The 60,093-nt window shown below is 39.4% G+C and overlaps 1 protein-coding gene and 1 pseudogene across 5 annotated transcripts; one reads left to right on the top strand and one right to left on the bottom strand.

Annotated features, from left to right (window-relative positions):
- Nucleotides 1–7,166: 7,166 nt before the first annotated feature.
- On the top strand, nt 7,167–52,116 carry LOC117312567 (RING finger protein 11-like). 5 transcript variants are annotated; one of them, XR_012332422.1, is made up of 4 exons: nt 7,167–7,539; nt 21,041–29,316; nt 29,434–29,578; nt 41,913–42,075. XR_012332422.1 is itself a non-coding variant. In XM_073805900.1 (2 exons), the coding sequence occupies exons 1-2, from the start codon at nt 7,459–7,461 to the stop codon at nt 50,503–50,505; spliced, it is 282 nt and encodes a 93-aa protein (XP_073662001.1). In that variant the 5' UTR covers nt 7,177–7,458; the 3' UTR covers nt 50,506–52,116. The 5 variants fall into 5 exon arrangements, 1 of the variants encoding a protein (XP_073662001.1); XR_012332420.1 differs by having other exon boundaries at nt 7,189–7,539; nt 28,937–29,316; XR_012332421.1 differs by having other exon boundaries at nt 7,191–7,539; nt 28,937–29,189.
- Nucleotides 28,501–42,208, bottom strand: LOC117312566 (centrosomal protein of 78 kDa-like; annotated as a pseudogene).
- Nucleotides 52,117–60,093: the final 7,977 nt, after the last annotated feature.

The following is a 60,093-nucleotide window of genomic DNA, read 5'->3' as shown; positions in this document are numbered from 1 at the left end:
TTATGTTTTCTCTAGTGTGTGCTGATTGCCAGGAGTCCGTTCCCTCTGTCATCCATTCCCCAATACGGCATGAGTTAGAAATTTTATCAGTAAATATTTTCACTCTCAATATTCAACCTGTTCTAGTAGACCGTTAAAGACAGTTTTTAGATTCACAGCTTGTCATCATTTGTCTATACCTGTGGCAAGGAATACGGAATAAGATGCTCTCAGCGCTTCTTGCACATTAAACTAACGTGACAAATGCTGTGTATCAGAATGATCAGGTACATAAAATTCAGAGACCCAACTGGCATGCTGTAAATATTTGGATTTTATTTTTAAAATGTTCATGATAAAGGGTTATAAGTTCAATATTATAAAGTCAGGTATACATTATAATGAAATGAACTACATGAATTAGCAATATGCACAATACAACTTATTCTTTGATCCTGATTTTTAGAATTCATGTTATGTTTATCAATTTATACATTAGAGTTTTTCTATTTAAATACAGTTAAACAGAGCTATAATAAAAAGCATGATGTTTTATAATTGGGATGAGCTTTCTCAATAGGCAGAGGGAAGGAATGTGACTGACATCTTTATTTTCTTCTATGTGTAAAGGAAAATCACTTTATTTTGACATGCCTCAGTATTAAAATCAGCATTATAAAATATTCATTGTAATCCCTAATTTTCATACTGATAGTCAAGATTTAACAGAAGTTATAAAAGTTGTACTGATATAGATTTATGGTATTCCAAATAAACATCAAATATGGGCTGTGAGCTAAAAAAGCCTATGTCATACTGCTTAGGTCAGCTTCAGAAAGACATAGTAGATTTCCAGAATTCTTCAGCACTATAAAATATGCATTGTAATCCCTAATTACAATGCAGATACAAGTCTGTCGATGCCCTTTCACATAAAACTCCTTTTTTTTTTTTTTTTTTTTTGCGGTACGTGGGCCTCTCACTGTTGTGGCCTCTCCCGTTGTGGAGCACAGGCTCCGGATGCGCAGGCTCAGCGGCCATGGCTCATGGGCCCAGCCGCTCCGCGGCATGTGGGATCTTCCCGGACCGGGGCATGAACCCGTGTCCCCTGCATCGGCAGGCGGACTCTCAACCACTGCGCCACCAGGGAAGCCCACATAAAACTCCTTTAATCGCTGCTTCAGATATTGGCAAATCATGATTTACAATTAATGAAAATTTAAAATTACACAATTATTAATCAAATAGTGTACTATCAAGCAGGATGGATTAAATTATGATGTGATAATTTAAAATCACAAAATCTCACTGGATTAACACAGTCACAATTTATTTCTTGCCAATTAAGCATATCTATTGTGGTACTGCAGGGCCTTTCCGCTTATAACTGTCACTCAGGAATCTAGGGTGATACAGACTCATTCTGGACATGTAATTCTACAACCATTGCAGTACACAAAAGGTTAGATGGCAAGTTGCACCTGTATTTCAATTTTTCCAATTGGAAATCCACATAATACTCTGTTCACATTTCACTGGCCAAAGCAAATCACATGGCAATTCTTAATTTAAAGATAATGGAAGAGGAATAAACCTGGGATGATTCCAACACCAATCATAAGTGCTACAATTATTGAGGAGGCCTCCCAGTACACTTCACAGGCATACCTATGTTAAATTTATTCTAGCCATTAGCTTCAGCTGAGTGCCCAAAGAAAAGCTGGAGCTCTTGGCAATCAAACTACTACATGGTAAAGATTACAGTCAGCAAATTACCCAGGGCTGGCCCATGAATGTTCCTGTAGGTAAAGTTTTCTTGGAATCAGCCATGCTCACTCCTTTATGTATTGTTTATGGCTGCCTTTATACAACAACAGAAGAATTATGTAGTTACAAAAAACTCTGTATGGTCTGAAAAGTCTAAAATATTTACTCTTTGGAATTTTAAAGAAAAATTTGCTGGCTACCAGTGTAAGTGCATACATGACAGATGATAAAGATTTTATTTTTGTTTCTTCCTCATTTTTTCTTTCAGTAGTGCTTGTTTCTGATGTAATACTGTACATGTGAAAATTCAAGGAGGTCCCCACAGGAGTCTACATTATTGATTAATGAGTGTGAAAAGCATCAATCCATATTTACCACCAGAAATTACTGAGGAAGGTTGAGTTTGTAACTGTGAAAGGATAAATATGAAGTTATGCATGCCTTTTGGTAAACAGTATTTTTATATATCTTTTGTATATTTTTAATTAAAAATTATTTCATTAATAGTTACTTTTTCATTTTTTTCTATCGTGGCAAAATCCCAAATTCTTATCACTTCAGCTCTGTGGCATTAAGCGTACCCACATTGCTGCGCAACCATCACCACCATCCATCTCTAGAACCTCTCCATGCTCCCCAACTGAAATTCTATACCCATTAGATACCAACTCCCAATTTGCTCCTCCCCACAGCCCCAAGTAACAGTATCTGTCTCCATGAACCTAAGCACCCTAGCTATTCCCACACAAGTGGGATGTTGCAACATTTATCCTTCTGTGACTGGCCTACTTCTAGCATAACATCTTCAAGGCTCATCCTTGCTGTAGCACATGCCAGGATTTCCTTCTCTTTCAAGTCTGAACAATAGTCAACAGTATGCATAAACTACATTCTGTTTATCCTTTCTTCCTTGGATAGACACCTAGGTTACCCCCACCTCCTGGCTACTGTTAAAAATGCTGCCAGGGCTTCCCTGGTGGCGCAGTGGTTGAGAGTCCGCCTGCCGATGCAGGGGACACGGGTTCATGCCCCGGTCCGGGAAGATGCCATGTGCCGCGGAGCGGCTAGGCCCGTGAGCCATGGCCACTGAGCCTGCGTGTCCGGAGCCTGTGCTCCACAACGGGAGAGGCCACAACAGTGTACCACAAAAAAAAAAAAAAAAAAAAAAATGCTGCCAGAACATAGGTGTACAAGTAGCTGTTCAAGTCCCTACTCCAACCTCTTTTGGGTATACACCCAGAAGTGGAACTGCTGGATGACATGGCAATCGGTGTACAATTTTTGAGGACTAGACAGTCCTCCAGAGCCACTGCACCATTTCATAGTCCCATCAGCAAAGCACAAGGACTCCAATTTCTGCGTATCTTTGCCAACACCTGCCATTGTGTTTTGTTTCAACAACAGCCATCCCAAGTGTGTGAGGTGACATGCCATCCTGCTCTCAGTCTGAATTTCCCTAAAGATTAGTGATATTTAATATCCTCTCATATGCTCATGCACTACCCGTACATCCTCTTTGGAGAAATGTCCACTCAATTCCCTTATATTTAATTGGACTGCCCTGTATTTTTATTGCTGAAGTGTAGGACATCTTTTGGTATTCTGGGTATCAATCCCTTATGCAGTATATGATTTGCAAATATTTTCTCCCATTCTGTAGATTACATCTTCACTCTGTTGATAGTGTCCTTGGATGCACAAAAGTTTTAAATTTTGATGAAGTCCAACTTATCTATTTTTTCTCTTGCTGCCTGAGCTTTCGGTGTCATATCCAATAAACCATGATCAAATCCAATGTCATGAAATTTTGCCATGTTTTCTTCTAAGAGTTTGATAGTTTTAGCTTTTACATTTAGGTCTTTGATCCATTTTCAGTTAACTTTTATATATGTTAAGAGCATAACTTCCTTTCTTAATGCATGTAGATCATCTACTTCTCCCAAAACCACTTGTTGAAAAGATGTTTCTTTCCCCATTGAATAGTCTTGGCATCCTTGTTAAAAACCAGTTGACTACTTCAGGTCCCTTTAAATTCCATGTTAACATTAGGATGGGTTTTTCTATTTCTGCAAAAAAAAAAAATCATTGTGATTTTAATCGGTATTGCATTGAATCTGTAGTTTACTCTGGGTAGTGTTGACATTTTAGCAATATTGAATATCCCAATCAATGAATATGGGACATCTCGCCATTTATTTGTGTCTTTTTAAAATTTGTTTCTTTAATTTCAGTGTAAATATTTTTTCTACTTGGTTAAGTTTATTCCTAAGTATTTTATTCTTTTTGACGCTATTGTAAATTGAATTGTTTTCTTAATTTCCTTTTTGATTGTTCATCATTAGCATACAGAAATGCAACTAATTTTCGTTGTTGATTTTGTATCCTATAACTTTGCTGAGTTCATTTATTAGTTCCGTTTCTTCTCTTTTTGGGGGTGTAATTGTTTTGGTTTTCTACATATAATGTCATGTCATCTGTGAACAGAGATAAGATTAATTCTTCCTTTCTGATTTGGAACGTTTAACTTTCTTTTTCTTGTCTAACTGCCCAGGTTGACTTCCAGGACTATGTTGAATATAAGTGTTGAAAAAGAACATTCTTGTTTTGTTCTTGATATTAAGAGAAAAAGTTTTCAATCTTTTATCATTGAGTATGAAGTTAGCTATGAGTTTTTCATATACGGCCTTTATTATGTTGAGGTGATTTCCTTCTATTCCTAGTTTTTAGAGTGTCTTTATCATGAAATGTGTTAAATTTTGTCAAATGCTCTTTCTTAATGCATTGAGATGATCATGTGTTTTGTTCTGGTTTGGTTTGTTTTTTCTGCTAATGTGATGTATGAATATTACATTGATTGATTTTCATATGCTGAACCACCCTTGCATTCCAGGAATAAATCCCACTTGGTCATGGTGTAAGTAAACAGAATGTTTATGGGGAAATTTAACAAATATTTTTAAATTATAAAAATTTTCAAATATTTACAAAAGAAGAAAGGTCAATAAATCTTATGAATTCATCATCTAGCTTAAAAAAAACATGTTTTAAATCTATCCCCTAATATTTGTTCTTTAAACCAAACAACTTTAAAGTTAATATGAATCTCAAAAATAGTAATAAAAATATTTCTTACATAAACACAATCACATTAGCACTTGTTACAAATTTAATTATTTATTAATGTCATGTAATAATATTCAATTCATAATCAATTTCCTTTACCTTCTAAGAAATGTATTTTCACAGTTTTTGATCACATCAGAATTTTTAAAAATCACGCAAAATCCTCCATTTTAATTTTTTTCAATTCTATTAAAATTTTAAAGAAATGTAGGCAATTATTCTATAGTACACTCCAAAGTTTGGATTTTATTGATTGCTTCCTTATGAGGTAGTTTAACTTTTTCCCTGTTCTCCATATTTTCTCAATATTTTAGTTAGATATAATGGTTTGAATATATTAAACTTCAAAAATTTTGTCAAGAATACTGTGTAGGGCTTCCCTGGCGGCGCAGTGTTGAGAATCTGCCTGCCAATGCAGGGGACACGAGTTCGAGCCCTGGTCTGGGAAGATCCCACATGCTGCGGAGCAACTAGGCCCGTGAGCCACAGCTACTGAGCCTGCGCGTCTGGAGCCTGTGATCCACAACAAGAGAGGCAGCGATAGCGAGAGGTGCACACACCGCGATGAAGAGTGGCCCCTGCTTGCCATAACTGGAGAAAGCCCTCGCACAGAAACGAAGACTCAACACAGCCAAAAATAAATAAATAAACATTAAAAAAAAAGAATACTGTGTACATAATTTTGGGTGATTCAGTTGCATAACATGGAGAAGCATAGTATGTTTGTTTGTCTCAGGACTAGTGATTCTAATCAGGAATAAGTCTAGATTAGTTAAGGCCTGAAGCTTTTACACTTTGAAGTCTCTTCTTTAACAAAAAGGCTATAGAATTACAAAAAAAGTGACAAATGTAAATGTTTAGTTAGAATAGTAAAGAAATTACAGACACAAAAATTAAAATTCGTAAAACCTAACTAATTTCTTCAAACATCATACAGTTCTGGCCCCTCCCAGAGCTTGGAAGTGACATATGCAAATAAGGGAACCTGAAGCTGAAGCTTAATTACCTTCATGGTAACCTGCTTCTGATACTAAGATTGATTACTGCATTCCAGTCATGACATAACTCCTTCTTTATAATTCTTCCCATTAGCATTCCACCATAGTACAATGGTAACAGCCATTATGACTGTTGCCTAAATCCATTATTTCAATATAGATTGCAAAAAGTTATTTAAATTTGATAATTTCTTCTCCATTTTTGAGATAGAATTCATTTTTAAGAACAGTGACCCTCAGAGCTATTTGACTATCTAAAATACAGTTCCTACCATAAAGACAGTAAAATGTGTATTTCCTTACCATTATCTCTTTTGAGAGTAATGAGTTGATGTTTAAGCAAACTCTAATGATTTTATCATTTTGATATGTTACTTTTTTCTTCTTTTTATCACTATCTCTATGAAACAGCATGTTCACCTTTATAATATGTATACTATATATATACACATACATACATGTATACAATATATACACACAAATATATAGGCTTGTATGTATACTGTATATAGTACTTACACATATACTACAAACGCATGCACATATGTGTATACATATATATAATATCTATACACATATATACAAATTAATAGGCTTGTATATATTCAATATTTTTACATATATAGTTTCGTTTTAAGGAGTTGACTCTTGTGACCGTGAGGCAGGCAAGTCAGGGCAGGACTCTGGGCTGGAGACACAGGGAAGAGCTGATGTGCCAAGTCCATTGGAGGAACACTTCCCTCTTTCTAGGGCACCTCATTTTTCTCTCCAGTCCTTCAGCTGATGGACGAGGCCCACCCACGCCGCGGCATTGACAATCTCCTTTACGCAAAGTGGACCAATTTCCGTGTTAATCTCTTCTGAAAAATACCTTCCTGGCCACATCTGGAATAATGTTTGTGGTTGCCGGGGCCCCACGCAGTGCGCACATGAGATTAACCATCCCCGTGGCGATGATGACACTTTATTTTCTCCCTTGACCATTGTCACTACTATTCCAATTAAAATGGCAGTGCTATGAGGGCAGGGCATTTCCTTTTTTGCCAGTACTGAGCGTCCGCGGTCTGGTGCCTAGCATAGGCTAAATACACGGCATTTTTGTGAACAGAAGCCCGGATTCCAGCTGTCATATTTAATAGGAATTATAGTCTTATTATTGGGGGGTGTGTCACGGTACGTCGAGGGCGGGAGTCGAACCCGCCATCACTGGCTCTGAGGGGGTTTTCCCCACTTCGGGCCGGTGGGTGTGGCCAGGGACAGCCGATGACGTGCGTACGTGCGTGCGTGCGCGCGCGAGAGCGTGCGAGTCCACGGGGCGGGCCGCCTGCGCGGGGAGTGTTTTAGTCCGGCCCCCGGCTCATTGTGCTCGCCTCACGCCGGCCCGAGTTCGCAGCAGCGCTGGAGGCCCCGGGCCTGTGACTACAAAGAGGGAGCCGGGGGCCGGGCGGGAGTGAGGCGGCGGCAGCTGAGGCCCAGGCCAGGCCCCCTCCCCTCAGCCTCCCGCCTGCCCGTCTGCTCCGCCCCCGCCGGCGGCGCCGCGCCCCTCCTCCAACCGCCCGAGTAGCGCGGTGCGGGGGCCGCGCGCGATGACATGGGGGAGAAGCTGGAGCTGAGGCTGGAGTCGCTCTTGGGGACCGAGCCCGCCGTCTACCCGTGGCAGCTGCCGGTCTATGTAAGTGCCGCCCGTCCCCTCCTCCCGGAACCCCGCCCCTCTTCCCCCACGGCGCGCGCTGAGCCCACCGAGAAACGGAGCGACTCGAGTCGCCAGACCCTCTTTGGAGCCCCCCCTTCCCGCCCCGCCGTGGTTCTCCGCGGCAGTTTCCAGCCCCCGCGCGCAGGGTGGGCAGAGGGGAGCCGGCGCCGGCCGGGGGCGCCGACTCGGCCGCGGGGACCCCGCGCTTCCGAGGGGCGCCTGAGCCGCTCTGCAGTTGGCTCTGCAGGGCTGGGGACCCCGGTTCCCCCGGGCCTGGACTGCCGGCGGGCTTGCCCTTCTGTACTTTAGGATCTGACATGTAGGGTTTCTTTTTCCTGGTAGTTTATTCTTAGCGCTGTCAACGTGCTTAGCTTTTTTTTTATTTTTCAGGGCACCCTTTCCTCCCTCTCTCCAGTTTTTTTGTGTTTCTGTTTTGTTTTGTTTTAGTTAGGCATTTTGTCCCTCTGATCTTGAGTGGGTGGGCTGGCAGGACACTTGGAGAGGAGGCGTTCTGTCCCCTGACCTTGAGTGGCCTTTGGAAAATGACAGGCCAGACGGAAATGTACACAGGCGTCCGGTGATTCCAGAAATGCAGGGTGTCCGGCTAGGTGGGCGCCCGGCCTCTCGTCCCCCGTGGCGGCGTGGTGCGCGTGTTCCTTGTTTCAGGGTTTACGCCTGGGCCCCGCAGCCCACCTTCCGAAGGGAAAGCGCAGCGGGCGCCTTGGGCCGGCGCCTTTGGGGCGCCCTTTCGTGCCCTCGGCTTGCGGGGGACCGTCCTCCAGGCGACCCGGCCCTCGCGCGGGCTCCGTGTGTGTCAGTTTGTGGAAAGTGTGTCGCGGCCGGGGTCGGGGTCGGGACGCTGGGACCGCCTGGGAGCCGATGTTGACTCCCGGGCCCCGGTTCTCCGCAGTCATCTGAGGTCCGAGGGTTTCCAGCCCGCCACCGCGCACTGGCGCTTTCTATTTTTGCCCTTTCTGTGCCCGGAGGCGCGGCTGAGCCTGGGCTCTGGCTTTTCCGGTTGGGTAACTCCGGGTGGCCCTGGTGGGCGGCCTGAGCAGTGGGCAGGGCGGGGAGACATCACAGGGGAGGGAAACTGAAAGTGGGGAGAACCTTCAGAAGTCCAGCTGATCCACTTGCCTCCCCTCCCCTCTTACTGCACTTGTCATGCACGGGTTGGCTGGCCGGCGCATTTTTCAAAATGTAATCATTTGTTTATCCTTAGTAGCCATGAAGCATAGTTCACTTGTAGTGCACAGTTGTAGGAGTTTTGACAGATGATCGCCGTCAGGCGGCAGAGCAATCCTCTCATCCCTTTTGCTGCCCTTTGGCGCCAGCGCGCCTCTAGCTTCTTGGCCGCTAATCTCCTGTCTGTCCCTAAGGTTTTGGCTTTTCCAGAAAGCCAGATAAACGGAACAACAGCATGTAGCTTTTTGATTCTGGCTGCTTTAGCTCAGTAAAACCTATGCGAGATCCATCCCGGGTTTTTTTTTTGTTGTTGTTGTTTTAAACATTGATTTAGTTAGTTATTTACTTGGCTGTGCCGGGTCTTAGTTGCGGCACATGGGATCTTCATTGGCGCGTACGGTATGTTTTCGTTGCAGCGTGCGGGATCTAGTTCCCTGAGCAGGGATGGACCCCGGGGCCCCTGCCTTGGGAGCGCGGAGTCTTAGCCACTGAACCACCAGGGAAGTCCGTCATCCCTGTTGTTGCGGGTATGAGAAGCCACTCCTTTTTCTGGCTGTGTTGTATTCCATGTTACGTTTGTCCATTCGCTTGTGGGTGGCAGGACTTGTGGGATGTTTCCAGTTTTGAGGGGATCAGGAATAAAGCTGCTGTAAACATCCCAGGGCAGGTTTCCATGTGAACTTGGGTTTTTACCTCACTTGAGAAAATACTCAGGAGTGGGACTGGGATCTGTGCTAAGTGTATGTTTAACAACTCTTCTGCATCTTAGAAATTGGTATTTTTGAGTATTGGAAGAGTTTAGAAATGCACTGTGACCCAGCACCCAGGCACTTGAAACGAAGTTGAAAGTTCATCTGGAGATGGTCACGTTGTCCCCGTCTCTGTCTTTTATTCGAGGCAGAGCAAGGCCACAGATTTGTAACCCTTGTAAGGAAGGCCTCGTGTGTCCAGGCCCTGGCAGGACCTGGCTTTCTAGTGGTGGGCGGTTCTGAAGTGGAGAGGGCGTCTTTCCCTTGCTGGCCAGACCTCGCTTGGCAGGGTGCGGGGTGTGCTGCCTGCCTGGCTGGGCGCTCTTTCTGCCGGTCAGCAGCCGTTCCTGGTGTGTCTGTCCTACTACCAGGCAGGCGGTCAGGGGCCCTAGTGAAGTGCTCAGCGAGCCGCAGCCTTTCCAAAGCTTTGCGGGTAATGTCTGCTACCCTCCCATTTCCCTGCTGAGGAATTTTGCTTTCTCATGGGAAGTGAGGGGGCAGTACTTTATAAGAGTTCATATTTTGTGATGACTCGATGCTGAATACGTTAAGAAAATGGGCTCCTTCCAGAAGCTTAACTTCTTAGAAGGTCGGATTACTCATGTGACGGCACGTTTGAAATGAGTGAGCTTGTTTGTTCATTGATTCATTCATTCTGCAAGCACCTCCTGGATATTTAGAGTGAGTGTTCCAGGGGGCGCGGAGGACAGTAGACAGTATTCTTTTTTTTTTTGATTTTTGAATTGAATTTAATTTATTTTTTTATACAGCACGTTCTTATTAGTCATCAGTTTTATACTCATTAGTGTATACATGTCAATCCGACTTGCCCAGTTCAGCACACCACCATCCCCACCCCACCCCACCCCACCCCACCCCCCGTGGCTTTCCCCACTTGGTGTCCATACGTTTGTTCTCTACATCTGTGTCTGTATTTCTGCCCTGCAAACCGGTTCATCTGTACCATTTTTCTAAGTTCCACATACCTGCGTTAACGTACGATATTTGTTTTTCTCTTTCTGACTTACTTCACTCTGTATGACAGTTTCTAGATCCATCCACGTCTCAACAAATGACTCAATTTCGTTCCTTTTTATGGCTGAGTAATATTCCATTGTGTATATGTACCACCACTTCTTTATCTATTCGTCTGTCAATGGGCATTTAGGTTGCTTCCATGACCTGGCTATTGTAAATAGTGCTGCAGTGAACATTGGGGTGCGTGTGTCTTTTTGAATTATGGTTTTCTCTGGGTATATGCCCAGTAGTGGGATTGCTGGATCATATGGTAATTCTATTTTTGGTTTTTTAAGGAACCTCCATACTGTTCTCCATAGTGGCTGTATCAATTTACATTCCCACCAGCAGAGCAAGAGGGTGCAAGAAGCTAACCTTTTAGCTTCTTTTTGTTCCTTGATTGTAGTTAAGCTTCATCTTGCCTCAGGGCTTTTGTATTTGTTTTTCCCATGTTTTGGAAATAGTATTTCCAGAAAAATTGTCCATAAATGATTCCTTTCTATTCTTTGGCACTCATCTCTTAAAGATATTTTTTCCTTGATTGTCCTACCGGCCTTAGTCCCAATTTATCAGATTACCTTACTTCTTTCACAGAATAATCATAAAAACAAATATTATCTTTGGTGTCTCTTTGTATTTAGATGAACTTCTTCCCAAAGAACTCAAGCCCCACAGTGACAGAGGTTGTTACCTTTCTTATCCCTTATTCTGTGTCTTAGAACTGTGTCTGGCATGTAGTAATCACTCGAGGTCTGTTGACTGTGTAAAGAATATGTGAGTAGATGAACAGATTTGGAGTTATTTAAGGTCGCTCTTAATGATGGCTGGTGTTGGTGATTAAATTAAAATTGTAGGTTTTAGAGTTGGAAGTGATCTTGCTGAGTCTCAGAGCTACGGCAAAACTCTCCCTACTGTAGCATCCCTGACAGATGATCAAGTCTGAGCTTGAATGACTGTATATGAAAGACCCTAACCAGGGCAACCTCGTAGCTTTCTTCAGGCAGCTCACAGCCTTCCATGGGAGTTTGCTCCCTATTAGTCAGCTGTAATTAGGAGAAAACGGTTTGATTTACCCAGAATCATCTTCTCTCAGTCTCCTTGTTCTAGTTCCTAGAGAATAGACAGGACAGAGTTTCCTCTAAATTGCATCCTTTGGGTTTGCACTCCTGCTTGTAACAAAATAAGCACCATGCTATGGCAGAATTCCCCTTGATTGTCTGCCACTTGTTGCTACATTCCTTGTTAGTGTTTAGAAATAATTTGTCTTAATGTTCCACATTATAATTGATGGAGTACAGAAGTAAAAGAGATCTCGGGGTTATGTCAGAAGCAATCAGACAGATATTTTAACTTACCCTTTTAATGTATTTAATGCTGACACTGTGAGGAATTGAGCAGTATAGTCACCGCGTTATTGCCATTGCTGAAAAAATGTCTTTATGGTGAAATTTATGGTCACTTTGAAAGCATGAGCTGATGGGGGAATTGTCAGCTACATCTTAGAGCGCTGAGCATTTCTCAAAACGTTGTGATACGAAACACCCCTGCCTTTTCTTGTATTTCTGTGACATTCACCTACTTCACAAAAAGCATTCGTCATATTCCTGAAATAATGATGGGCTTAGTTGAGATTCTTTTGGGTCCTAAGGGACCAACATGTGTGCATAATAGTGTCGAGTTACACAGAGCCTGGATGTTTGGCTCCAGACTGAAAGCCCCATGGAGTCGTTTTCTCACATCTGTTCACCAATGTGTATGAATGGGAGAAAACCAAAGTTCTGGTTTGTTTGATCAAGGGGAGCCACACTCCTTTTACTTTTGCTGTGACAAACAAGTAAAGAGGTGTAAAATATCTGATAAGAGCCTCTTAAGGTTTGGTAGAATGCTTAAGTGGGATGTAGAGAATATAAAACAAAAAGAAAAGCAAGTGAGTACTGCTGGCAAACTGTTTCAAGGACAGGTAACAAATTAATAATAGTAGTAACAACAATAGTAAGATTGATTTTCAAAGACTTAAGAGTGGCATGGATTCCTAACCACTCTACATGTGTTAACTCCACGCCACAGCCCTGTAAAATGGGTGAGGTTATTAAGCCCTTGATTTTCAAAGAGGAAGTGGAACACAAAGAAGTACCACTCCTGAACTCCCACCACTAATAAGTGGTGGAGCTGGGGAAAAAAGATCCAGGCAAATTAATTTTAGAGTTAGTGCTCTTCACCCGTAGGTTATATCCCACAGGTAATATTTTCACATTTTGAAATCACTTTACAAATACTATTTTTACCCCTAAAGTACACAGGGAATACCCAGGGAAATTGGCATTCTAATTATTTTTATATCTTTGCCAATAATCTGTTAACTTTTGGCAGTTCAGTATCCTTCCCCAACTTTTTTTTTTTTTTCTTCCCCAACTTCTTAAAAATTCAGCCTACAATCCAAAAAAGTAAGGGCTAGTGAAAAGAAATGTCTTGTAAATCCAGTTCAAGAGAGCAACTAAAAACTAAGGCCCCCCCAAGGATGGAAAAGAGAAAGCAAAAGAAAAGAAGAGACAAGAAGCCCAAACCCTATGATTAAGCTCCACGTTGTTAGGTAAAGGGGCATTTAATTAATGCTTCTTTAATACCGTGTGTACAGAGTCATGGCTCTACAGAAGCCAAGGAGTCTCCCTTTCATCACTGATTCATGGTATGCACCTGGCAGGGTCACTTCCTTCTTTGAGCCTCAAAGCTTTTCATGAAGACACTGAGGGAAATGGAAAAAGGTTAGCTCTCACAAGCCAGCTCTCATGTTCTCTCGTGTTACCTGTGAGCCTAGGTAAGTGCCGAATGTCTTTAACATGACAGATTATATTTTTTCTTAACCATTTCTCTTCTCCTGATATTTACGTAATTTCTAATACATAGTAGAATAGTAGAAAAGAAAACATACTACACTAAAAAGTAACCGACACACTAACTTTCCATTCTCATTTCACTGCCAATTCAGCCAGATGCCTTCTGTAGAATTCTGATGCAGACCATGAAAACACACTGTAAGTGTTCCAGTCTTTTCCATATTTGGTAGTCCTGTGATTTCCATTGGCAGAACTATCTTGGACTGGCATCTGAAAATCTATCAAAAAGAAATTAAGTAATAGGAATTCATATCAATGGTATTGGAGAAAGAAATCCTTGAACTTATCTTACTGTTTGAACCTTCATCCATGTACAAAATCAACAAGAAAGTTTAAACTTTAAAGGCAACATATTCCCATGAATATAAGGGAGAACATAACACAAATAATATACAATGCTAACATTATGTACATACACATATATACAAGTGGTCTTGAAATATATTCCCAGATATTAATTGGATTAAAGTTTGGGGCATTAAAGCATATTTTCTCCTAGAGAGCATTATTCTTTAAGTCACATATAGACACACATAGCTGCCCTGCTGGCCTCTCACAGTTTCAGTAGATTGCACTCATGTCCCCAGTTCATTTCCCCATATATTTATTCTCGGATTAGTGATTTTTGAATAGGTGTTCCTCTCTTTAGAAATACCTGTGCCATGACCGCAGAGTACTCAGATTTCTTTTTGGCATTTGGTGGCAGATGATGGGGAAAGTGACGAGTTGTATGACAGGAGAGGTACAAGGTGAACCTTAGAGTAACTAAGACTTTATGCGTAGTTCTTAATCCCAAAAGGAAAAGAGAAGGATAGCAGCGAAAGTCATTGGAATAAAGGACCTCTGAGATGAATCAGCATTAGGATAATTCATTGGTTACTGACTGTCCAGTCGGTTTAGGTTATAAAGTATTCCTGAATGACTGCATCACTTTATGAAAGGTTCTACCTAACTATAGCTTTCTTTTGCTGGAATTAGTTTATATGGCAATAATATGCATAGAGAATGGCAATTGTGAAATCATGTCTTCCGCAAATTGAAGACACTTGTTAAGGTACAAGTTTACCCAAGACTGCAAATGATTTATCCATACTATACTAACTGAGACTGTGTCTTACCATTCTTGTTTGTTAAAGGAGATAACAAGCCTAACTTTGAGTAATAGCAGGATACTTAGAAAATACTTTCAGGTTAAGTTTTGTAAACTAAGTTCAGTGTTTACCCACCAAAAGCAAATCAGCTCATTTAGTGTTGCAGGAAATGCCTTCATACTTTTTCACTGCCACTAAAGCAATTTAAAACACCTGTTGGATATATTCCCTCCTAGAATGCCATTTGTACACTTATTCCTAATAGGGCCTGTTATTTTAAATGCAAACTCGTATTATAAGGCTCAGAATTGATACTCAGTATTTTTAGTGATCACATGATTTAGGGTTCTCAGATTTGGACTCAGACTTGCATTTCAAGCATTGCAATGTGGGCCTGTTAAATGATTTCCTTGCAACCAGGAAAAATTGTTTATCTGAATCTAAAGTCCAATTAAAGAAATGTGATAGTGGTGATAGTGGTTGATGAAGCCGACTAGCATAGCAGCTAGGGCAATTATAGACAAGTTACATTTAACCTCTCGGTGCCTCAGTGTCTTCCTCTGAAACTGAGTTTCTTCATCAATGGGGATAGATACTGGTACCAATCTGACAGAGTTATTGTAAGAAATGAAGGAGTTCACAAATTTCCTAAAGACTTAATGTTTGGCTTGTCGTTACTAAATGCTGGTAATTATTAGTAAAACAATATCCCTCTATTATTTATTATATCAAAATAATAATGATAAGGGCCTGTTATTTTAGTAGTTCGATTTTTTGGTCATATAGTTTAGACTAACTCATATTGTTTAAATGTGAAACCAAGAAGAAGAACAGTTTTGTTTTATTTTTCTTAACCTGGTCAAGGAACCCAAATCACCTAATTCAGAAATGTTTCTAACTTGGCATCTGCTTTTAATCTGTCACAGCCAGAGAAAGTTTAATGTCTCAGAAAGTGACAGCCTTGTATTTGTGTAGCATAAAAAAGAAGATACATGCTAGATAACATATATACCCCTTATCATAGTCATGCCACATGTAATGCAACACTATTCCTGCTGGGTTCAAGCATTGTGATCCAGAGCCTGCCATTGCCTATTATCAGGAACAGGAAAGCGTAAGAACCGTATGTGTTTGCCCTTAAGTTGGTCTACAACACAGATACTGTCAATCAGCCTCTGATAGTACCCTCCCCGTGGACAACCTTCTGTGCCCTTTTGAGCAGGCTCAGATGGAGTCTACCATCAGTGTGGTGGGACTTCACTTCGCTTCAAGTGTGTCCAAGTTGAAGGGCGGAATTAACAAATACTAACCAAATTTGTGGCTGTCCAAACTAGGAAAATAGTTAAAGAATCAGGACATGAAGAATCAGGCAAATACTCATTTGGTGTCAACCCAATAAAAAAGCTTCATGGTGAGAAAAAAGTTGCCAAAGATGAAAGCCCAGAATAGTGCTACCTTAGCCTAACCACAGTGTCAAAGCAGATGACACACATACACACAAACACAAAAGGAAGCCCTCTTCACACTAATGCCCCCAAATCCTTTATGGGGCTTCAGATTGAGCAGATTAGGTAGATTGATGGTTGTCATTTACGGACTGGGTCCACCTAACAAGACTGGTTACTAACAGAATATCTCTGTTTTGTCATTTAATAGACATCCCAAACTTAATATACCTTGCAATCAAATACACACATAGTCGCTCATGCTTTTCCTGTAGACTTTACAAAACAGAAAAGCGCAGCTCCATTCTTCCTGGTGCTCAGTTACAAAATGAGATTCATCTTTGACGTTTTTCTTTCTCTCTCCTTTCACATCCAATACACAAGCAAAATGTGTCAGCCCTGTCTTTGAGATAGAACCAGAATTTGACAGTTTCTCGATTTTTCCACTGTTACCACTCAGGATTAAGATTTCGTTTCTGTCATCTTAATTATTATCCCTCTGAACTGTGTCCTTAACATAGTGGCCGGAGAACACTTTGAGAATCTAAGTCAGAAGAATTATGTGACTTCAGTATCTTCCCCTTCATCATAGTTGAAGCTGAAGTTCTTAAAATGCTGGAAAGTTGCCACATGATTACCCTCCACATTATATATTTGATCTCATGTCCTCCACCTCTACTCCTTGCTCACTCTTTTGCAAACACCTTATACTCTTTAGTCCTTGATGTTCAACAAGTATAGTAGGAAGACATTTTCACTTGCTGTTCCCTTTACCTGAATTGCTGTTGTCTTTACTATCTACAGTACTCATCCACTCACTTTTTTAGGTCTTTTCTCAAATATCACCGTCTCCTTTATGAGGCCTTGCTTGCATTCCCTGTAATAACCTACAGCCCCACTAATACACCCTACCTCCTTAGAAGCCTCCCTTCTGCTGTAGAATCTGTTGAATGAATGAATGGAGTGAGCTATATCTAATTTCCATAAAATTAAACATCAACCGTGAACACTTGTTGAGAGACAGATTCAGGGTATAAAGAATAAAAGAAGTGTAAATTCAGGCCTTAGCATTCACCATCCATCCCCTCAGGGTTCTGCTATGGTGTATCTTTGAATAAAGAGCACAATTTGATAAGACTAATTAATAGCTTAAATTCGTTAGAATCCCAAACCTTTTATAGTAGAAATGTGATAAAAATGGTGTCAGAGATTCTCAACAAAATGTTAGTGAATTGAAGCCACAAAAGTATAAAAACAATTATATACCATGACCAAATGGGATTTGTGTCAGGTACGTAAGGCTGGTTCAACATTTGAAAATTAATTAATATAATCCAACCAAGACAAATAAAGGAAAAAAACATATAAATACATGCAGAAGAAGCATTTGACAAAATCCAGCATGCACTCATGAGAAAAACTCTCAGTAAACTAGGAATAGAGAGGACTTCCTTAACTTGATAAATACAATCTACAAAAAAACCAATAGCTAACATCATACTTCCTGGAGAGAAACTCAATGCTTTCCCACTAAGATTAAGCACAAGGCAAGGATATCCTCCTTTATTATAACTTTTCAATATTGTGCTGCAAGTCCTTGCTAATGCAATAAGGCAAGAAAAGGAAATAAAAGGTGTACATATTGAGAACGAAGACATAAACCTGTCTTTGTTCACAGGTGACATGGTCATCTATGTAGAAAATCTTAAAGAGTTGACCCAAAACTCCTGTAACTAATAAGTGATTATAGCAAGGTTGCAGGATCCAAGGTTAATATACAAAAGGCAATTGCTTTCCTATATACCAATAATGAACAAGTGGAATAGGTTTAAAACAAACCGACACTATTTACATTAGCATTGCCAAAAATGTAATACTTCTGTATAAATCTAATAAAATATGTACAACCTCTATAGGAGGAAAACTACAAAACCATGATGAATGAAGTCAAAGAATAAATAAATGGAGAGTTATTGCATGTTCATGAATAGGAAGACTCAGTATTATCAAAATGTCAGTTCTTTCTGACTTAATCTATAGAAATTCAGTGCAATCCCAATAAAAATCCCAGCAAGTTATTTTATGGATATTGGCAAACTGATTCTAAAGTCCATATGAAGAGGCAAGAGACCCAGAATAGCTATCACCTCATTGAAGGACACAGTTGAAGGAATGACACTACTCAACTTGAAGACTTACTATGAAGGTGCAGTAATCAAGACAGGGTGGTATTGGTGAAACAACAAATAGATCAGTGGAACAGAATAAAGAGCCCCAAAATAGACCCACATAAATACAATCAACTGATCTTTGGCAAAAGAACAAAGACAATACAATGGAGCAAAGATAGTCTTTTCATCAAATAGTGCTGAAACAACTGGATGTCCATAGTTAAAAAAAAAAAATCGAGACACAGACTTTATATCCTTCATAAAAATTAACTCAAAATGAACCACAGACCTAAATGTAAAACACAAAACTGTAAAACTCCCAGAAGATAGCATAGGAGAAAACCTAGATGACCTTGGGTATGGCAATGACTTTTAAAATATAACACCAAAGGCACATTCCATGAAAGAATTGATAAGCTAGACTTCATTAAAATAGAAAATTTCTGCTCTCTGAAAATCACTATCAAGATAATGAAAAGACAAGCCACAGAGTGGGAGAAAGCATTTGTGAAAGACGCATCTTGTTAGGGTAAAGTGGCAACTTGCAAGCTTCTTACATGTGCAACTGGTGTAATTTATTTTGGTATGTAGTGTGAGGTACAGACTTTAGTTTTAAATGGGTGTGTAGTTTTCTAGGCATCAATTTTAAAGATTATAACTTGACTTTATCACAATCAAACTTCCCAGACATACTAAGAACTATTTGTGGATATTCTTTTCTGTTTAATTTGTATATGTGTTCATTCATGTAGTAGTGCTACAATGTTTGAATTGTAGTGGCTTTATAGTTAAGTTATATAGCTACCTGCTAATTAACAGATACTCAACTTCTAATAAAATTTAGGACTTGTACCTGAATGCCTCCAGACTATGTTCTTCATTCAGACTCTTTACTATTCACTCAATATAAATTCAGAGCTGATATACATTAAAACTGAACTAAAGAGGCTAACATTTTTTAGTTTTCATCTATATTCCTAGATTCAAAATATGAGAAAGTAATACAATGCAACATTTTTTAAAACCTCTAATGACTCACATTTTCTATCTCTAATTAAAACAGAATACCCTGTGGAATATCTTTGCATCATTTACCCGGTTTCATTAATTCTGGCTGCTGAAGTTAATTTAAATTCACTCTGGTAAAATGAGAGCTCAGTATAAGGTTTTAGCATCTCAGTGAGACTTACAAATAATCATCTGCTAGGTGGTAAACAGTAAACAGTCTTGTTTATTGCAAATAATCTTAGCCAATAAATGTTATTTATGCTCCATTTAAGAATAAAGATGTTAATCAGAGATCACAGAACGATCTTTTTGTTAAAGCTAAAAGCAATTCTGCTTTGATTAGTTGCAAATGCAAATATTACCCAACTTCTTTCTCCTTCTTTGATAGTTGTATAGAAATAAAACTAAATATAAGAATGTAAGCCAAACCCACTACAAATGAAACTGCACTACAGGCCCAGTATCTTCAGTGATTTCCAGAATGATTTCTATGCTCAAACCTTCATTCTATCCTCTCTTCCTAAACAGAATTGTTTTGTTTTGTTTTGTTTTTGAGTAACTTTTATTACACAAGAGATTCATATTCTTTATAGAGAAATCATGTAATCGAATAATCCAAAAATAGATTAAAAAAATAAAAATTAGCCATAATTCCACCTCTCAGATATATTATCACTGTATCTATTTTATAGTATAGCTTTCTTATATACATTTTTTAACATCTTTATTGCAGTATAATTGCTTTACAATGTTGTGTTAGTCTCTGCTGTATAACAGTGCATCGGCTATACGTATGTATATATCCCCATATCCCCTCCTTTTTGCGTCTCCCTCCCACCCTCCCTATCCCACGCCTCTAGGTGATCACAAAGCCCACAGCTGATCTCCCTGTGCTATTTGGCTGCTTCCCACTAGCTATCTATTTTACATTTGGTAGTGTCTATATGTCCATGCCACTCTCTCACTTCGTCCCAGATTACCCTTCCCCCTCCCCATGTCCCTAAACAGAATTTTAAGAAGATAGCCAAGATAAAATGAGAAACTGATTTAGACTTTGGTACCAGGTTTACAGCTTCAATGATTTAGGAAAATCCCTTGACAGCTATACTGAGCCTCAGTTTTCACATTTGTAAAAGGGTGAGGATTAAAAAAAACTGATACTTCTGGAAATGCCTGTCATTCTGATTGGATATTTTTAAAATGTTGACTGAAATTTAAATGTATAAATTATAAAAAGAAGATGACAAAAAGAACTATTATCATTTTATTACCCAGATAAACCCTGGTGGCCCACTGATAGGAGACAGGGCTTCTCTAAGTAGTTTTCTTCATCCTGATTTCTGGACACTCCCTTCTTTAATCTGCTTTTGGAGGCACTGGGTGACATTTTGGCAAGTTTTATTCAATTTCTTTATGCCTTGATTTTAGGAAGGAAGAATAGTAGCTGTGCTGAGCTCTGCCAGGTCAGATAGAATTTTGGAGTATTCTCGTTCTCTCTCTTGTAGACAGCCACTGTCATTTGGTAAGCCATAAGCCTTCCTTTGCTTTGACTGTGGTTAGTGTGTTTGCTGGATTTCTAAAATATATTTTTAGTGTTTACTTGTTTAGATTGAAAAGATTGGGCTATATTTTTAAAAGTTTATCCCTCCATTTTGGAAGGCCTTTTAAGTTGTGATATTACATGCAAGAGAGCTAACGGAATTCTGGACTCCATATTTTCGTTTTTACCTTTTTTTTTTTTTTTCTCAGACTTTGAACCAACAATGGCTAAGAATGAGAGGAACTCAGACCCGAATATTTTTTCCCTTGTCAAGCACAGAGAATATGGGAAAAAATGAAATTGGGAAATTGTTTTGCTCGTCTTCCTTTCCTCCTTTTTGGTCAGTTACCTTAGTCGTCCACCTCACTTTGTATTTCTAGCCTGGCTTCAGAAAGACCTGAATTTGATGAACTACACATTGTTGGAGTAGTAGATTGCTAGAAGGAACCAAGATCCAGACGACCTTAGATGGTGGCTTCATGGATTATATTCAAGGATGGTCCAGCCTATTTCCTCACTTCCATTGTGAAAGGAGTTCCCTATTCCTAAGATAATGGACCTATGTGCCACTGACACAGAAGATGGAGATTTATCCCAGTGCCTTTATATATGTATAGATATTAAAATTATGTATATATATGTGTTTATATATAGATAATGCCTAATGGAAATATCTCAGATGTTCTATTTTGTTTTTTCTTTAATTTTACTTATAAAAATTGTGACGATTTTTTAACTCAAAAGAGGAGAACCTTAAAAATTAATTAAAAACACATTCTCAGTAGTCTAAGGTTCAGAGTGACTTGGCAGAGAAAATTGCTGAATGGTTAGATAACAGTGCTGGTAGGCTTGGCTAGTGTAACACTTTACATTTGAGTTTCTCTTCCTTGAAATTACAAGAACTATATGGCTCAAGAGAAAGATTGATAATTAGGAATATTCTGCTTGCTTTTAATATAGCCTATTGAAGAACATTTTGATTATTTGGAGATCATAGGAAGGAACCTTTATGATCTAACTTTTGAACAAGTAGTGTTGCAACACAAAGCTATGACTTAAAATTAAAAAGGAAATTTGAAATGACCTATTACTTTTGGCATCTCAAGCCAGATATCTGTCAGAAAAATGAGTCACTTTTCAGTCAAATGGGTGGTCAGCAATATAATTTTTCATTGGGAAGCTGAAAGACACCATTGCCAAACAGAGCATCTGCAGTGTTCACATCTATATTTGAGCATCTTTTGTTTTCCCAAGGGGTGCAGATGAGAAGAAGGAAGGCAGAGAAATGCACTTGCATAAAGCTTTCCAAGATGGATAGAACAGAGCATTCCCAGAGGCAGGTCAAGTTCAACACGAGAACAATTCTCTCAGTGCTTTCACAACTAGTTAAAATACAAGACCAGTAGTAACTCAGCTCTCAAATCAGTGCTGAAATCAAGCAGAAGGTTGTTAATATTGATACGGTTAACATACATCAAGTAGGATTACAGAATTTTCTGAATCCAAAAGTTCTTCATAGTGTTGACATTTCCTTACTGAATTCCTAGGATTGTTTGGTTTCAAAGGCTGTTGTGCTCAAGACGCATTTGTTTTTAAATAATCCTTCATAAAAAGTTCAGCTTTCAGTCTAATATGATTGAAACCCAGCTTGAGTGTGTTCTATAATGCACTGAAATGGAAAGACTATGGGCATTGAATTATTCAAAACATGGTAGGCGAAGGAGTGATATGTGGGGAAGAGGTGATCAAAGAAATCAGTGAGACTTGATATGTCTTGTTATCGCATTTTATTTACCTTTTAGAACTCTTCCCAATATTAGAGGAAAGAAATCAGTATCAATTTTCACCTGTTACGTTCCACACTTCAATTATTAATGAATGTCAGATTCGACCACAGTTTTCTGTACCACCTGCTCTGCAATATTTCTGAGCCTTTATGAAAAATGTAAAATTGTCATTGAATTTCCAAACATGATTTCTCCAGTGGCTAATTCAGTTTGTTTTATTAATAAGCAAGTTCTGAGGAGTAATACTAATTTAATATGCCTGCATGTAAGGTTAAACTATAAATTATTCCTGCCGAAGGTGATGAGATCTGACTGCGATGTGGTGGTAGGGCACTCACCTTCCTGAACAAACCCTGCGAGCGCACAGTTCTTGGGAGAAACCAGTACTTCATATAGTAGCAAATCTGATATTATTTTGCATGTCTCCTGTAGCAGTGGAATGCACACACACACAAACATGATCATGGGTGAAAAAACACACATGCGCACCTTAGGTGCTTACATTAATTTCTGAATATAGTTCTCCGGAAAGAAAAAGCTTTACTGATGATTTGTATTTTTATAGTTTTTTATTTTATGCATACTAAAACACTTCATGAAATCACTTACTGTTTTGTTGTCCATGGAATCCTTTCAATTTTGAGATGCTAAATACAATAATGATTATAGTCCTTGACCATGAAAGACTAAGTTACAGAGAACCTGGTGACTGGAGGTCAGAGCTGCCACGGAATTATTCTCTGCTCTAGAGACCATTAGAATATCACTGTGTACCCACTTAAGGATAGAATGCTGCTATTGAGAAACTAGCTCTCTTTTATTTCTACTAAAAGGAGAGAACAGTAGGGGAACTTGCCTGAGTGTATAAGACTTTCTCTGTTTTGTACAATAAGCCAAAACAATACATGACATAGCCTCAGGTCTTTTGTCTTTTGTACCCAGCTCCTTCCTGTATTACTCCTGATCAATTACACTTAAATCCACAAGAGTTGCTTGAACATTTTGACAGTTATGTTCCCCATACCCTGAAGCATTTTTAAAGGGTTACTGAGATAAAGCTATTTCAAAAAATACTCCCTCCAAATTTTTTCCGGGTGGCATCAGTGAAAAAGTAACTTAGAGGAAAAAAACTCCACCTTGAGTTCCTGGCCAACCACTCTAAGGCCAGGCAAGCATAAACCTTCATAGCAAAACCTAAGTTTGTTCCCAGTTGAGAATTTGGTTTCTATGGTCTTATTTAGAAAGTATATGGAGACTTTAATTCCCTATAAGCCCTTTCCAAAGAGTGAATACAGTTCATCATTAGTAAGAGATGATGAAAATTACAATTTTGTTGAATAGGTGGAATATATATTATATATAATATATATATTTATTTTTAATATATATATAAAGTTACTATTCAGAGTCCTAAAACATGGATTTTTCTTACTTACCAAGAATGAACAGTAACTTGATCTCTAAACACAATAAAGCACCTGGCCATAGCAGAATCATAACAAATATTTGCTATCAGAATGAATTCACTGTTCAGGTGTAAAGAGGGAATAGCTTCAGTTTGCCTCTTTCTTGCACCCCATTATTGAATCCTGGACAGAGGAGATTTTCTTGATTTTAATCTAAAGGAGAAATGTTCACTTTTGTTAAGATGGAAATTGACAACCTCAGTAGGTAGAGGCACTGTTTTTATTTGGCTGAATTCATGTTTCCAGTGATAATTCAAGGTATAATAGGGTTTTCTCTGCCACTCCAAAATCTGAAAATGATAAGCATCTCACCAGAGTTTCAGGATGGCCCATTACCTATGCTGTGGAAAGGATATTCAAAATACCATGTTTCATCAATGTCTTCTCAGATTTATTAATCAATGGACAACTACTGAGTTAAGACAGTGTTTTATCTTTGCTTCAAAAAAATAAAAACAAAAAACCCCCACAAACACAAAAAAACTGTTAACGATGAAAACTTACTATGCCAGGACTTAGTATGGCCTGACTTGGAAATTTAGTTTCAGAGGCTTTTGTGAATATACCAAGGAAAGAGGACCTAGGTGTATCTTATTCCCACAGGCTGCCAATAAATATTTGCTTCACAGAGAAAAAATTAATATATAGTATAGGAGAGAGCCTGACAGATGCTTAACATTATTGAGTGACAGCAATGCCCAAACTCATCTGTGATCAAACACTATGAAAGTATCCTCCTAAGGATAAATTTATTACAAATAAGTGAAAATTCAATTATGGAGATACTTTGTTTCAGCTCTGATATGCAAAACGCTTGGAAGTTGTCACTGTATCTTGTCCTTACAAGATAATGCGGTACAAAATGAAAATCAATGACTTTTCTCAGACGTGATTAATAAAACATGTAACTATGAAAGAATTTTAAAACTGTAATTATGTATGTGTATATATGTGTCTCTGAAAAATCTGGGTCAAAGAAAACTGAGGCTATCAGTATAAACTCATTTAACTTCTATCTCTTCTTATGTTTATTTCCTCCCAAACTTACCAGTATCCATCCAACTCGAAGGATACAAGTGATTTTTATATACTGTGCAAGGTTTTTTTCTTATTCATATGTCCATGTTTCCCCAATTCTCTAAATTATTATCTACATCTTCAGGATCTCCTTTATCGGTTCCTTCATTTCAACATATAAAATATAAGTCCTTCTCATTCTAAAAAATTCTTTTTTGCTAATTATGTTCTCTTTTCATCCAAACTCCTTGAGAGTAGCCTATTCCCACTGTCTTCACTAGCCCCGCCTGGCCCCCACAGGCAGCCCTACACCCTCAATTTATTGCCATCTGGCTTTTTGTCCACCACTTCACTGAACTGCCCTAAGGTCACTGGGGACCTAACCAAATCCAATGGACACTCACATTCTCTGAAGGATGGCACTGTCATCTACTTCCTCCTTCTTGAAACTTTATCACCTCACTCCTTCCCAGAATTCTTTCTCTGCTTATTACTTAAACGTTGTCAGTACTCACAATTCTCTGAAATCTCATCCATGTTCATGATTTTAATGACTGCTGATATGTGCTGATGACATTCAAATTTTTATCTTTCCATGTCTTCACGTGCATGTCCAGTTATCTACCAGTCTGTCTCCTGAATTCTACAGGTGCTTTACAATTCAACATGTCCAGAACTAAAGTCTTTTTCCCAATTCAGTTCTTTATCCCCTATTTCCAAACTCAATGATACCACCACCCAACCTTAGTCACACAGATGGGGGTTCAGCCTCCGCCTCCTACTTCTTCCTTACTTCCCAAGATCAAGTCTTGCTTGTAATTTCCTAAATACAATTAGAACTTGTTTCCTCCCTTCGTCTATACCTTATTTCAGACCCCTTTCTTCTTGCTATTACCTGGTCTAGAAGTTACCAAATTGCTGTTTGGTGGAACCAGTTGTTAGACACTTCTGTTAAAAAAGGACACTAGAGTCAAATAGCTTTGAGGATGGCTGTGTACCATGCGCCTGCTGTGACGATCCAGAATGAACACTAGCTTGCAGCAGCCCCGAGGAGATGTACAGTAAAGAAACCTGATTAACTTTACTTAAGCCAGGTTCTCCCTTCTGCCGGCCTATAAACTTTTCAGTAGGGACAGGAGAGGAGGTGGCAGCGTGAAAGTCCCACTTGAAAATAAAAAACACTGCTCCTCAGAAGAGTGGGGCATAATTGTCTCCAGGCTTCTTCAAATTCCTCATCCATACTGACGTCAGTGGTCTAAAATACCACCTGAACTTGTCCTTTCCATTCTTAGCTGTTTTCTGAGGAAACCAGCTCCACACACATGGGTGGTTAAGACCCGCTCTCCTCCTCCTCGCGGTCTCCTTTAGGGGCACTTGCCACTGCCTGGTGACACTGCACTGATCCTGCAGAGCCTGTGCCTGTGGCTCCGTAACACAGCCCTCGCACACTCATGGCTCTGGACTTCCGCTATCCTCTCTGCCTTTAGTGTCCTTTCCCTTCACCGGCTGACTCACCAGTTTTTCACGAGTCCTTTAAGACTTAGCTTAGCGACTGCCTCTTTCGATAACTTTTCTTTGCCTCACAGCTCCCCCTCTTCTTCCACAAACACTGACCAAACGCCCTGAATATGCCCATCACAGCATGTCATGTGCAGGATGAGACATCTGCTGTGTGTCTTCCCCTCTCACTCCACTGCTAAAGGGCCAACGCTACATCTTGCTCATTGTTTCACTCCTCTAACACCTAATCCATGACGAATGAACTAACTAGTACTGTAGTAGCCCTCTTAGTAACAATCAGGCAGGAACTTCTAGAAGAAATCTGACACTCCAGCTGTTCTCTGCTCTCACCTTTCAGTCTGAATGAACTAAAGACTCATCCGTACATGTTTTACCAGGGAGACATAATTTAATCCAGAGATGTGTCATCACATACTCTTACATACTCTGCCGTTTAAAAATTCTCCTCACGATGGGGGAAGGAGACAGGTGTGCTTTCTGACAGCCCCACTGTTTTGCACTTCTAGTGCTCACTGCCTTCTCTCTCAGTCCCTTCCTTAAACCCTTCTTCTCTTCTTAACAAGGAAACAGGATAACAAAGTAATTAAGAGCTTGGGTTCTGCCTATCTGTGAAACAGAAACATAACCAAGGACAGAGAGAATAGACTGGTGGTTACCAAGAGGGAGGGAGTGGGAGAGGATTGGATTGGGAGTTTGGGATTAGCAGATGCAAACTGGTGTATATACAGGATGGATAAACAAAAAGGTCCTACATGGGACTTCTCTGGTGGCGCAGTGGTTAAGAATACGCCTGCCAATGCAGGGACACGGGTTCGAGCCCTGGTCCGGGAAGATCCCACATGCCAGAGAGCAACTAAGCCCGATGCCACAACTACTTAAGTCCATGCACCTAGAGCCCGTGCTCTGCAACAAGAAAAGCCACCACAATGAGAAGCCTGCGCACCGCAACTAGAGAAAGCCTGCGTGCAGCAACGAAGGCCCAACGCAGCCAAAAATTAATAATTTATTTTAAAAAAGTGGATGTATTTTAAAAAAACCAAAAAGGTCCTACTGTAGAGCACAGGGAACTATGTATCCTGTGATAAACCGTAATGGAAAAGAATATGAAAAAGAGTGTATATAAATGTGTAACTGAGTCACTTTCCTATACAGCAGTAATGAACACAACACTGTAATTCAACTATACGTCAATAAAAAAATAAAATTTTAAAAATTGCCATAAAAATAGTCACATAAGGGGGACTTCCCTGGTGGTCCAGTGGTTAAGACTTCACCTTCCAATGGAGGGGGTGAGGGTTCGATCCCTGGTGGGGGAGCTAAGATCCCACATGCCTTGCGGCCAAAAAACCAAAATATAAAACAGAAGCAATACTGTAACAAATGCAATAAACACTTTAAAAATGGTCGACATCAAAAAACATCTTTAAAGAAAAAATTCACATAAATCAGAAACAAATGAAACATAATAAAGTCCATACATTAAAAAAAAAAAAGAGCATGTGTTCGGGTCACATCGCAGCTTCCCACTTACTTACAGCTGTGTAATTCTGGGCAACTCACATAATATCTCTTCAGACTCCTCATCTATAAACGGGGATGGTAACAGTTCCTTACCTCAGAGCGTTGCTGTAATCCATAAACACGGTTAAGTGCCTTGGTAAATGTTTGAGGCTCTCTGGTTATTGTGAATTAAAATACCTCAATGGCTTCTGGCCATGTGATTTATAATAGTTTGACATTTAACCAAATGGTAAAACTATTCCATTTATTATTCCCATCTCTTTTTAACCCTTACCCTGCTTTGTTGTTTATGTTTTCTCCCAACACAGAGTGCTAGTTCCAGGAGAGTAAAGGCTTTATTTTGTTCACTGCTGAAAGCAATAGCACCCAGAAAAGTACTGTACATATGAAGCCCTCAGTAAACACTAGCTGAATGAATGGTGCAAAGTGTCACAAGGAAAAGTACACCAAAACTTCCATTATAATTAAAAAGTATAGATAAATCTTTCTCTAATGGCTTCCAGCCAAGTAACTGAAACCACCATATGCTATAATAAAAACATAGGTAATTTATTAAAATTTGAAGGCAAAAACATAATTTTAAAAGATTTAGACCTATGTTAGGCGTGATAGAGTATGGATGCTTTCTTGAAATTCACAGTCACATCCAGGAGTATCACTTTCAGAATGTTCTAGTAGATTGAGTTTACTTTTAGTTGTCTTTGATGAAAGTCACTATTCTACTCTCTTTCTTAACAGAAATGTTTTTTCGAAGACTCACTTTTAATTGGTTTATTAACCAAAGAATTATTTTGCCCAATTCCTTTGCTTTTCCGCTTTATAGGTGAGTCAGAGCAGGAATGCAGGTCCTTCCCAGGTTGTTTCCTAGCAGAGTATTTTTTGGTATATTCACCTGCTTTGCTCATTTTCTCTGAAGAAGACCTGCTATTTCTAGATAATTCCTCTTCTTTTCTTTGACTTCCAGTTCCAGAAATGATGTCTGCTGAAGGGAGAACATGTTCTAGCAATGAAATCTTCAAAAGACTCCTGCCGCTGCTCTGTGACTGGGACCCCCAGGTTGTCTTTGGAAGTTTCTAAGGCCTCCTGAGTAGACACTGGGACATGGAAGGAGTCGAGAGGCAAAGGAATCCTAGCATCACCTGTAATTTTCTGAAACTGGATGGAAAAACAAAAGACAAGACAAAAATTCAGTGATGAACAAAGCCAACCATTAAAAAGTAGAGTTCAAAACTTCAGTGTTACTCTGTGATATTATTAACACAGTCAATATTCAGATTTCAGAGCCAGTTTTTTTCTAATTATATCTTGCCAAGTGATCTCAGCTTAACCTAGCTATATCCAAGGGTATGTCCGCTACATTTTCAGACTTTGGTGACTGGGGTAGTTATTACCCATTTCCTTTCCCTCACTAAAAATAAAACCCTATTCTGTAAGATAATTAATTTCTCTTCTATCCTCCAGGCACATGCAAACAGTATATAGTTTGTGACCAGACTGTGTTCTCAAGCTGTCAGTTCCCAAGACCAGTCTGAGATTGGTTGATGGGGGCTCCAAGTAAGGCTAGAGGAAAAGCTGACAGGTTTTCCCCTCCCATTCCCATAACCAGGTGAGTCACTGTAATATGTTACCTATTAGCTATGTCTGGATTACTTATTTTAAAAATTATATCAGTATGTGTACCTTCATTAGTGTTCCTTCATTGTAAGCTGACTGCATACAAATAGAAACCTAAATAAAATATGAATAGAATAGACATTTATATAATTTAAAATCTGGAATATTTTCTCTAATGTTTTCTTTCTTCATTAAGGATAGTTTGCTTTAACTCATAAATTTTCGAAAGAACTTCCAGTCTCCTTATTTACAACAATACAGTATCATGAAATGGGCAAACATTTACTAATCTCAGATTTGGAAAGGATTCCAGAGTCTTCTAGCTCCTGAGCATGTGAACTATTAGAGATTGATCATTATTGTTTTCTCCCTGACTTGGTCATTTCCTTTTTGCTAATCACTCTTAGAATCATTAAGTGCTGTTCTGTCCACTTACTTGGATATTTTTCATTTGTCCTGGGGCACCCTGTTTTGATTCTGATTTTTCTTCTTCAAGTCCCTTGTCTTCTTTACATGGACTACTAACAGTAGAATTCATCTGGGGACGACCTAGTAAATGAAAATCTGACTGATCTGTACCAGCCATTGTGGCCAGCTGCCCAAGCCTGGACCAGAGGAGAAAAGGAGAAAAGACAAAGGTTATTATAATCACATAAGAGCAGTTTAGATTTCCCCAGACCTACAATCATGAAATACTTCTAAAACTCTTAAAAGCCAACATCCTACTCCAGACAAGCCTCTCTCTCCCCCAAAATCTCAGCCCTTTCCAGATTCATCCTCTAAGACACATCCCACTGTCTCACTAGGAGCTTCAACATGTACCATGCATTTCGTCCACTGCCTGTCACACCTCTATTCCCACACTTCTTTACCACCTTTCCTCCAGTTTCCAAGAATGTGTTTGTTCCTTCCTTCCCAACACCAACACCAATTCATTCACTGACAAAACACCACTCCATCAACTATCCATCTCCACTTCCCTCTTCCAGCAAAATTGCTCCCAGTTGAGAACCACTGACCTATATCTCCCCTGCAGATTAATAATAATTTTTACGTCTAAGGCAAAAATAACTTTAATTCAGACTTATCAAACAAGCAAAATAAGTGAAAGATAGGAAAATTCTTATGCATTCCCGAATATTTTCAATGAAAACTGCCTTCAATTTAGTCTTTACAAAAACCTACACCTACTAATTATCTACAGGTTACTCTTTTATAATGAGCTCCCCACTCTACCAAAGCAGGCTTCCATATTTGCATTTCTTAACAAATTTAATTCCTCATTTTAAAAAGTCAACTATATTACCTATTATTACACTAAATATGGCCACGGAAGTGATGAAAATTGCTCCAGTTCCTCAGCAAACTACCATTATAGTTGCAAAGAGAAGAACGGCCATGAAGAGAAATGAACTAACCCAGCATCTTTAAGGACATCCAAGAAAGCCTGGAACTTCTGAAAAGAATTCTCAATGCTGCCCAAAACACCTGCATCACCCAGGATCAAGCTTGTCAATGAGTGGGCATGAAGGGTTTCAGACAAAGAGAAATTCATATTTCTTAATTGGGCATTTTCATGTTCCAGCTATAAAAGAAGGCTAAAAATGTCTGACATGATTTTTTCTCATTGTCGTCAGAAGTAGTCTTGCCTATTTCCAAGGAACAAAACTAAAACACTCAAAATGTAATTAATTTGTAATTAACCTAACTTTCCACCAGTAAAGACAGAGACCATATCACACAGTAACCAAAACCCACAGGCACCCAACAAAGTTTCCTATATAAACACTTAGGTGGTATATAAATAAACCAAAGTTATTGTTTTATTAATGATTTTTCACAAAAGATCACATTTCTAACTAGTTCAATTCATAATGGAGCCTCATTCCACATTAGAAAATTACCTGCTTTAAGTTTCTCTTAAATTAGAAAATGAAATATAGAATCTGATTTGAATAAAATATATTACAACTCTGCTGAATGTTAAGAATTAACTTTAGTGAGCAAAATATCTAATGCTTACGTTTAAAAGTCCTAAATCATACCCAACCCAATTTATTAGATGTACAATCACCAATATTTTCTTTGGCTTCTTGAAAATATTCCCCCTGTGCACTCTTCCCCTTCCGCTCATCATCTATGCACTTAAAACCCCCTGTAAGCTCAACTCTAGTATTTCTCAGAAAGGCCATTAATGTTCATGATGCCCCTTGTGCCTTACATGAGCAGGTGCTAAACATTTATTGAATGAGTGTCCGCCAATCCAATGGATGCACTTTCAAAAATTCCTCCCTACACTCACCCTGTGATAAATTATATTTAGATAGAACTTTTTAGATTATGCCCTGCTTTCATGCACATTCCCTAATGTAATTATCATAGTATATATTTTTATCTTTCATTGCATTCTCAGAAGTTTTCCAATATCTTAAATTTATTTAAATGATTCACTTTCCTAATTCATTGCCAGGAGAGTCTCGTCGTGTATTTTATGTTACTGTATATACAGTATATGCACAAAAAGTGCCTTTTTGAATCAAAGAATCATGAACAGGAAATAAGCTAATGTCATATAAAAGCACGCACGCACACACACACACACACACACACAACAAAACCAGATTTTCACATTTTTAAAAACATGCTTTCCAGAATATAGATCATATGATCACTAAATACCAGTAAATGCAAAAGTCCATATTACACAACCAATTTGCAACATATTACAGTTTTAAAGCTTACAAATTATGTGTATATGGCTTAAAATCAAATCAAAATAAAACCAAAACACTCTCTAAAGCAGAAGAAGAAACTTGTTTACCTCACTGACTCGTTTATCAGCCTTCAGTCTTATTACTCTTTCCTCCTTTAACTGCTTTAGTCACTCCTCCAGGTTTTCCTAAACAGAGTCAATATTATAACTAATTCATAGTATAATATCCCAAAGCCTTTCCAGCTATTGGTCTCATCAGGATTTAGGGGCAGAGCCAGAAGTGAACTCAGATTTTAGTCTGCTACTGGTAATATCATACCATGCTAGTGAAATGAATTATCAAAATCTATCAAATTAGCATAGGTAAGATTTATTTAAATTCCACTCTTCCCAACATAAATTTGTGGCAGCCCACCATAAAAGGCATATGCATATAACATAGTAAGTCAGAAATAAGAAGTTAAGACCAAGAAAGAAAAATTCTGTTTTTATTTGTGGCTCTCTTTACAGCAGGAAGTCCTATTAATGAACATGCTTAACACACCTGAATTGCCTAATTGCAGATTCAAAAGCATGTTTTTAAAAAGTAATCACTTTTAAAGCAATTCACAGTCAAGCACTGTTCCTGGAGTTCCCTGGGTATGAAATAATCTAATCATCAAAACCCTAAAAGGGGGCTTTCCTGCTGGCACAGTGGTTAAGAATCCACCTGCCAGTGCAGGGGACACGGGTTCGAGCCCTAGTCCGGGAAGAACCCACATGCCATGGAGCAGCTAAGCCCGTGCACCACGACTACTGAGCCTACGCTCTAGAACCCACGTGCCACAACTACTGAAGCCTGCACGCCTAGAGCCTGTGCTCTGCAATAAGAGACGCCACCACACTGCAACGAAGAGTAGCCCCCCGCTCGACGCAACTGGAGAAAGCCCGCGAGCAGCAACGAAGAACTAACGCAGCCAAAAATAAAAAAATAAATGTGTAAAACAAAAAACCCTACGAGGAAAGAACGATCACTAACTCCATGTTTTTGTTTTTGTTTTTTTGCGTTACGCGGGCCTCTCACTGTTGTGGCCTCTCCCATTGCGGAGCACAGGCTCCGGACAAGCAGGCTCAGCGGCCAAGGCTCTTGGGCCTAGCCGCTCCGCGGCATGTGGGATCCTCCCGGACCGGGGCGCGAACCCGTGTCCCCTGCATCGACAGGCGGACTCTCAACCACTGCACCACCAGGGAAGCCCTATTTTCCAGATGAGGGAAACAAGAGGCAGAGAAGTAGAATAAGTAGAGCAGCACAGCCAAGGTCACACCACTAAGTAGCAGAGCCACACTGTGGACTCAGGAAGCTGGGTGCCATTCCTGTTCACAGAGGTGGTAGTCTTCCCATTCACCAAGGGCACTGAAATAAAACTAACACTGATAAACTCCCTTAGGAGTTTCAGGAACTAAGACACTTCGCTCCTTGAAGTGGGGACACTGCTTGCAATAGGCAGAATTCTAACAGAGCCCCCAAGATTCCTACTTACTGAAGTACACAAACCTTCCACTTATCCAATCAAACTCTAAATCTAGGTGCTGTAATGAAGGGATTTTGCAGATGGAATTAAGGTTCAAAATCATTTTGCAGATGGAATTAAGGTTCAAAATCAGTTGATTTTTTTAAGATAGGGAGATTATTCTAGGTGGATGTGACCTACTCAGGCACCCTATGAAAAGGACCTGAACTCTTCCTGAATTGAAGTTCAAAAGGGACAAGAGGGAGACTCTCCATTGCTGGCTCTGAATAAGTCCAATGCTGCGGCAGGGAAGGCAAGCAAGAGGCCTCTAGGACCTGAGACTGTCCCCCGACTGACAGCCAGCAAGGAAATGGGGACCTCTGTCCTGCAACTGCAGAATCTGAATTATGCCAACAAGCCGAAGAAGACTGGAGGCATTCTTTCCCAGAGCCTCTGGATGCTAACACAGCCTGACTGACATCTTGATTTCAGCTCTGTGACCCACACAAACTATGGTGAACATCCAACATTTGGGGCTCAGTGTCTTACACTTAAATTTCACATGCTTTAACACTCTTGGGAGGGAACCCACATGTTCCAGTGTGTATCTGAGCAGGAAACGCAGTCACGCTGTGCCTGGACTTCTGACCTACAGAACTGTGAGCTAGTCAAATAGGTATTGTTTTCAGTCAGTAAGAGTGCAGTAAAAGAATTAATATTCTACTCAACTTCCAGGTTCGTGAACAAAATAAACGATTTTCATTGTTTTACGCCACTGTTTCAGGGTGGTCTCCTATGCAGCGATAAACAATCAGAATACCTACACTTATGAAAACAGTAAGGTATATTTATACATTTTAGCTGCTTTAAACAATCACTTAAAGAATGAGGAACTCTATTATATGCCATCATTGGGAGAGGAGCTGGTATGACTTTCTGGAGAGTAGCTTTTGGTACCTAACAACAATCCTACATCAGGGGTTTACCCTAAGGAAATCAAAGATGTGGGCAAAGATTTATCTACCAACATGATGTCATAAGATTGTTTATACCCAAACACTAGAAGAAAGCTAAGAGCCTCTAAATTAGGATTGGTTTAAACAAAAACAGCTCACCATATGAAGGAATGTGCTATGAAGCCACTAAGAAAATAATGACAACAGGTCTCAACCAGAGTTAATGAATGGGCTTCAGGAGTTCTACATTCAAAATATATCTCTGCATTTTTCCTGGGAGATGGTGCATAAGCTTAATCAAATTCTCTGATGCAGAAGAGTATTTAGTGATAAGACAAAATATTTTTCATACATTTTTCAGACAAAAGAGCAGATTAGGTGTGTGTACATGCAGAGGTGGCTTTTATTTCCTTCAATGAGTTGTCCATTGTTTTCAAAAATTTACTCAATGAACATATATTTTTATATTCAGATCATGTTTAAAAAACTGACAGTCTAAGAACTTCAAATTCTTTAATGTTTCATGACTAAAGCCAGCCAAGTTTTCAATGGGGAAAAAGGGGGAAAATTGCAAAATTCCTCTACTTTCAATATAATGGTTTAATAAATCTTCTAAAACCGATTTCAAAGAATTTCTAAACAAATAAGCAAACAAACAAAAAAACCCTCACCACAGGAAAGTAGAGTAAAACTTTCTGACTGGTTCTAAATAGCACATCAAAGTGCAATTACATGAAATAGTTTCTCCCTCTAGTGGAGGGAATTAGAACACAGTGTTAAATTTTTGTGAAAAAGTGTACCCTCCTCCCACAAAGTATTAGTAATTCATGCCCCTTACATGGAAATATGGAAGCAAAAAAGTTAGAAAGTAAAATTGCTTGATATTCTATTACTTAGGTAAGACTAATGATAAGGCTTTGGAATAATTTTCCTTCCTGTCATCTGCTCTCCCTTCCTCCCTTCTGTACACTGGCTAGGGTGATTTTTCTGGGACAAAGCTCCCATCATATTGGATATCAAATTTTAGGTTCACCTTTTCTCCATTTAACATTGAAATCAATCATTTCTCATATAATCAGGGGATTCATAACCTAGATTTTTTTGTGTGGGCTACAGAATATTCCACTGAGTGGGTTTACTGGTTAACCACTTTACACATTTAAATTCTTTCCAACTTTTCAATATTATAAGACAAAATAACCGTTTTTACGCATGAAAGCTTTTTTCTGTATTGAGAATAACGTTCTTGCAAGAAATCCATAAAAATGAGTTTGAGGTCAAAGCAAATGAACATTTTTAAGGCTCTGAGGTACCTATCTCCAAACTTCTTTCCAAAAGATTTCTGAGATTTTGGGGCTGCCCTGGTGGCGCAGTGGTTGAAAATCTGCCTGCCAATGCAGGGGATGCGGGTTCAAGCCCTGGTCTGGGAAGATCCCACATGCCGCGGAGCAGCTAAGCCCGTGAGCCACAACTACTGAGCCTGTGCGTCTGGAGCCTGTGCTCCGCAACAAGAGAGGCCGCAGTAGTGAAGAGCCCTACGCACTGCGATGAAGAGTGGCCCCTGCTCGCCGCAACTAGAGAAAGCCCTCGCACAGAAACGAAGACCCAACACAGCCAAAAATAAATATAAAAATAAATAAATAAAAGATTACTATTAAGAAAAAAAGATTTCTGAGATTTTATACTGCCATCAGCGATGTATCACTTGGTATATAACCTCTACTACAACTGTTGGCTTATTTCCTCACGTAGAGTGCAAGTTATTTGAAGATAGGGGGTGTATTTTATTAAGTGTTTATCCCCAGCACCTGTGCCTAGCACAACGTAGGCGGTCAATAAATAATTGCTTAATAAGGAAAATCCCTGCCAATACAAGATGTATGTGTGTGAAAGACAGACTGTGTGTTTTTCTCTAACTGGATAGATGAAAACTTGTCATCTTCTTTAATGGCAATGTTTTTTCTTATAATTAGCAATTAAATTTCTCTTTTAGATTATATTGTAAAAATTCAGATTCTCTGAGGCAAATGGGCCTGGCACTACCCATTAGCTATATAACCTTGGACAAGTTCTATAACTCTAGGCCTCAACTTCCTCATCTATAAAATGGAGATAAGCTCCTGTATCACAGAGCTCTTGTGAGGATTACATGAGTTAAAACACATATAAAATTAGAAGAGTGCATGGTACGCAGCATATGTTCAATTAATGCTGAATGAATAACATGTGAATGCAAACAGTAGTGAAGGGCTTAAAATGAAATAGTCTCATCCCACTCCCACATCCAGCACTCAAGAAGCGACCGATTCTTTACTCAGGTTTTTAATTGTAAAATACGATATGCGTACTGAGAAGTGCACAGAACAAAACGGTCAGTGTGACAAAGAGAATACTTACATAACCAGTACTCGAATCTGAAAGTATTGATACTTGTCAGCATCTCAAAACCCCCCCATATCCTTTTCCCATCACAATCTCCTTCCTTCTTCCCAGTTAAACACCATCCTCATTTCTTGACAATCCTTTCCTTTAACCTGCATGCATCCCTAACAAGAGTTTAGTTTTGTCATCTAACTTTATGTAGACGATCATAGTATATGAAGTCTTTTCTATCTTATTTCTTTCACTCAACATAGGTTTAAAAAATTCATCCACATTGCAGCCTGTAGCTCTAGTTCATTCAATTTTATTGCTTGATAGTTTTCCCACTGTACGAATACACATAATTTATTTAATTTTTGACTCTTAATGGACATTTAGTTTGTTTTCAGTTTGTGCTAATGCAAATCATGGACAGGAATCCTGCTGTACCGGCTATTCTGGTCCATTTACACAGGGCAGGGGTGAGGGCTGCTGGGTCCCAGGCTATTTATATACATTCAGTTGATGGAGAGTGCTAAATGCTTTCCAAAGTAGTTGTGTCGATTTATACTCCAGTATAAGCAGGGTAGAGGATTCCCATAGTACTCCAGGTCTACAATACCTGATACTACCACACTTTATGTATTTGTCAAACTGATTGGCATGTAGTTTCATTGGTTTTGACTCACTTTTCTCTTATTACTTAATGAAGTCGTACACTTTTCTGTGTTTACTGGCTGTTTGGATTTCCTTTTTTATGAGGTTTACGTCAACTACTGTTATTTTTTAATTATTATTATTTATTTATTTTTGGCTGAGTAGGGTCTTCATTGCTGCATGCAGCCTTTCTCTAGTTGCGGTGAGCGGGGGCTACTCTTCATTGCAGTGGCTTCTCTTGTCATGGAGCACAGGATCTAGGCAGGCGGGCTTCAGTAGTTGTGGCACGTGGGCTCAGTAGTTGTGGCTCGCAGGCTCTAGAGCACAGGCTCCGTAGTTGTGGCGCACAGGCTTCGTTGCTCCGCGGCATTTGGGATCTTCCCGGACTAGGGCTCGAACCCATGTCCCCTGCCTTGGCAGGCAGATTATTAACCACTGAGACACCAGGGAGGTCCAACTATTGTTATTTTGAATTCTTCTCCATTTCCACGTAATACTCTTACATGATCATTTTCTGACTAAGCTGGAGGCATTATCTGTTCACTTTCTATTTTACTAAGTAAGGGTTTAGTTCCTTTACACTCTTCCTATGTCCACACTGCTCAGTAAAGTTATGTCATCATTAGTTATTCCACTGCTCATGATCTCTTTGACTTGTAGTGATATACTTAAAAACCTACATTGTTGATCAACTATAAACTCTCTCAACGTCACGCTTTGTAAAATGAGGACATTCATACCATCTTCCCTTTTTTCTACCTCCTGTCTACCTTCCAGACCTAGCTTTTACATTGTCAGAGTTGAAATTTATATTCTGTTCTATGTGCAGTTAAGTCTTCTGTTATTTGAGAGTCAGTAGGGAGTAAGGTTTAAGACAACAGGTAGAGAGCCTAAACTCAAAACCTCGATCCAACCCTAAATTAGGTACAGCCTGGGCAAGTTCCTACCCTGTCTTAGCTTCCTTTTCACAAAAGTGGGAATGATATTAGCACCAACCTCATAAGGCTATTCAGAGGATTAAATGAGTTAATATATGCAAAAACACTTAGAGCCTAATATATACTAAGTACATACTAGTACATTTCAGTACATACCAAGTTAATGCAAATACATACTAAGTATAGTTTAGGTTAGTTATTTGTTATTACATGCAAGTTGACAATAAAAGCTGCAAACCAAGACAGTATTGCCATTATTACAATGAAATTAATATTGCCCACTGCAGATGTACTGTCTCTGTGTATAGACTACACCTCGTTCCATACTGTGTCAGTGTCACTGCCCTTGTGCAGGGTGACCACATACCCCAAGCCGCCTTGGGCTGTTCCAGTTTATACCTGTTGTCCTGATGTTACAGCATTAGAGCGCCTCCTTACACTATTGAAGTGTAAGGAGTTTGGACAAGTTCTGGTTTGGACAACAAATTAGATAGGTGGTCATTACCCCCGTGTGTTGCTGAAAAGGGGGACATCTATAGTGTCAAGTTTAAGTGGATTCTTCTCTTCCTCACCAATAGTAGGTTAAAAATCAACCATAGCTTAGTTTGCTTCAGGTTTATGTCAGTATAGCCTTTTGTCCTCTGGAGTTCAAGTTCCTTCTCCTCTTCCTCTCCCTCCTCCCTTCCAACAGTGCCTAATACCTAGTAAGTATGATATGCCTCAAGGTGTTTCTAAGCTCTCAATCACACAATCAATAGAAGCCTCTCCAATCTAGACTAGCTGCTCTCTGCACTGAATCCCCTATTACCTTCCTTCTTGGTTTATTGCCTCATTTTGCTGGGTTATTTCTATAAATAGCTTAAGGTGTAGCACAGGAGGTCAAATTTTCAAATTTCTTTGTGTACAAAATATCTTCTTCAGCCTCCACTTATGACTGATAGTTTGGCTGGATACAAACACCTAGGGTGAAAATTATGTGCCTGAAAAACTTTGGAGGTATCTTTCTAATGCCTTCCAGGATCCATGGTGCTGATGACAAGTATGATAAAATCAGATTTTAACTTTTTCTTTTTAGGTGACCAGTATTTTTCTCTCTGGAATGGATGTATCCTGTCAGTATTTTATTCTATGTTAAATTATTTTTTCAGTATTTTAAAGTTTCATAATGAAGGGTGCCTAGGTGTGAGTCTATTCTTGTTCATCATGCTCAAAACTTGAGTAACTATTTTCAATCAGAGGCCTGATGTCTACTTTAAGCTGTGGGGAATTTTGTTGCCCTTTGACAGCTTCCCTCCATTTTTTTTCTGGGTCTGGAGTTTCTAATAGTTACATGTTGCATCTCCCAGATGCAACCTCTTTAACATATTGCTATCACATTTTCCACTGTGTCTTTCTTTTTTATATAATGAGAAATTTTTTAGATTCCTACTGAAGTTATTTCAGCAACCATATTTTCATTTCCAAGAGAACTCTCTTGCTTTCTGACCATTCTCTTTTTAATTAACACCCTAGCCTTATTTTATAGTTGCTAGCTCTTTTTAAATTTCCCTCAGAATACTAATTAGGGTTTTTTCTTAAATTATTTTGTTCCCTAAATTGTCCCCGGTCCTACCAGGATACGTTTTCACACTTTTTCCCCTCTCTCATGTTGTAAGCTTTACTCAACTATCAGGCAAATGACAGTTATTTTCTATTTAAGAATGAGCGCAGAAAGCTCCCTGAAGTCAACGATTGATTGGTTTTCTTATGCAGGAAGAAGCGGGGAGTAACTGTAATAGGATCTCCCCCAAACACAATTTTCTAGGGTGTAAAAACTCACACTAGCTGCCCTAGTTCTCGCCAGTTTCACTGTTTTCAAAATGAAATCATCTCATTTCAGGAGAGTGAGGGCGGGGCTGGGAGTCCACTCCTCCAAACACAACCCTTCAATGAGCTCCCCTATTTCAGTCACACTTTTAACTAACTCCACCCTCTCTCCTACATGCGCATCTGAGCATGGGGCTACTTCTGCAGGTGGGGTCAGAATCCTCCTCAGTTGCAGGTGGTCCCTGTGCATATTGTAGGTGAAGCTTTTCCTCTGTCCTACTGTCTCAGTTTCACACTCTTCCACTTGTCTTCCGTCTTTCAAAACTATGTTGAAATCCCTTGATTGTTGTGGGCTTATATATTTAAACACTTTGATACCATCCTTGTAGTGTCTTGTCAAAATGGAGAAGAGCTGAAAGGGTTCTCAGTGCATTCTGAATCTGCTATTCTGTGGTCCCAGTGTGTAAACTTCTTGGTCCTCCCCAGTGCCTATCATTACTATTAGAAATACAATCTCCTGGTCTACTCATGAAGGAAATGAATACAACACATCTAAAATGACAAGGAATGCAGGTTAGATGCTCTAGGGTCTTGTCGTACTCTGCCATTTACTAATAAACCACTTACGTGCTACAAATTGTAGGTGCTCATTTATAAAATGAAAGAGGGTAACACTACATGAACTATAGATTTCTCCTACTCTAACATTTCATAATTTTCTAAGTTTTTTTCTTAAAATTTCTCTATATTATCATTAATTTTAATTAAAAAATAAAAATCTAACTTTCTCTTTTGAAAATCAAAGAGTTAATTCCCATAGTCCTACAATAATGGGATAATTAGTTCTGAAACTGGTTAAGTTTCATACGAAAAGAAAATCATATTAAATAATTTTTAAAAATTAAACATGGGACTTTGTAGCACAAAGACAAGGTCCCCCCCAAATGGTGTTCCTTTATTTACTAGAAATGTTCAGCTCTTCATTAAAGTTGAAATAAAATAAATATATTTTAGGTGCAAAAATTTCTTATGAAAATCAATTTTTCTTTTCTGTCCATACAAACAAAAGTATGGAATGACAATAGAGGTCAGGTTTATTTGGTAATAGAATGTAGCTTCTTGATATTTTTTATTTTAGGAAAGGAGAATATCGACATCAAAACTTTTTTCAACTTTACTTTTATTTAAAATGAGGCCATATTTTCCTCTTGTAAAAAGAGAGTTCAACTAGAACTGTCAATTTTCTCATCTGTAAAACAAGAGCATTGAATCAGCTGACTATATTCATTCAGAACTCAATTTCTTTATCTTATGATCACTAAGGTTCTCCCTAAATCTAATATACTAAGGTTCTAAGGAAAGGAAAATATATTACTAACGACATGTTTTGATTTTTATTTCTTAGAGTTCAAATGTCCACCATTCACCTTGGTCTAAGGTTAACCATTCAAGGGGATACAATGCAGATGGGAGTAGAAAACAGAACCCTCACACAAGCTGTGCAGTGCTGCAATCAGGCTTCCGTTTGAAAAATAATCTTCTCTATAGCTTTAAAGTGATACCTTTGTACCGGCAATGCTTCTTGTTTCAAATGGATTTTCTCTGGCTCTTCCTGAACACTTTCTGAGGAATCATCGACCTCTTCAATTTCTGAGGAGGAAGGACTCTCTACTGTCACAGTCACAGGAAATTCTCATGGACCTGAGTGTCACAAGAAGAAGATAGGAAACCACAGAGTTGTTAAACTATAGTGCAAAGAAAGAAGACAAGATTGTATAAAAGACAACACAAGCCAGATACCAAATATGCAAATATTAGAGGACATTTAACAAAAGTGATCTGAGGTATCATTATTTATAAACGTCTCTCACTGCTCCTTAGTCTAAAACAGGCAATGACTAATTAAAAGTACAGTAACTTATTTTTGCTATGTTACTGTACAGACCTCTGTTGTACATGGTTAGGATTAGTAATGGGAATTGCCCATATTGTTTTATTAAGTTTCTTTCACAGAAGCCAAGGGAAGATCCAAGGTAACCATTTTTTCTCAGATCAACTTTAGACTGCAAATGAAAAATTTATTTTTCGCTATCAGACAAAAACAGTCTGGAAGAAAATGTAGTTTTTCAGAGGAAAATACATCAGTAAAGGGACTGATAAAGAATCAGAAGAATAATCAGAAAGTCAACATATCTAAGCTGTGTATAAAACAGATGTTAGAATTTAAAAAAGTAAATAACATACACATACATAACTAAAACTGACCCATCAAAAATTTCCTCTTCTCATCACCCTTAAGCCAAAACTAGGGTAACAGTAATACAATTCTCCTGTCAAGCTTCACTGTCACTGCAATGTTATTCAATTGGACATTTCCAAACATTTAAAACCTGACCTGGCCACAACCCCATAAAAGTCTACAGATCATAAAGAAGTGTGCTGGGATTATGTAACTATGCAGAAGACAAGTCACTAGGACATCATTTTGACAACAAGCTGCAAACCTGCAGCATAGGAAAATCCCAACAGGAGAACAAGGTGCACATCCTTCTCTCTGGGCATGCAAGGGCAGGACTGACACCCAAGATGCTCTTCTCTCAACCTCAGCAGAGGTGCCTCTCACAGAGCAACTATGCAGTCTCCCAGAACCACTGGGAAGGAGAATCTGATACTGACAGTATTAGCTTGCCATGAGGCCAGAAGCGAGGGAATGTGTGTGGCCTTGGTGAGACAGCAGAGGTTTGGGAGATGTTGCTTTATATTGGTTTTCAGATCAGGAATTTGTACATATAGCCCATAAACAACGTTTCTTGAAAACATATGAACATTCTTGAGTATGACAGCTCCATGTGAGGGGTCAGAAATGGCAGTAAAGTTCATTTTACTGGCTAACAGCTGATTTGCAGACTGGAGAACAGGCTTTCTTGTTTACAGACAACCACAAGGCTGCCAGTCGTGTGCCAAATCCACACAACTACACAGTTGCACTGGGAGAGCGAACAAACATGTTTTACATGGATTTATTTCAGAGAGGGAAGTGCTTCTTGTAAGGCTCTGTCAGTTTAAAAAGCAAGAAGAATGACCATCCACCTTTCCCAATTCAAGCCCTATATATCATAAATATAGCTACACACCAGCAACTGATTACATACATCACGAGCTTTGATGAATGGAAAGCCCCTAAAAAAGATACCAACAAAACGAAGCTAGATATTGATGTAAATACATCACCAGTTAAACCCAGTTAATACTATTTAGTATTATGTACAGTATCCACACAGAATTGTGTATAAAAATAAATAAGCTCAAAAGAAGGACCTGGAAGGCTCTGCTATGGAGAAAACTGAACAGAATTCAGCTGACTGGCTTGGTAATAACTCTCTGAACTGCTGAGAGGCCCCTTCAGTTCCTATGTTCAGTATGGTTGAGATTTCAGTCTCACTTCTGTAAATGGTGATATTAATCGTTCTCTAATTTACCACTCTGTGTGACGAGGATGGACCTGAGATTAAGTGTCTCAGGAAGAAGACAGAAAACCACAGAGTTGTTAAACTCAAATGCAAAGACTGGGGATTCAACACTATACTTTATGCAACAGCAATTCACATTACCATTTGGTCAGATTCTTTCAACAAAACAAAAGATGCACTCACATGTATTAAAAGACAAATTTAACTGCCATCTGTATCAATATGTTAATGTGCTCCAATCACATGTTTTCATGAAAGTTTAAACATAAAATCACCTTTAAGATCTAGGCCAAGTGATCTGTTCCCTGCCATGTCAGATTATACCCCGTGAAGTTTACTGTCTTAAGAGTGATAGAGTTCTTTATACCTTGACAAATAACTAAAAGGAAAATAAAAACCCACACACACAATAAGATGAAGAGCCTATACATTTGTCAATCTTGATTTATTTGCTTTTCTTGAGTCAATTGGAGGTTTATAGCCACATTCTTAAAATCATTAACTGCAGTCTTCCCAAACAGGTAATTCATGAACTGATGCATTCTAAAACTTGTCAGTAACGAAGTGTTATTCCAGTTTACAGCAACACTTTAATTCTATTTCGGTACTAAAACTGAATACACTGAATACTGCAAACTTTATTCCCAACCACTCAGTAAAGTACTACATACATTTGAGACAAAGGGGAAAAAAAGAAAAACCTAAAAAGCCTAAGACTCTTCTGATTTTCATTTCCAATGATACATGCCAATCTTGATGATCAATCAGCGACTTAAATGTCAACTATAAACCCAGTATTTTATTAGCTGCTATGCAGTATACTAGAGCAATAGAAGAAAGAGGACCTCAAACCCTCTGTTCCCTCAAATTGAAAGGCAGGCTTCCTGACCCCTCCAGACCACTACTGGACACAGGGAACACACACTAATGTTTCAGGACCCCAATCAAGAGTCACCTGCTTTGTGATTACTTCCATGACACACCCTCACCAACACCATTGAATTTGCTGCTCCTACGGGACGTTACATATAGTTCCTATTTTAACACATACCACAGTGCAGTATAATTATGATTGCAGATACATGTTCTAACAATTTAAAGATCATGATGACTTTTTTGCTCTTTATATCTTGCTATTTCCCTTCCCATATTTCTTGAAGAGAAACCATAAAAATATAAACAAACACAAAAAACAGAAAATATACAAAACATGTGGTTTATGGCTTAACACAGACTTAAGTAAGATTAATTCTGACAGTATCCAGCATGACAAACTTCCATGGTACAAATGAGAATGGACCAAGGTTTGAGCAGGTATAGGAGACAATCCAGGCATGAACAACACCAAGAAAAGGTAGACAGGAAGTAACGTGGTGTGTAGGAAATCACGAGACCAGTCTGATGGGAAGAGACTTAAACAAGACTGAAACTCACTTTCTAAACCTCCATCTCCAACTGGACAATTCGCAAGACACAGGTGCCCCAAAGTGGCCGATTTATTCAATCCCTTTAATGGGGAGGAACAGTTTAAAATTTTACCCCTTTAGTTTGCCCCAAAAGCAACTATCAAATGTTGGCAGGACACAATGAAGGCTTACCTTTGTTAACATAGTTACGTCTCTTTCTCTCACAACTAGCCCACTTAGTTCCAGGTTCCTTAGCGCACCTGACGCACTTACACAGCGTCTAAGAGCTTTACACAACTGGAAGGTCACATCTTTATTTCTTATTGCAGGAACACAACTTCTGGAAACTTTATTTCTGTCAGAACCTAAAGCAAAATTATTGTAAAATGAGTGATATAAACCATACATTTTATCACCGTTAAACAACTAAAAAGAAAAAAAGCGTCTGCTCTGTGCTAAGGATTAGAAACCACTCCTGCCCTTAAATTAAGCCTCATTAAGGAGGGACATGTGTAAACTCAAAATTTCAATCACATGAGATAAAGAACCATAACCTTTATGCACAGAGGTTCCTATGGAAGCTAAAAGTTATGTCTGACGGCTTCATGATAACCCTGAAGTACAATCGAGAAAGATGAGGCTATGCAGAGTTGGAGGAGGAGGTGCATTAACTGCAGAGGGAGCACCTTTGCAAAGACACTCAAGCCTGACTCCTGCTGGGCACTGCAGGTGGGGGTGACTAAAGGCCAGGGGTCCAAGTGTGAGAAGGGACAGAAAATAGAGATGTTGGTCGAATCAAGCCTGGGAGAGAGCATGGCTTGTATCCCACAGGTGATGAGGTCCGGGGCTACCACTGGCTGAGTAAGGGTGCCTCCACTGATTAGCAAAAGGCACCCCGCTGCTGAAGGACCAGTTAGATAAAGGGAGTGATCACAAAAAGCTCCCCTTCCTCAGGGCCAAAGAGCCCCAGGAGGCTTGGTAGAGCACAGTTCAGACTACACGCCTCTGGGCAGAGCACACGCTGGGCGGCTAGTATGCACTAACTCTGTGTGGGCAAGCCATTAGCAGCATTATTTTAGGCATTATCTTTTCATGTTAGAAGATCACTCAACCCCAGTAGGCAGATGAACTTAGAGGAACTGAGTCCAGGGGCCGCGAAACCACCCAGGAGCTTCTGCCATAGTCCGGGGAAAATGCAATGTGGACGAAGAAGCAAATTTAGGAGGAGGCCAAAATCTACAAGCTAGCCCCACTGGATGCAAGACATGAAGAAAGTTCAGTGAAGGAACTCTGAAGAGAATGGGCTCTGCAATAAATTTTTCTTACAATCAATGTAAAATATTAGGCAAAATTAAGTACAGTGGCCTTCCAGCTCTAATTTCTTTTGATTTCTAACTTATTACTCTGGTTAAGTAAAGTCCCTTCAGAGGTATGGAACAGTTCCTACACCTGAATGGGATGCAAAGAAAAATCTGATTTCTCTTCACCAGGGGATGAGTTGAACTGTTCTTACAGAAGAGATGACACATGGTGTGAACCCCAGATCCTAGAAAAGGGCCAGGCTCACGATAAGTATTCAACTTTTTGAAAACAAATGAACAATCATTTCCTCTCCTAGATCTTAATACCCTTTCTCTGCTGGCTACTTTCTTTCAGCTTATAAACATCCTCAATATACTCACTTTAAAAGCCCTCAGACCTATGATTCTTTGGATCTTCTTGTGGGTAACCTAAGTATCTCCCATCCCTTCAAATACCTGTCCTCCCAAAAAGCTCAGATCTGTACCTTGGGCCCAGACCTGTCTACCAGGCCCCTCTAAAGCACTGAAGATGAAGTAAGATCCTCTCCCCACCCCCAATCCCTTTCCTACTGTGCTCTGTATCTCACAAAAAGATGCAGCTGTAAACCGTCACCCACACTTGCTGCCCTTCCTTTTCTAACTGGTCACCAGGCCCCACCCATTCTCTCTCGGATCTGCAAAATCCATTTCAACCTTTTATAACTTAAGTGGGACCCTTAGATTACAATTCACCCTGCACCCAATCAAGTGCCTTCCACATGGAGGTCTGAGTGAGTCTCTAAACCAGAAGTCCATCTCACTGTTCTTTAGGGTTTCCCACAGCCTTTAGGATAAACATCTAAACTTCTGACAGGACAAACAAGGCCCCTTTCTGTTGGGCCCCACTAGGTTTCCAGTATCAACTCTCATTTCTTTCCCAAACACTGAGTTCCAGTCCTGTATCTTAGTTTTGCCATATTTTCTTATATTTCTCCAACTTTGACACACACTGCTCCCTCCTGCCACCCCAGGAGCTTCTACATATCCTTAGAAAGGATGGCACCTCCTCCAAGAAGCCTACCCTGAACTTTCCCTTCCAAGATTCTGTGCTCTGCAAAGGGGAAACATGGGGGGGAGGGATAAGTTAGGAATTTGGGATTAACATATACACACGACTGTATATAAAATAGGTAATCAACAAGGACGTACTGCATAGCACAAGGAACTCTACTCCATATCCTGTACCAACCTGTATGGGAAAAGAATCTGAAAAAGAATGGATATATGTATAATGGAATCACTTTGCTGTACACCTGAAACTAACACAATATTGTAAATCAACTATGCTCCAATATAAAATAAAAATTAAATTAAAAAAAACAAGATTCTGTTCTCTGTAACACCAGAACTCACTTCTTCCCTAGCACTGACTACTGTGCTTGTGTTTACTTGCCGCCCAGTAGAAGGGGACATTACCTAGGGCAGAAGCATCCTCTCCAGCAGCGCTTGGTTCTGACAACTCATTCAAGTGCCAGGATACTCTACACACATAACCTGCTTAATTAATTCTAAGAACCCACAGAAAGGGTGGTTTTTAATGTCATTTTACAAGTGTGGGGATTGTAGTGCAAAAGAAACCTGCCCAGGCCACAGAGAGCATAAACTCTGGAATTCAAACCCTAAGCTGCCTTCACACCAGTGCTCTTTCCACTGTATGATAGGACTATTGAAAAAAATTTTTTTTTTCCTGAGCCCTGTTTTAATGAAAAGGAAATGAAGCTGGGATATATCAATTTCCTAATTGCTTTGGCGTGTACCAGGCAAAGTCATTCAACAGACCAGGTAACATCTGTGGAACAATGAACGATGCTCCAAACTGTGCTAAGTGTTCTACATTGTAGAGTCTATAAGCATTAACAGAGTGCGACCTTGTAACTGCCACAGAGAGTGACCTTGTAACCGCCACAGAGAGTGAGTCCTGTTAAGCCCATGCTACAGATGAGAACACTGAGACCTAGAAGCCTTAAGGCACTCGGCCAGGATCACCGAGCTGGCAGGAGTCCTAGGCCACATGCCCCGTCTAGTGCACGCACACCTGGGCACTGGGCACCGGTTCTAGTGCCCACCCTCCACTTTGTACCATCTAAAACTCTGCTTCGCAGCGCCGACACGAGAGCCCCTGGAAGTGGAAAGTACAAACCCGTCTCGCCAAGCCATGGCTGGAAGAAGCTCTGGATACAGATCGGGGGCAGAGGGTGCTCAGGGGCGGCGCCCAGTCCACCCTGCGCAGGTGGTGGGTGTTGAAGTCCGGCAGGCCCTCCCACAGGGAGGCGCCCACGGCGGGCAGAGGCACCGAATCCTGCAATGCACACAGGTCCTCACAGCGCCAGAAAAATGTCGGCTGTGCTGTCGCGGCACAGCTTCACTCAGTGATGATGGGCCGAGCGTGGCCTCGGGGACGCTGGCTGCACACAGGATGCCCACACACGCCTGGAAGACCCGGCTAGCCTCCTAGCCCCTCAGGCGGCCATCTCAGTCCAGGGAGTGGTAATAAGGATCAAAGTGGTAAAGGTCTTGCATTCTTCTTCTTGCATTATTTCAAAACCGGCATCGCTGGCGTCAGGCAGTCCGGTAACTGGGTCCGGCGGACCGGTAATTGGGTTCATTTGCCTCTGCCTTATCTGCCTGCCATCTGCTTCCTGAAATGCAAACAGCTACACAGGGTGATTTGCTACAAGACAGTGCAGGGAGCTTAAGCACCAGATGCAGGATGTAATTTACACTGACAGCTAGGGAGTGATAGGAACAGGATGTAATTTAGCTTTGTGAAACTTACATCTAGTTACAGACAGTACAAATCAGTAACAGTTTAAATAAAACTAGGATCGATTAACCCTTTCAGGCCAGTTTATGTGTCTTCTCTAGCCTGTTCACTGTCCCCTTTACTTTCCTTATTTTCTGGAGAGGAAAAACTTCATTTCTATTTTTGCTGCAACACTATTATGCTTAGTGAAATAAGTCAAACAGAGAAAGACAAATACGGTATGTTATCACTGGCATGTGGAATCTAAAAAATAAACAATAAATGTAACAGAAAGGAAATGAACGCACAGATGTAGACATCAAAGCAGTGGTTACCAGTGGGTAGAGGGAAGGGGGGAGGGGCAAGATAGGGGTAGGGGAGGGGATGAAGAGGCACAAACTACTATGCATAAAATAAATAAGCTATAAGGATAGCCAATGTTTTATAATAACTTTAAATGGAGTATAATCTATAAAAATATTGAATCACTGGGTTCTAATATATTGTTATTACAATATAATACTGTAAATCAACTATACTTCAATTTAAAAAATGATCACCACAGTACGTCTAGTTAACAGCCATTACCATACATGGTAGAAATCTTTTTTTCTTGTGATGAGGACTTTTAAGATCTACTCTCTTAGCAAATTTTAAATATGCAATACAGTATTATTAACTATAGTCACATCCCCAGGACTTATTTATCACTGGCAGTTTGTACATATTGACCACCTTTACCCATTTCACCCACCCTCCACCCCCTGCCTCTATGAGCTTTTTTAAAAATTCCATATAAAGTGAGATCATACAGGATTTTTCTTTCTCTGTCTGACAGATGGGGAAGTGCCTTAAGTCCCCCACTTCGGATGACATCTCCCTGCCTCACAAGTCTCAGTTCGGCTGGGCTAGCTTTGGCAAAGGGACGGAGCTGGATCAGGAGCCGCTGCTGCCATATCTGGATCAAGTTCCAGTTTTGGTCTATCATCCAACACCTAGCCAGACTCGCCTAGCAACACAGCTGAGAGGAACAAAATAGGATAGCTCAAAAGAATAGGCCTCATACAGCATCAGCCTAAAGGAGTTTATGACCCTGGAAGAAACGGATCAGAAAAAAGAATCCGGGGGGCTTCCCTGGTGGTGCACTGGCTAAAGTCTCCGCACTCCCAATGCAGGGGGCCCGGGTTCGTTCCCTGGTCATGGAACTAGATCCCACACGCATGCCGCAACTAAGAGTTTGCATGCCATAACTAAGGAGCCCACCGCCTGCAACTAAGACCCAGCGCAACCAAAAAAAAAAAAATCAATCAATAAAATAAAACAAATATTATAAAAAAAGCTCCAGGAGTGTGTGATCTGTATGATGGACTTTGTTTATGAGAACCCAATTTGATTTCTGCTGTGTATGCAGGTCACCTGGGCTGTACAGATGACTGGCTGATGAGATCCTTCACATGCCCCTCCTGCATGGAGACAGTTGATGCAGCACTGCTTTTGTCCTACGAGACTAACTGAGCCAGTGTCTCTCACCTGACTTCAAGAGAACCATCATTTTTGGTGGTTTTGATCTTTTGTCGTTGAGCCCAAAGAGCGGGGGATTAGGAATTAAGATCATGCATGAAAGTTTCCTAAAAATTCCTGAACGGCTTCAGATGTTGGGGAAAAAGTAGGATGCTATTTTTATGTAAAGCCTTCGCCCAGTGTTTAAAAATATAATTGTATTTAGATCTTGTTATTGCTCCAGTACATAGGATTTGTGTAAAGTGTTACATTAGCTATAAATGTTTCAATTGTGTGTAGAAGATTAGGAGAAAGATACTGGTTGTTTTTCCTAAGTGAGATATCTTTCTTCTTCCCCATACCCAAATTCTTTTCTGAAGTTGCTGGCATTTGGGTCAAGGTTTTATTTAAAGCTACATTTTATAACACTGGCACAAAAAAGGTAGTTTTAAGCTTTTTTGCATAGTTCTTTTTTTTTTTTTTTAGAATAAACATAGAGCATTTATTTTTTACTTTATAGGAACTCCACAAGTTCAGGTCCCATTGTTTTTTTGCTGTGATTGTTGTTACTATTGATGTTGCTGTTTTCTGTCTTTGCTGGTTCTTTCTAATCTACCATTTGTCATTATTGGCATACAGTCATCTCAGGGTCACAAGATAGCTGCTGTAAAACCAAGTATCATATTCTAACAAAACAAGGAGGAAGCAGAAAAAGAGTCCCAATGGTCATTTTTCCTAATGCATATTTATCTTTTTTCAGAGAAAAATATCATTCTCATAAGCACAATAACAGCCTTCCCCTAATTACTCATTTGCCAAAACAGACTGATATGACCATTCATAAGACAATTCATGGCAAAGAGGGATATGATAATGATTGCCTCAGCCCAACAAGGATTTATCCACGAAAGCTGAATGCTTCACTCCTCAAAGAAATCAACACTTTTCTACATACAAAACACAAGTCTCTTGAAGGGTTCTTCATAAGTGCATTATAGAAGAATTTAGTATGTCATAAGCACTTAAGGATTTGACATTCAACTGTAGTAGTATCCATGTTGGTTAATTTTCTTACAAGCCCCATGATGAGTTTGAGAAAAACTGAAAGAATTACAGTATCAGGTTCTATTAAATCCTTACATGTATCTTGCTTAAGTTTTGGTTCATTAATTTATATCCAACTACATAAAGCAAATTTGGAGGAAAAATAAATAAATAAATAAATAAATAAATTAGATTTAGGTCTCCAAATATTTTCATAGGAAGATGTCCACCATATATTAAATTATAAACCAGAATGTCTAAATACTATACCATTAAATCACAGGTACAGTCAGTGCTGTATATCCAACGGTTCCATATCCTGCAGACATGGAAGGCCGACAATACTACACCATTTTACATACGGGAGTTGAGCATCCGAGGATTTTGGTATCTATGGGGAGTCCTAAAACCAATCCCCTGCAGATACCAAGGGACCATTGTATATGCTTATATCTGCATTTTTTACGTCTCAAAAAGTATGTGCTAAATTATTACTGGTGGTCACCTCTGAGTAGGGGGCAAAATTGCCTTCCCTTCCACTTCCTACATTTCTCTGACTGCATTTGTTGCATTCAGCTTACATTACTACTGTAAACAGAACAATTTAAACATGGTCTGCCTCTTGGGGTTGGCAACTCACCTGCAGATGTGGTAGCCAGTCCTCTTTAAACCATGGGTACAGTGGACACCAATAAGTCTGTCTATAAAACAGGGAATATGGAATTAAGTAAGCGAAGTAGATACACTAAAAACAAGTTATACAATTTTCTGAAGAGTAGCGTTTATTAGTTACCAAAACACGACCACTAACCTGAAAAGGAAAAACTCTGAAGAAAGAGTGTTTTTGCAGGAACGTACTATCAAGAATTAACTACTATAAAGTCAAAATTCATTGTCTCTGGGAAATTTTGCATAGCCTCCAATCAGATGCAATAGCGTGGACTGGAGAATGCCCATCAGGAACTGACCTGACTATAGAAAAAGGGAGTGGAAACACAAAAACAAAAACAGGCTACCAGAAGAATAGAATTTGTTTTTGAGTGAAACAAATGGAATGCCTTCAATTTTAATGCTCAATATTAAAAAGAACAAACAGTTTCTGAAGTGCTCTTGAGGTCCCAAAGCACTTCCATTCCTTCTCTCATTCACTGCTCCTCACATACTATGGGTCTATGTGCTTGTGGACTTCCCGGGTTAACTAGTATCGTTTTTATTTCACAATGAAAAAGTAAGGCTTGAGACGTAAGCCCAAGCTGCACAGCAGGCAAACAGAAAAAAGACTAGAATCGAGTCTCAGATTTTTCCAACTATGCCACAGTAATTCGTGGTCCAGCACTTAAAAAAAATTATATGAGAAAGTAAATATAAAACATCAACATGTAGCTGATCTCTGCAAAAGGTATGTCTGTGACTAGGTGGTGTCTGGCATTCGTCATCTGCCTGGATTACTACCGCCCTATAATTCTAACAGTCTCTTCTATTTCAACTGATCCTCCACATGGAAGATGTTATCTTTCTAAAATATAAACTAGGCTGGATTGCTCTGTTGCTTGAACATCTTCACTAAGCACAGAATAGAGCCCAGGTTGTTAGCACAGCATTGAGAACTCTTTATAAACAAATATCAGTCTGTCTCTCCAACTGAATTATAAGTTCAAACTATGACTTACAAGGACCTACATCATCCACCTCCCTCCTTTGCCCTGACAGCCTCCCCTGATCTCATTCTCTACTGCCCTGCCCTCACTCACTTTCCCCTGTCCAGCCACACTGGCTTCCTTACTATTCCTCAAACATGCCAAGCACAGTCGTGCCTCAGGGACTTTGCACCTACTATTCCTTCTGCTTCAGAACACACCCTCCCACCCCATTTCCACTCTCCCAGAACACACCCTCCCACCCCATCTCCACTCTCCCAGATAGCCAATGGCTTGTTTCTCACTTCAAGGCTCTACTCAATGGACATCTTAATAGAGGGGACTTCCCTGATCACCTACCACATTCCCTCACCTCTTCATCTTCTTTTGTTATTCTCCAAAGCATTTACCACCACTTGACACTCCATATATTGACTTATTTATTCATCTCTCTCCCCCACTAGAATGGAAAATACGTAAGGGCAAGAACTTTGTTCTCTTCCTACTTCCTAGAACAGTGCCTTCAACTTAGAAGGTATTATACAAATATTTGCTGAAAATGAATGTATGAATTCTTTGCCCTTTCACACTACCCTCTAGTCACACCAGAGGCTGCCCCTCCAGAGCACAAGTTCAAGCCCTGTGCCTTCTGTACCTGTTCCCAATACCTGGGCTGTCCTTTCCTCATTCTGGCAAAATCCTCTTCCCCCAAGCCCAGCTCAAACGCTGTCTCCTCAGTCAGGCCTTCCTCAATTTCTCCTCTATATTCCTGCTGCACTTGATTCTTTTATCATAATTAACCCACTTATACTCACTACATGTTTCTCTTCCTAGATAATTGTAAGTTGCTACTGAACAAAGACTTCTACTCACCTCTGTATCCCCGTGCCCTAACAACAAACCTATAAGGCTCTCGGTGTTTACTGAAACAATTTATTTTCTGAGTCTCTACCAATCCTAGGGAGTGCATAGTATAGTCTCCTCCTCATTATCAGTGAGCCTGGCACCTGTGGGAGGGCCTTACAGCAGAGGAGAGTCACCAATGGATCATAACTAAGGTCCTGAGACAGCAATGGCAGACAGCATGGTGAAGTTAGCCCACTCCATGCAGAAGACCCACAGAGGAGTCAGCATATGCAACAGACTACACTTGGTATAACATGTGAACAATCAAGGTTTACAAACGTGTTCTCATGCACTTGTAAGGATCTTCTAGCCCACGCGGAACAGACAGAACACACACAAAGGAGCCTGGAGGAAGTGAGTAGGCCGGCAGCTGCGCCCTAACATCTTAAGAGGGAACATTTCTGTGACTACAGTTGAAACAAATCAGATAATTTGCCTCCTTTCTAGACACCCTGGTTATCACAGGACAGGCCAAGCCTCTCAAGTTTTAAAGCTAAAGTACACAGAAGGTCTGTGAATAGGGCTTAAGATATTTAAGAGCTAGTACCTGCATTAAGCAACCAGGTTATAGAATGAAAATTTATCTTGAAATTCCAGTCTCTCCCTCTCTCTCTCGCCTCCTATCCCCTATCTTCCCACCTCCATCTCTATTCCTTCTCCCCTACTCCCTGTTTTATGTATATACGTGCATCATTTTATATATACACGGAATATTTACTGTCTGTTATGTTTATTTAATAAAGTGCACACTCCTCAGGCTAAATTTAGAAAGAGGACAAAATGAACACTTTCACATGGGCGTCAGTGGTGTTCCAAAGACAAAAGATTCCTCAGTCTTAAAACATGGCAAACACCATGTTCCTTCTGATAGTTAGATGCTAGAAAAAGGCAAGTGGATCCTTAAAATTCACACGCTATTAAGACCTACTATCAACAGAGTAGATCTTAAAGCGGAAACAAGAAAACACCAGCCTTTTAAGTTCTTCCTGTCTGAAGATAAGAATAAGAGGTGGTAGTGTTCTTCCTCACTTGCACCGAAGTGTAAAAGCGGCAAAAATATCTTCAACACATATATGATGAGGAAGCCGCTCTTCTGGTCCACTCTGTTTTGTTTTGCTTCTAGGGATCTGTCTCACTCGGAACCTTTGCTTTTTGTTTTCTCTTTTATATATGCTAAGAACCCGAGAGTCTTAACCTTTTCTTCCACCTCTCAACCAATAAATAGGACAAAAGAACATTTTTATGTTTTTATGTATTTTCCATTCAAATTTTTAAAAAAGAGATAAGTAAGCTAGCTCAGTTCATATTTCTCACAAAAATCACTTTCCAAACTAAACTAAATTGTTTGTGACCATAAACAGGAAAAACACCGTACTCTATTAGCACCATCTGACATTTCCACCTTAATGTTACCAAACACAACTTGACACTAATGTCAGAACTATTAAAAATGTTAAAAATCCCCAGCCCCACTCAAAATGCATACCAAAGTTCAGGTAAAGGAAAAACAGAAACAAAAGCAACTCACCGTTATTTTTATGTTCTTTCAGAAACCCATTAACAGCACACTGGAATTTAAATCTAGCGTCATCATCTGACACCTGATGCCCAATTGTACAAATTTTTAAATAAGGAATAGTTTCTGGTAAGTCCTATAAGGCAAAACCATGAAAATATGTATTATTTCCTTTGTAGGGAAAGAATAAAAAATTAATTAGAGAAGGCAGACTATAAACCAGGAGAGTACATTAAACTTTGTATGTCAGTCATTCTGATGAGAGCCATTTTTTCCAAAGCTGCTTTAACCAGTAATTATCACTTGATTTTCATTAAAACTGCAGAACGGACAGTTACCAGGCATGCAAAAGGAAAAGCAAATCTATATGAATGAATGCACATGTAACTCAAAATGATATAAACAGTTCTACCTACATTTATGTTCTATCTTACATTTCAAGGGCCATAAAGCGGCTGTGATTTAAGGAGAGTAGTAGAATAGAGTCAGAAGAACTTGGATTCGAATTAGGAAATAGAGGCAATTTCAGGCATTGTTGAGAACTGGTATTCTTGGGGTGGGAGAAAGTAGACTATCAATAGAAGACAGAAAAGGATAAGTGAAAATTCTCTAGTTCTGAATTTAAATGGAAAGTAGCAGTAGGAACATATGACATATTTTAAAAATATAAACAAACATACATATTTCCTAGCTCTGACCACTGAAAAAGTCTAGAAACAACTGATGTCATGTTAAAAGGACTCAGGAGTCACTGAGAAGCTCCAACTGGCCAAAGATAGGGCCTCAGTTAGAATAATAACTGTAACGGAGTCCACGGTGATAGGAGTAAATAAAATTTTACAAAACTGGTCACCACTGGAGGATATTTGTGAATCAACTCATTATTCTGAAAACTGTTAAATAAAAGAAGAGAATCATGCCTCTACAACTGGGCAACCAAACAGTTGATGAGGGGAATCTTCTCCTCGTACAAATATACCCAGCTAATAAGTGAAAAAAAGAACAACAGAATTCACCATTCTTTGAAGCCTCAACTGAATTAATGGATGTAGGTATGAATCATCAGTGACTGCTAATACCACAGAAAGAGACAATTATACATGTCTCCATGGAAGAACACATCATCACCTATGAAACTGTCTTGCCAAAACAAAACATGCAAGCTTCATTCTGATCAACTACCAATTTACAGGAAAAAAAAGGATTGAAGAATATGTTACCAACACATGGAATGTAATCATCGACATCTAGATGGGACAAATTACCTGGTTTCTTTAAAATCAAAATTCAAGGAGGAAAAAAAACGTGAGAGAGACATGGAAGGAGAACTTATAGATTAAACAAGACTTCAGAGACCTAACAATCCACGGCAAAGTGTGGACCTTATTTGGATCTAATTCAAAATTCTTATAAACAATTTTTTATGACGTTTAGGAGACAACTGCAAATTTGAGCACTCACTGGGTATTTAATATTAAAAAATGATATTAAGGAATAAAAGTCCAATATTTTACATGCACGTACCAAAAACGTACAGGTGTAATTACATGTTGTCTTGGAGCTGCTTCAAGATAATATGGAATGGGGTGAAACAGGTGGGCGTATAGATAAAACATGACAGCCATCAGTTGGTAAATAAGAAAGCTGGATGAGTTCATGGGTATACAAGGAACATTCACAGTATTTTTATACTTTTGTATATGCTTAAAATTTGTGATAATTATTTAAAAACAAGACAACACTGTAGAAAACAGTTTGGCACTTTCTCAAAGGTTAAACGTAGAGCTACCGTATGATCCAACAACTCTGCTACTACCTACGTTGCACATCTAACAGAACTGAAAGCAGGGATTTGAACAAATATCTGTACACCAATGATCATAGCAGCATGATTCACAATACCTACAAGGTGGAAAACAACCAAGTGTCAATCAACCGTTGAATAACAAACTATGGTCTATATACACACAATGCGATTTTCTAAGCCAAAAAAGAAACGGCATTTCGTTACGTGCTATAACATGGATGAACCTTGAAAACACGATGTTTAGTGCAATAAGCCAGACACAGAAGGACAAATACTGCAGATTCCACTTACACAAGGTACCTAGAATAGGCCAATTCACAGAGACAGAAAATAGAATAGAGGTTACCAAGGGTTGGTGGGAGGGAAAATGGGGTTGTTACTGTTTGATGGTTACAGAGTTTTTGTTGAGGATGATGAAAAAGTTTTGGTTATAGACAGCGGTGATGGTTACACAACACTGTGACTCTACTTAATGCCACTGAACTGCATATTTATAAATGGTTAAAATAAATATGATTTATCTATATTTTACCACAATAAAAAAAAAGGAATAACAGAGCTGAAATTTCAATTCTTCCGAGAGTCAGTTTCATCATCTGTAAAATTAGTAATTGTAGTTGTCTATCCTCTGAGCTTAGTGCAGGGTAAGCACTCAGTAGGAGATATCAGTACTACTTCCACTTCAAGAGCAAAGGACTGCTGTGAAGATTAACTAAGTCAATGGATATGAAAGAACTTTCTAAATGACAAACTGCTCTACAAATATTAAAAGACATTAGGTGTTACTGTCTCCCAAGGCCATGGAACAGGTCAGAAGAAGGATAATTCTTTTGCACTGGAATGTCCTACATGGGCCAAGAGAATATATGGGTTTCTGTACTATATCAGAAGGCATTAGGAAAAGGAAGCATAAAACTTAGAGAACAATTGTCTTTTACAGTGATGCTTAAACACGCTCAGGCAACTGCTTAAAATAAGTGCTAAAGACATAATGGACATACCTTTCTTTCTTTTTAGGATACTACTGTAACTACTAAAAGTTTACTTCATTTTCAAAATATAGAACATGGAAGCTTACAGAATTTCTTAAGCATATCTAGAGCCAACTGCCAAATACTATAGTTCAATTCATATCTTTAATCTCATTTTGAAACAGCAATTACAGGAAACCACTAGCTTCCCTTTTTGAACCCACGAGAGAAGGATTCACTTTAGCATAAGATGATAACTACTGAACTACTATGAATTATTACAGTATCAGAAAGAAGGTCATTTTCAATTACGGCTTCCATTTACCTCTGGCTTTTAACAGCGGCGAGTATATGTTAAGTCAATAATCAGCCCAAGTTCTTCATTCTGTCCTTGGATTTTGTTAAGAAATCCAAGGGGGAGAAACGTTCTTCTGGAGCAAGATTCTTTTCAAAACTCTGTCAGAAAGAATAAAATAAGGAAGAACATATTTTTAAAATCCTTTACTACATTATCCATTTATTCAAAACCTGTGATGCTAACATATGAGATTGAAAGTAAAGTTTCCTCCTCTGGAGTTTACAAGCGATATTACAATCCTTTCTTCCAGAGAGATTAGACGGAAGAAAATAAGCTCACTTCTATATAGTTATTTCTATGTTTGTTTATTTCATGTTGGTCTCCTAACCTGACTGTAAACTCCGAGAAGGCAGGGACCACATCAATTTTGCCCACCACTGTATTGCCAGCTCCAAGCAGAGTGCCTGTAAATAGACACATAAATAAATACTTCTTGAATATCTACCTATATAAAGGATGGCTAAATATTCTTTTATGTATTGGTTTATTTATGTACTCTGTTTGATTGATCTGTTTGGTTATTCAAGTGCCAGCAACACAATTTTCTTTTTAAATTAGTAGACTAGTTTTAGAGCAGTTTGAGTTTCACAGCAAAACTGAGCAATATGTATACTCAGTTATACTGAGTATATGTATATGTATAACCCAGTTATACTCTCTCTCCTTCATCCCACACAGCCTTCCCCATTATCAACATGCCATACCAGTATGCTTCATTTGTTAGAATTCATGAACCAACACTGGCACATCATTATCAATCAAAGTCCATAGTTTACTGCATTCATGGTACAAGTAACTGACTATTTATTTCTAGTATAGTCATCCCCAAACATTTACATACTGAGATACATATTACTTTCTTATAAATTACTTTATTCTTTATTTATA

Source organism: Tursiops truncatus, chromosome 6 (genome assembly GCF_011762595.2).
Source record: "Tursiops truncatus isolate mTurTru1 chromosome 6, mTurTru1.mat.Y, whole genome shotgun sequence".
Classification (NCBI taxonomy): Eukaryota; Metazoa; Chordata; class Mammalia; order Artiodactyla; family Delphinidae; genus Tursiops; species Tursiops truncatus.
Note: the sequence above shows the minus strand (reverse complement) of the source record. Positions and strands in the feature narration are given on the sequence as shown.

Bases quoted from the DNA above. Each gene is read 5' to 3' on its own strand.
- LOC117312567 (XM_073805900.1), top strand. From the start codon at position 7,459: ATGGGGGAGAAGCTGGAGCTGAGGCTGGAGTCGCTCTTGGGGACCGAG. The intron at 7,540-50,304 runs GTAAGTGCCGCC...TCTGTCTGACAG, and splicing joins CGTGGCAGCTGCCGGTCTAT to ATGGGGAAGTGCCTTAAGTC.